We start from the raw sequence: 70,315 nt of genomic DNA, 5'->3' as shown, positions 1-70,315 counted from the left end.
CAGCGAGGCCCTTGGGTTTACACACCATCTCACGCACCCAATGGCACCTCCATGGAATGATCGCCATGCTGCGGCCATGGCTCGGTGCAAAGGGCACCACCTATCGACTCACCACCACCATTTCACCCCAGGCTATTCTCTGAGGTCTCTTCTCCAGGCACCGTGGGTGCTGGCGAGATCCCAACCGCGGGGGGCTGCCTCAGCATCCCCAGACCCCCTCCCTTGCCATGGAAGTAGAGCCCTGAGCACTTTGTTGTTTGGGGTTTGTTGTTCTGACCCGCCAAGGAAGACGGTTTTGGAGCTGTCTTTGTCTTGGCTGCTTCCTCCAGCGGCACGATGTCTGCTATGCAAGAAGCCAGGATTTCCATTGCCCCTTTTCCCCTTTATTCTTATACATTCTCTTCCCGGTGCTTTTCCTTATCTCCTGCCATTTTCCTGTTTTCCCTCCTGACCTGACACCCTCCGGTCTCCCAGGCAGCTCCACCATTGGCCACTGTCGAAATGTTTCCTCCTCGGACAAATGGCTTCCCTGATATAGCTACAAACGGCGTCTCAGGACAGGCGTTCAGGGGTAGCTCTGGCCCTCCACTGTGCAAGAGTGCAACCAACCGGACCCCCTAGGAAGAAGTGACCCACCTCACTCAGAAGCCAAGACTGAGGAGGTCAAAGGCTTTTGAGTCCTAGAATATCTCTGCAAAGAGAGGCTACACTGTGTCTACATATATGCGGAGATAAGCAAAAATCCTGACATGTTGGGCAGGGTCAGGGCTGCTCCTTTCAGATGTGTATTCATTTTCTGGCATAAACAACTTGCCTTTCTTTCCCAGCACGTCCCAGTGTCTTCGTCTGGTTCTCTCACATTGTTTTTCAGGCTGTGATCACCTTTGTCTGGGAAGGTTAGTGGGGCAGAGCAGGGGAAAGATGCAAAAGGGAGCTATGTTACTAAAGTGCTTTGCAAACAGTCAGGGATAAGATTCTGCAACCTTTCCTCCCACTAATTAGCACTTTGCCATACATATCAGTGGGACCACATATGAAGTAAAGTAATCCTTGGTGGGAGTGAGGGAGGAAGGGGAAATCTGGGCCTTAATAGTTAATCTGACTCCACCTGTGAGGTATGCAAGATTCATTTTATAAATGGGGAAACTGAGACATAAAACATGGATTTAAGTGACTTGGCCAAGGTCATGCAGCAAGCCAGTGGCAGAATCATGAACAAAGCCAGGAGTCCTGATTTCCAGTCCCCGGCTTTAACCACTAGACAACACTCCTCCCTTCCACAAAACCCTACATCTTTTCTTCTCAACATCAGTGGGTCACGGGATGTGCGTGTCCTGGAGCTGGGGAAAGACACCTCTGAACTTCCCAATTCTGGCTGGTTTGGGAAGCAGAGACGCCAGACACCTTGTTAGAAAGTTTGTCCTGCGAGATTCCCAGCACCTTTCTGCAGATTCCTGAAGACTCTGCTATTTTCGAAAGCATCAGGCTTTTGGGCATGTATTGAACACATTCCAAACTCCATCCCTACTATGAGGAACGGTGATATGGTTTTGGCATGATTTGGAATTTACAATGGTGACACAAGAAGATTAGATATATAACTTGGCCCGAGCCACTTAAATGTTTCTCTGACTTGATTTCCCTATCTGTAAAATGCATCTTACATATTTTGTATTTAAATAAGATACATTTATATCTCTCGTGCTAGCTGGCTATAAAGCTGTCCAGCTCCAGAGGTTACATTTCTCCTGAATCTGTATGCTTCACTGAGCCTTCAACACAGCAAACATTATGCTGTAAACATGTGCTTAAATTTAACCATGTGGCGATCCCATTGAAGTCAATGGGTCTACTCGCGAAAGCTGAGCAGATAATTGATTTTTTTATTTCAGGGGCCAAACCTAAAACTCCGGGAGGGGGTGGAGGGGAGAGATCATTTCATTTTTAACTCCAGCTGATTTTTTTTTCAATTTTTTCTTGACAAAATGAAAAACAAACAAAAGCATCCGTTCAAATTGAAAAAAAACCCCACAAAATGAAAAACCAAAACTTTTTTTTTTTCCAGTTTTTGTTCATTTAGTCTTTGGGCAGTTTACCTTTTAGGCTTTTTGGGGGGGGGTTAAAGAAATCTAGCTAAATGTCTAAGCGAATCATCAACTTGAAATGAAAAGTCAAAGCATTTCATTTCAAAAGGGTGAAAACAAACCTTTTTGACTTTTTCAAGGGAAAAAAATCCATTTTTTGGCTGAAACTTTTCACCGAATTCGCAAATTGTTTGGTTGCCCTCAAAAATGCATTTTTCAACTAATATACTATTGCTGAAAAAAATTCGTCCACGTCTACTTGCTACCCACATGCCTAAAGTTAAGCACGTGCTTAAGTGCTTTGCTGAATCAGTGATTGATTCAGCCTTTCTTTTCAAGTCTCAGCTGAACGCCTCTTAATTTTTCTTTCCTTATCCTAATATTTAACACTTAACAGAGCTGCAGAGTATTTAAGGTTTCAGAGTAGCAGCCGTGTTAGTCTGTATTTGCAAAAAGAACAGGAGGACTTGTGGCACCTTAGAGACTAACAAATTTATTTGAGCATAAGCTTTCATGAGCTACAACCCACTTCATCAGATGCATCCGATGTAGCTCACGAAAGCTTTTGCTCAAATAAATTTCTTAGTCTCTAAGGTGCCACAAGTCCTCCTGTTCTTTTTGAGAGTATTTAAGGATGCGGTTGGGAAACCACAACCTAAAATCAAACCTATGAAAGTACCTTATCTTGAACTGGCTCCCTCTGCTGACCAAATCTAGCAGTTGCAGACCTCCATTATTTCTTCCTAGCCAGTTCCACATGGAAGCAGAGTTTTTGGCTGTCCGTGTTTACACTTATTCATTGAATGAATCATTTATTCTTTGCAGGTCACGTTGAATTTTTTGGCACCTAGGAAGGGGATGGGAGTATTTGCATGATCGGGGTAGGGTATTTTTCTGTGTGCACGTGACTTATTCCACTATCAAGGCTGCAGATATCTTGGTACTGAGGGCCTAAAAACGAAACAAGTCCCATCAGGCTGAGTTGGTGCCACTCTTTCTGCTTGGTGGAATTGACTCCAGTTGCTCCTGGCACCTCACGGTGCCGAACTCAGAATCAGACGTCCTTTCCCTGCACAGACGTGTAGGCATCACGCCTTCAGTTGCACTTGTAGGGGATCTCATCAAAACATAGGGTATGTCTGCACTGCAAAGAAAAACCCCTGGTACCCTGTCTGAGAGCCCAAGTCAATTGACTCAGGTTTGCGGATCTCAGGCTGCAGGGCTAAGAATAGCAGTGTAGATATTCAGGCTCTGGCTAGAGCCTGGGCTCCGAAACCCAACGGGCTGGTGGGGAGAGTCTTGTAGCCCGGGCTCCAGCCCGAGCCAAAACATCTGTATTGCTATTTTTAGCCCTGCAGCCTGAGCCCTGCAAGCCCACGTCAGTTGCCCTGAGCTCTGGGGGGGGGGGGGGGGGGTTCTTTGCAGTGTAGGCATACCCATAGAAACTGTGGTCCTTCTAGCCCAGCATCTGATCTCTGACAGTGACCAGCACTAGATACTAAAGAGGAAGTCATACTCCCCCCCCGCCCCCATCCCATGCCCAAGTGCTCTGAACTGTGAAGTACTGGACTACAGGGGAAATTTGTTCCTGACCCCAGAAGGACTCCAGCTTGTGCCAAACAATGAAATGGATTGCCCTTGTAAATGGAGTCCTGGCTAATGAAATTTCAGACATTATTCTCGTTCATTTAAATGTCTAATACTTTTTTGAAACTGCCTAACTGAGTTGCCTCCTGTGGCAATGAGTTCCACAGGTTAGTTACATAATAAATATATCACTAATTACACATATTTCTATGGAAGGAAGCCACCCTATGGGAGAAGGAAACCTGATGACCCCTTGCTGCAGGTATTTCTCTGCTACCTCCGCACAGACCTTTTCTCAGCAGGAAACCCTGATTTCATTGGCTGATCGGTAACAGGAGCACCACTTGTCTGTTTCTGATGCCTTGCGCACTGTAACTAAAAGTGAACTGGCTTTGCAAGCAATTAGGTCTTCCACTCCACACGCCCTGGGACCATTGCTACCTCCAAGTAATGCACCATGTGCAGCACCCCTGCAGGAACTCCCTCAGATACACGAGCTCTGGCACCATGCTGAGAGGGTGGCTGATCCTGTGAATGGGAGGATGGTCCAATATTTAGAGCATTAGCCTGGGACCTGGGGGGACGCAGGATCAGCTCCCTACTATACCACAGACTTCCTGTGTGATGTTGGGCAAGTTACGTAGGTCCAGATAGTCAAAGGTAATTAGGAAATCAGTGGGAGTTAGGCACCGAGGATCCCTTTGGGGATCTGTGCCTCAGTTTCCTTTAGTAAAATGGGAATAGTCACACTTCCCTACATCCCTGGGGTGTTGGGAGGACAAATCCAGTACAGACTGTGAGATGCTCAGATACAAAAGGGCCGTATTAGTACCTTACGTTAAATCAAAACTTTGTTTTGTGACTCCATTCTCATAATGAGGGCTTTAACTCAGTCGGGAATGTGCTTGCAGCATGGTTCCTCAAGCACACTGGGTGAAATCCTGGCACCACTGAACCTCGGAACATCACGTGGAAACAAGCCACGCTAGCCGGTTTCAAACCAGCCGGGCTGGATTCCGATTCCACTTACATTAGTGTAAATCAGGAGTAACTGCATGGAAGTCACTGGTGTGAGAGTGGGGAGAATCTGCTCTGGTGTAAGCGAGAGCACAGTGAGGTCTGCAGCTTAAACTAAGGTTTCTCTGGGGTTTGTTTTCCAACCAGGCAACAGGGATTCATTCTATCATAGTACTGGAAATCCCAGCCTGGCCACCAGATGGTGCAATATAATTCCTGAGAGCTCTTTTCTCTAGTACTGGCTGGACACATGATGCGACCAGCATCAAGGAAAAGCTTCCCGAGCAGATGCTACCTTCCCTTTTACCTTGTGGTATCCCAATGGGTGTACGTCAGAGCAGAATCATTCCCTGGATGTCTTTCTTTGCGCCTGCGGAAGATTTCTCATTCATTTTCACCTCTATCAATGTCACTTACAAAAAAAAAAGAACCTTCTGGATAGTCCATGAAACCTGCCTGGGGTATCCCACGGAGGGTGGAGCCTTGCCCACCTTTTTAAAGGGACAGGGCATTAATGCTTGGATGGACAGTGCTTTATGGTTGGAAAATATTTGGCAAGCAGTTCCTGGCAGAGTAAAAGGATCAAGGGACAGGAGCAGGAGTTAGTTTCTGTTTGTCACTCACCTAACTCAGAGCACGGACAGGCGAGAACATTCTTACCTCACCCTTCCCTGTGTCTGCTGACATCCCTGCATCTGTCTTTCGTTTCCTCTTCTCACTTGATTTGCTCTTCCAGCGCTGGCCTGAGGTTCTATTTTTAACCACAGCAGCGAACTTTCTGCTTTTGTGTTGTTTTCTCATGTTAGCATATGGCTTTTGTTACACAACTTTGTCACCTGAGCAGGGGCTGACTGTGATGGAGCAAGAGGAGAAGAGCTTTTAACCACAAGTGCAGAGATAAAGACAGTGATTTCAGGCCACAGCATCTACTACACAACTGGAAGTTGAATCAGCAGGCTCTGTGAATGGGAAGGTGGGGGCCAGAGAGAAGGTGAACCATGCTTTTGACTGAACTGCATCTCGGGCTCAGCAAATTATCGTCGCTATTCTCTGCTAAGGCACAGGACCTGATTTTCCTCTTACACGGGTGTAAATCAGGAGTACAAGTCAGTGGCGTAAAGCTGGTGTCCGTGGGACTAAGATCAGGCCCTGAGTCTCTGCCCCAAGGATTGTACAGTCTAACGCCGACATACAGAAACATGCCAGACGCAGAGGCCCAGATCCCCAGAGGTATTTAGGCATCTAACTCTCATGGGCAACAGCAAGGGAGATCCTCAAAGGTTGCTGAGGGCCTAACTCCCAGGGACATGGATGGGAGTTAGGCACTTCAATGCCTTTGAGGATCTGGGCCAAATCGAGCGTGGGTGGCACTGTGAGGGGGATGTCAGAGCAAGGTGTCGGCTTTGTGGAAGGAGCATGCTTTCATTAGAGGGAGGCACTGCAGCTCCTGGATGCGGGAGTTGGGGATTGTCCCCAAAGGAAACAGCGGCAAGGGGAAAGATGAGACTGGAGTGGGAGAAGGATACAAAGCGGACTGGGTAGAGGGTGGCTTGGTTGGGGGGCACATTTCAGGCCAAGTCCCTACCATTTTTTGAGTCACATAGGCCTCGGAGGTCCCGTCTGTGGTGGGAATGCAGCGTAGATGGAGTGAGGAGAGCAAGAGAGGGAGCTGGCAAGGCCGAGAGCAGAGAAGGGAAGCCAGTGAAGGGTCCTGGTGGGCGGGATGTGGTGAGGGGGACGAGGGAGTCAGCAGCAGCATTTTGGACACTCTACAGGGGAGTGAGGTAGGTGTCTGGGAAGCCAGAGTGGAGGGGATGGACATCAAGGGTTATAATGACCAAAAACCAGTCGGAGAACACTTCAACCTCCCTGGTCACTCAATAACAGACTTAAAAGTGGCAATTCTTCAACAAAAAAACTTCAGAAACACACTCCAACGTGAAACTGCAGAACTGGAATTAATTTGCAAGCTGGACAACATCAAATTAGGCCTGAATAAAGACTGGGAGTGAATGGGTCATTACAAAAACTAATTTTACCATACTAATTTCTCCCTACTGTTACTCACACCTTCTTGTCAACTGTTTGAAATGGGCCACCCTCATTACCACTACAAAAGTGATTTTTCCTCCCTTTGTATTCTACTGTTAATTGAATTGTCTCATTAGACTGACCCCCCACTTGGTAAGGCAACTCCCATCTTTTCATGTACTGTGTATATATATACCTGCTACTGTATTTTCCACTCCATGCATCTGATGAAGTGGGTTCTAGCCCATGAAAGCTTATGCCCAAATAAATTTGTTAGTCTCTAAGGTGCCACAAGGACTCCTTGTTGTTTTCACATTGGGGACAGCACTTTCAGCCAGAGCAATGGGGAGGGAAGGACAGAGGCACCAACCTGCTCTGGAGGGAGAAAGAGAGAGAGGAGACCCCAGGGACAGGTGATGGGGGAGTGGGAGGGGAGAGCTGTTGTCAGCAGTGATGGAGAAGGGAGGGCTGGAGAGTGCAGAGGAGAGGTCCTGGCTTTGCCCCGTTGAGTTCAATCTGGTAGCAGGGCATCCATGGCTTGATGCCATGGAGACAGTCAGAGGTGGGAGAAGGAACAAGCTGGGGTTGGAGGAGCAGATCTGGGATTCGCACTGCGGAGATGACAGCTGAAGTCCTGAGAGCAGATGAGGTGACCCAGAGAGGAAAGAGAGAAGACGGCCCAGGGGAGATGCCAGCAGGAGAGAAGAGGATGAGCAGCCACTGAAGGAACAGCTGGAGAGGATAGAGAAGAATGAAAAGAGGCAGAACCAGGAAAGCTCCAGGAGGGAGGAGATCAGAGGAAGAAGGGGCCATCCGACGAGCCCCGGAGTTTGGCCAGGTGGAGATCACTGGTGACCATGGCAAGACCTGGTGTCCGAGAAGAGAAGGCGGGAGCAGAAACAGTACAGTAAGGGAGCTCAGAGCACATCGAGCAGTGGAAGGAAGGCCGCCAGGGAGAGCAGGTCTCAGAGAGGGAGAAAAGTGGAGCATGGTCCAGACTGACTACATCTGCAGGGCCCCACACCCACTGGTTGATGGAGTCTCAAGAAGCAGGGTCTCCACTGCGCGATGCATGGTCCCCGCTGGATAATTTGTTAGTCCCTTTGAAAAGCCGAGGACTCCTACAGAAGACCGGGGAGCCCCTTTGAGAATATATGGCAGAGGCCCCTTTGGAGTGTATGGCCAGGCTCAGCAGATCTGTTCTCTCCTATCCTGCGCAACCTGAGACACGTGCTGTCTGTTAAGTTAACAACATGCTCCCCGGATCACTGCACTTCGTAGCACTGGAAGAAAGAAGGCGTCCCCGTTTGGAAACAGACAGGGCGCTCCATTTCCTGGCTTAGGGACGTCAGTTCCGTTGCCCAGGCAACTTGTACTTAGAAGTAACTTGAAGCCGGTCTCCGCTGGCCACAATGCTCACTAAGCCAAGCCAAGCCCTGAGAATCCAGCTAACCTGGCTGCCTGTCCGTGTATTTACAGTGTGCTGTCAGTGCCGTATCAGAAGGCCTGATCCAATGCCCGCTGAAGAAAAATGACAGGCTCCCATTGATGGATCTAGCTCTGAGCAAGCACACGTAGGACTTCAGGAGAGGATCCTGGCAGATAAGGGCATGGATGGCGCTCGTGGTGTCTCTCACTGCATATGACCTGGAACAGGAAGCTTCCTCTGTGCGGCTGTAACCCACAGACCTTCTGGGTGTGGTGCTGTGTCCCATCTAGTGGCACCAAGACCATTCAGCGAGCAATTAATAAGTCTGGTCTACAGCCTTAGCTAACAGCAAGTTGGCTTTTAGCTCACGCAGTAGAAGCTCATGCACTAAGGTCCAGAGAGGTCCCAGGTTCGATCCCGGCAACTGGGGTCTGTTGGCATTACAGGGTCAGCCTCTAAAGTTGACATCACAGCGTGTGAATGCACATAACAAATACCCACCTGTTTCAGACACACGACTGCATAGAGAGAGCAGAAACTTATAACGTACATTTTTTGCTTTTAATTTCCCAGGGAATGAGAAATGAGGGAATTTACCTTCCAGAAGCTATTTCCAATCCGTGCCTATATGGAACAGGGTTTCATATTCAGTGGAACGTGGGTTCAGTGCTTGCCACCTGTCGTTCTTTCAGCTATGGATCAGCCAGGTCTTGGATGGACTGATTAAATATGTCAAACAGTGACAATAAGACCGTACCATTAGCCTGTCTAATTTGGTTCAGTCACAGAACACATTTGCTTTCCCTTTCTTCTGCTGACAGTGGAATTCTTGCTATAAGGACTGAGTTGATTATTCTGTGCCACCCCTTGTAACACCTCCCCCCACCCCTCCACACACACATTAGGCACAGACTATATCTGAAGGGTGGCAAAATCTGCCCTTAAGTTATTTCTTGGGCATCTGCTCCAGAGTGAAGTTGTACCAATAACCGCCGAGCAACTTTGGACAGTGCTGTGGAGATGGCCCTTGTCAATACTACAAAAGCAAGAAAGGGCTGAAAGGTTTCTGCCCCGGAGGAGAAAATAACAGTTTGGACTTTGAGGCTTTAAAGTTATTTTTCAAACCAGAGGGGGCCAAATGTTGCTCGCAGCTGCACGGACGCAGCCCTTCTCCCGTCCTTGGGGTTGCGCCAGCTGAGCTGAGAAGAGAATTTGGCTCATGGACTTTTGTACAGCTCAGACGTGGAGTGGCTGATTGCATTGGCTCTAAGTCTGAGATGCTCCAGAGAAGGGGAGTAGCCTGCAAGGAAAATTAGATTGGATGGACCAAAAAGATCCCCCATCTGGTACAATGAATGATGCAAAGGTACTAAAAAGAGCTTTTGTGGAAAAGAGAGAAAATACCATCATTGATGGAAAAGAGCCTAACTGAAGCAAGCTGAGGCCCTGATTCCACAACTGATCCACATTTGTACCTGCATGGAAACCCATGGACTTTGGTGATGCTCTGCACAGGTGTAGCGGTTTACCTGAGCAGATCAGACTGCAGGAGTGTGACCTTGAATGTTATTCCTATAAAGAATTTGCATTGCCAACTGTTGTATTTTTCCACCCACACAGAGCAAAGCATCTGCTTTCAGTTTGATTTCCTTTTATTTCAGAGTCAGGAAAACAGCCAGGAAAGAAAGAACAAAAGTAAATCTCCAGGAGCGGGCACAAGGGGTGTGTCTCCTCTGTGACAGGGCTGCAGTGACTGGAAGGACAAAATGGAAGCTGCCTGTGCACACAGAAAGAGCTGGTAGGAAAAGAGAGACTGTGATTTCATAGCTGCACAGACTGTCTGAAGTGCATGAGGGTAATTATAATAGTAATTAGAAATGGGCCTCAGTTTCCAGAGGCAGTATCATTTCCAGCACCCCCTTGTACCTACGGAGTAGAGACTGTGTGGGCTAGTGGACAGGACACTGGTCTGGAACTCAAGAGACCTGGTTCTATTCCCAGCTTGGCCACTAGCCTGCTGGGTGATGTGGGGCAAGTCACATCACTGCTCTGTGCCTCAGTTTCCCCATCTGTAAAATGGGAATAATGCAGCTGCCCTCCTTTGGAAAGCACTTTCAGATCTCCCGATGAGCCCCTCTTTGAGGTAATGGAGTGGGAGCCAAAGGAGGCCAGAGCTACTGTGGAAGCACAGAGCCTCCACACAGCTGGCCTTGTGGATCCCCGAGATATCTCAGGCTATCTGCAGGGCTTGTGGGCCAGACCCTCACTTTCTTCTTCAGGGGGCAAACCTTGCCTTCTAACAGAAGAATGCAGGGGGACCTTGTGCCACCTTCTGCCCTAGGTAGCACCACTTTGTACAGGTACAATCTGCCCTCGCCTGTAGAGACCATCAGAGACAAGGGGCCCTGGCCCTGCCCCGTGCGGTAAGGAGGGCCTGGCGAATGCATGCTGATCTCGGGCTGAGCCCAGCGGCTGGTGGAGAGTGAAGTGGTGCCTTCTGTTGCTGAGGATATCGGAGAGCTCTGGGCTGAGATGATGCAGGGAAGTCGCTGCTGTGAGCGGCCCCAAGAGGAGATCCCAGGAGACCATGCGGTACAGAGGCCACTGAAGTAACAAGGTTAGCGCATCACTGAGTGCTTTCCTCCTGCCCCCTTCCCACCCCGGAGCTGGCGCTTGTATTAAAACAGAGGAAAAGATGGTGATGCCATGGTGAACGTCACCACAATACACGACTGGTATTTTTGACCACCAGAGCTTTGCCCTCCCTGCCCTTCTGCTGATCTGAAGCCAGAGCCAAACGCTTAGCTGCTCTTTTCCCATCCATGCTTGTTGGAACAGATTCTTGCTTCGGTCATCGGTTCCTCATTCATCTTCTCGTAAAATAGCCAACTTCACTGAATCATGTGAGTGTCACCAGAGAGCTGCCCGGCCAAAGTTCCCTGTACGCAGCAAATCAGGGACAAAGGCAGCTGATCAGCTTCCTGAATTATGAAGGGGTCCCCAAATTTCCCCAAAGGGGGGGTCCCGCTTGGCACCTGTCTACTACAGTGATAGGCACAGCTCAGATTCTTCTTCTCAGGTCTCTCCTCAGACAGGAAGCGTCTCTGTCCCTCTCCTGCCTGCTTGCTCAGCACGCTTTCTCTTTTCTGCAAAATCCAAAATTTCCCCAAATCCTAGCTGGATTTTGTAGCTTCCACTTTCTACCTGTTGCTCAGCTTGTGCAGAGAAGCTGATTTTCTGACTGGACAGCAGGGGTTAGTTAGTCAATAATACGGTGGCTGTTACTGGGCAAGCCCAAATTCTGAGGCTTTAGCCATTGTCCCGTAGGAAATATTACATCATTGGCTAGTTTCTTAAAGGTACAGGGGCAGCATGGGCTCCAGTAACAATACTTAGCACTTATATAGAGTTTTCCATGCATTACCTAATCAATTCCCTCAAGAAGGTATTTCCCTCATTTTACAGACAGAGAAACTGAGGCAGGGTGACTTGGCCAAAGTCAGCATCAGAGGCAGGACTTGAACTCGGGATTTCCCAGCACTGCACTGGGATAACTAGGCCCCTGTGAAGTTATTATAGTGCTGGATCACCAGACAGATTAACAGACTTGCAAAATTCTCCTTTTCCGTTGCCCATGGTGAGGACACTTTGTGTTGGCAGGTGTTTAAATGATAATTACTGTTAATGTTGGTGTTAATCAGCATGGGACTAGACAGGGAGGTGTTTCGCCAAGGCTGGAAAATGTCCGTGACAGTTTTGCAAGATGCAGATAAATGAGAGACAGATTATGACCTGTCTAAGGTACTTGTGTAGCCCACATTGCCATAGTATTTGAATGCTGCACAATCACTTAATGTGTTAATTCTTGCCACACCCTAGTGAAGCACAGATCTTCCTGGGTGGGCTCATGTAGCCTGTCCTTAAGCAGGTTCATTGCTACTAATGTCCAAGCTTGCTAGGGAATATGTCTACATGCTGCAGTCACTCCCCTCCCAACTGCAGTGTAGACATACCCAAATCACAGTGGGAGCTCGTGGTAGAGCAGGGAATTGAATCTGGGTTTTCCAAGTCTCAGGCTCGTACCCGAGCCACTAGTCCGCTCTTCCTTCGGTGCTGAACTGCGTTAGCCCACTGCTTTGGGGCTGCGGTAATCACTGCATTTTTGCCTTGGGATCAAGTTCTTGCATTTAATGTGTCAGCAAGGCCCACGATAAGCCCTGATCCTGCAACCTGTCTACACAGGCAGCTACGTGGACCCACCCAGAACCCCACTGAAATCAGCAGGAAGAGCGGGTCTGCCGGTGCCGTACAAATTGCAGGATCATGAGGCTTTGTGGCTTGTCTAGATGAACAGTTAGTGCATGGCAAGCTGGGGTGTCTATCTCACACTAGCCTGCTGCACGCTGGAAGTTCCCTGGTGCGCTTTGATCTGCTCCCGTTTCAAAGCAGGCAGCACAAAGTGCCCTAGGGGAACTTCTAGTGCACGGCAGAGGGGTCCACAGTGCACAGAATAGTCCTGCCGTGGAGATGAATCAGTGTTGTGCGTTAAGGAGACTTGTTTCCAATGGGCTCCAGGAGGTCCCTCTGTTTTCTACAGCACTCATCACTGTTGTATCTGAGCACCTCACAAACATGAAGAAATTCAGCCTCCCAAGATCCCGGTGAGGAATGGGAGTATTACTGTCCCAACTTTAAAGAGGGGGTAACTGCGGCACCGAAAGGCTAAGGCCAAAATGTCATGGTTCTGCTGCGTTTGGACGCCCCTGTTTCAACACCAAAATCCAACACTTCAAAAGAGTCACTGCGTGTGGCTGTCCAAGTTGAAAATATGTGGGGGCTGCAGTTTAGAGACACTGAGCCCCCACAGCTCCCCCTGACTTCAGCTGGAGATTGGGATGCTCAGTGGTTCTTAAAAGCAAACCCAGAGGTCTCAAAGCTGAGGCATCCTGAACCAGTGCCCACTTTTGACCTGCACGACTTGTCCACAATTATATAGCAGCTCAGTGGCACAGCTGGGAAGAGAGCCCAGGTGTTCTGACGTACGAGACCAGTGACCCCGGTGGTGGTGGTCAGCCATTATACAGGAACTCCGCACTTAACATTGTCGTTCTGTTCCTGAAAAATGCGACCTTAAGCGAAACGATGTGAAGCGAATCCAATTTCCCCATAAGAATTAATGTAAATGGGCGGGTTAGAGTCCAGGGAAATTTTTTTTTGCCAGACAAAAGGCATTATATACATTGTAAACAATTTTAAACAAGCAATTTAATATAGGTATTAAACAGGCTGGCAGCCCCCTATCAGCTCTCCTACGCCCCCCCCCCACCCCCCCCCCAGCACCTCTCACCCGCCAGCGGAGCCCACGGATCGGCGCCTTCCCCCTGCTCCCCCCGCCTCCTGCCCACGGCAATCAGCTGGTTTGCAGCATTCAGGAGGCGGGGGGGGGGACCTTGCGCACCACGTCCTCGCTCCTTCCCCTCCCCCCCGCGTCCTGAACACTGCAAACCAGCTGATTGCCGTGGGCAGGAGGCGGGGGGAGCAGGGGGAAGGTGCCGATCCGTGGGGTCCGCTGGCGGGCTGGAGGCGATGGGGGGGGGGGTAGGGGAGCTGATAGAGGGGCTGCCAACCATGGACAAAGCAGGCCCCCAAATGACGTTATAACAGAGCATTGCACAACTTTAAACGAGCATGTTCTGTAGCGGAGCAGGGACGTAAGATCGAAACAATGTTAAGTGAGAGGACGTTAAGTGGGGAGTTACTGTACAGTGCTTAAGATACTTGCAAGAGCTCTGCTTTATTCCATGTCTGGTTCAAACTGGCTGTGCATAGCAACAAGAGCTTCACAGTGTCCTGTCCAGACTCTCTCTCTGGGAAGCTCAGCCCTCAAAGGCCAGGACATCATTTGCTACTGAGCAGCTAACCTCCCCCCAACTTTTTCTAGGTCTGTATGCTCCATTATGTCTTCCACTCCTCTGGCCCCAACTTTGCCGGTTATGCTATAATCACATGTACTGTACATATGCTGATACATCCTTGCCTCCTACACCCCCTCAATCTTCCTGTGCTTAAAGGCAGAGTCCCCACTACCCCCTCTTCCCTGCCAAGCCAAAAATTAATAATAGTAACACTTTAAAAACCACACCATTAATATAACACAATTACAAATATTTGTAAACAAGACTGTGAGGGAAAACAAACATACGAGATAAATATCAGTTATGAGCAAACAGCTGTTACTGAGTTTTGTATCTGGCAGGATTCCTGTTGCTTTGTCCACACCAGATAAGCAATCGTCTAGCTGGTTTTCTTCATGGGCCCCTTTTCTCCCACTTCATCAGACCCTGCATTCTGCCTGGTGTGTGTAGAATTTTAAAGTGAGATATATACATTTAGAAGACCGACTTTGATTGTTTTACATGTATAGATTGCTTCTCTTTTCTGGGTGTTTCTAACACATGTACCTATACACATAATTACCTTTTTTAATAACTAAAAAAAGTTGAGTTAAAAATGTTAGTTTCAAAAGTGACATCCTTGCTTAGAGAGACAAGGGGGGGCGAGGTAATATTTTTTATTGGCCCAGCTTCTGTTGATGAAAGAGACAAGCACAGGCCCAGATCCTCCAAAGTATTTAGGTGCCTAAATCCATTTGAGTATCTGAGCCAGCCCCTAATACCGCATCCTACACATTGGGCAGCCTTAGGGGTGGGCCACCCAGACGACCACCCAGGGTGCCGTGATCAGGGGGCACCATGCAGCAGCGCAGAGGTGTATGCTGCCAGTTGTGTGAGAAACTGCTTCCAGCTGCCAGGTCAGCGCCGTGTGTGTGTGTGTGTGTGTGTGTGTGTGTGTGTGTGTGTGTGTGTGTGTGTGTGTGTGTGTGTGTGTGTGTGTGTGTGTGTGTGTGTGTGTGTGTGTGTGTGTGTGTGTGTCGGGGGGGGGGCAGATTTCTCCCTGCTTCTTCCTGCCTGAGGCAGGGCACGAGCAGTGACGCATAGATACTGCTTGTTTTCCCCCCCTCCCCCAATGTTCCTCCACGTCCCTGTATGGGGCTGTGAGGGCGGGAGCAAGGAGCAACGCCAGGGCTCCCTGCATCCAGGTCCCTTTCCCCACCTGGGCTGTGCTGTGAGGTGAGCATCAGGAGCGGCTGTTCTCCGGTCCTGCCCTCCCCTTACATAGCCTAGGTGGGGAAAGTGATGTGGATGCAGGGAGCCCTGAGGTTGCTCCTCACTCCCCCACCCCGCACAGCCCTCTAGGATCCAGGTGTTATGCAGAGAAAACCACACAGGATCGTTTCAGGGGACAAGACAAGTTGTCACGTTTATTATAACACAATTTGATTTATGACCAAGAACTAATATTTAATACCTATGTACACACACACACACACACACACATCAAATGTTCTACAGCTGCTTGAGTTTGTGGCTTGGGTTCGTAGCCTGTGGCAGCTAACTGGCCAGGAAAGCCGGGCACAAGGAAGAGCTGGGTCTCTGTTGGGCATGCACCGATGCCCTTCCATGTTGGCAGCACGTTACCCTCCAAAGTCTTCCACCTCCCCCATCCTTTTTGTAGGGTTGAGTCTGAATCCAGAGTCTATCGGTCTTGCTGTGTCACGCTGCCTCTGGGTTCGGTCTGACTGATCACCCGTCAATTGCAGACATGACTTCAGCCTGGGACCTGGCTTTGATGTTTCTTCAATTGTACTTTTGTTCTTTTCTTTTGAGGGTGGACTCCTCTTGCTTTGTCAGGGCTGTTGTCTGTATCTTCAGCCGTTGGGTGTTTACACTTTATTTCAAAAGGACAGGCCGGGGCTGCAGGCTGATTCCATCACCCATACAAACCTCATTCACACATCTAAACTAAACTAATAAGATTACAGCAGGGATTTGCAAAAATGAAGGTTGCAGCAAGCTTTCACAAAATGGAGGGAGCATTTTAAAATGGAGTTTGAGTTAAAATATGGACAAGTGTAAGGAATGGCAAACTGTGAGCAGAAGTTACAATGTTGAAACAGTGTAAGTTTCAGTGCTTTAAGCAGCAATTGGATTGAAAGTGGAACTCAATTAGCCAGTTATTGGGGTAACCGGTTTTATGAATGAATGTTGTTTCATTCATAAAACTTTGCTTATGAAGTTATATTAGTAAAGTGAACAATTAAAACCAATTTCATTGATCAGTTCTACGCAGTCAGTTTCCCCACATGGGTGCCGGAGTGGGGTGCAGGGCTGGGGCGCAGGAGGGGGCAGAGGCTGGGGCACAGGAGGGGAGTGCAAGGGTTCGGGCAAAGAGGGCACAGAGCAGGGGTTAGGGGTGCAGGAGGGGGCAGGGGTTAGGTGTGCAGGAGGGGAGTGCAGGGGTTACGGCCAAATGGGGTACAGTCCAGTGATTGGGGCAAAGGGAGGGAGAAGCCTGGGGAGCCCACCAGGGCCAGAGACAATGGAGGGGTACCCACAGAGCAAGGGGCAATGGATTGGTGCTGTGCCCACAGGAGCCAGGGGCACTAAAATACAAGTTTGCCCAGGGTGTCATTTTTCCTAAGGTCCTCCCATTCCTGCACAATCCACCAGTGCACTTTGGCAATAAACCAAACGACCTGATCAGTCTTTTCCACTTGTGACTGTTATGATCGCATGAATGTTCTATAGTGCTATTTCAGGGCATATAAACATAGGGACAGGGCTCTGGGGGGGCATGGGATATAGGCTGTTGCTAGGACCAATGGCTGCAAAAATAAACGGGGACTTTTGCCCAGCACAGCAAATGAATTTGGTCCAGGCCCTGATGCATCCTTGCAATGCCTGGAGAAGGGGGGCTTTTTGCAGAGATGCATCCTTGCAATGCCTGGCAGGGGAGGGGGGCATGGCTCGGCAGGGATGTATCCTTGCAATGCCCGGAGAAGGGGGGCGGCTCGGCAGAGATGCATCCGTGCAATGCCCGGAGAAGGGGGGCGGCTCGGCAGGGATGCATCCTGGCAATGCCCGGAGAAAGGGGGTGGCTCTGCAGGGATGCATCCTTGCAATGCCCGGAGAAGGGGGGCGGCTCGGCAGAGATGCATCCGTGCAATGCCCGGAGAAGGGGGGCGGCTCGGCAGGGATGCATCCTGGCAATGCCCGGAGAAGGGGGGCGGCTCGGCAGGGATGCATCCTGGCAATGCCCGGAGAAAGGGGGTGGCTCGGCAGGGATGCATCCTCGCAATGCCTGGCAGGGGAGGGGGGCGGCTCGGCAGGGGTGCATCCTTGCAATGCCCGGAGAAGGGGGGCGGCTCGGCAGGGATGCATCTTTGCAATGCCCGGAGAAGGGGGGCGGCTCGGCAGGGATGCATCCTTGCAATGCCCGGAGAAAGGGGGCGGCTCGGCAGGGATGCAGCCTTGCAATGCCCGGAGAAGGGGGGCGGCTCGGCAGGGGTGCAGCCTTGCAATGCCCGGAGAAGGGGGGCGGCTCGGCAGGGGTGCAGCCTTGCAATGCCCGGAGAAGGGGGGCGGCTCGGCAGGGATGCATCCTTGCAATGCCCGGAGAAGGGGGGCGGCTCGGCAGGGATGCATCCTTGCAATGCCCGGAGAAAGGGGGCGGCTCGGCAGGGATGCAGCCTTGCAATGCCCGGAGAAGGGGGGCGGCTCGGCAGGGGTGCAGCCTTGCAATGCCCGGAGAAGGGGGGCGGCTCGGCAGGGGTGCAGCCTTGCAATGCCCGGAGAAGGGGGGCGGCTCGGCAGGGATGCATCCTTGCAATGCCCGGAGAAAGGGGGCGGCTCGGCAGGGATGCAGCCTTGCAATGCCCGGAGAAGGGGGGCGGCTCGGCAGGGGTGCAGCCTTGCAATGCCCGGAGAAGGGGGGCGGCTCGGCAGGGATGCATCTTTGCGATGCCTGGAGAAGGGGGGAGGGGGCTTTGCGGGCCCCAGAAGGGACGCTGGGAGCTGGGGCTGTGCTGCCAGCAGGGGTGCAGGATCCCCTAGATGCCAGGCCGGGGTGAGGCACCTGGGAAAGGCCCGCTCCCCCCAGCCCCAGGGCGGCACGCGCCGCGGCGAGGGGCGGGAGAGTGCCGTCACAGGGTGGCCGCCCAACGCAGTCATATGACGCGGGGGGGGGCGCAGTCACGTGACGCCTGAGCAGGGTCAGGCGCTGCTGTTGCGGGCCGCCCCGGGGGGGACACGTGGGGTGAGTCAGCGCCGGGCGGGGGCCGCCGCCAGATAAAGAGGGAGGCGCCGCGGGGTGCGGCGCTTGCGCGCAGGGGCCGGCGGAGCGAGGGGTTCCTCGGGTAAGTGTGGGGCGGCCGCTGTGCCGGGGAGAGGGGGAGCTGGGGCTGGGGCGGGGGCGGGGGAGGGGGCGGTTTGTCTGGGGCCTGGGGGGATGATCTGGGGCAGGACGGGCGGGGGAGGGGGCAGTTTGTCTGGGGCCTGGGGGGATGATCTGGGGCAGGACGGGCGAGGGAGGGGGCAGTTTGTCTGGGGCCTGGGGGAAGGAGAGCTGGGGTAGGACGGGTGAGGGAGGGGGCAGTTTGTCTGGGGCCTGGGGGAGAAGAGCTGGGGCAGGATGGATGGGGGAGGGGGCAGTTTGTATGGGGCTGGGGGAGGGAGAGCTGGGGCAGGACGGAGGGGGGAGGGGGCTGTTTGTCTGGGGCCTGGGGGCAAGAGCTGGGGCAGGGGGGAGGGGGCTGTTTGTCTGGGGCCTGGGGGGCAAGAGCTGGGGCAGGATGGATGGGGGAGGGGGCAGTTTGTCGGGGGGGGGAGAAGAGCTGGGGCAGGATGGATGAGGGAGGGACAGTTTGTATGGGGCTGGGGGAGGGACAGCTGGGGCAGGACACATGGGGGAGGGGGCAGTTTGGCATGGGGGGTAGGAGCCGGGGCAGCTCGTTGAGGGAGGTTTTGCAGGGATTCCCATGCAGGCTGTGGATAGGATTTCTGGGGGGTGGTGGTGAGGGGAAGCCAGGGATGCAGGATGGGGGGTGCTGGAGGATGTGGAGGGAGGGATGGTTGGCTGTTGTCCCATGCCACAGAGAGCTGTTGGGGGCTGGGAGTGGGGAGGAGCATGTTTGGAAGGTGCAGGGGGATGGGTAAGGGCTGTCCCCGAGCAGGGGACTGTCCTTTCCCGGGTGGGTAAGGGAAGCAAGGAGACTGGGGGGAGTTGGCTCAAATTGTGCAACCATCTTGAAGTGCCAGGAAATGTAAAGCAGGGGATTTTCTTGCCCTGTTTAATCTTCCCCGCAAGGGCACAGGTCTAGCCTCTCAGAGGTGTCTGTATTAGCAAATGGACATTGTACCCCATGAACACACCGCGTCTGCTACTGCCTCTTCCCCTTCCGGCTTCTGATCTGTGAGTCCAGATTCCTGCTGGTGGCTGGGTAGTGACTGCAGACCTGGGGTAGCCCCTCTGCTCCGGAGCTTGCATCTGACATTGACAGCCATTTCCCTTTGCTGGCGCTGAGCTGCCTTCTGTGTGCTGAGGCATAGCCAAGGTCCGTGTTGTGGTGTTTACAGGAGGTGACTTTCTAGCCACAGGCTTGATCGGTGGCAGTGAACGTGCAACCGGGTATCTCTGAGAATGTGTGAACAAGTCAGGGCTTCTAGGGAGCCCCAAATGAGTGATCTTGCTTCTGGGGAGGCCATTCCCCTTGTGAATTCTGTGTTGGCCTGTTGCATCTTTTTTTTCTTTAGGTGCAGCTGTCAGCAAAAAGAGAGATTCTGTAGATTCGACCCGGGAACTGCAGAATTTAAGTGTCTTGATCCTTGTCTGGAGGGGATGAGGAGTGTACAGTTGCTATGCAGCTACAGTTCTGGGCCGCAGTAAGATCTCTGCTAATGCTGGGGTTTTGCAGAAATTCTGCACCCTGTGTTATTGTTGGTAATATCTACGGTGTAGTGCAGGGATCTCAAACTCAGATCACCACAAGGGCCACATGGGCCCTAGTATATTGGCCCGAGGGCCACGTCACTGAAACCTTTACGTACAGCGGTACGAAAGTATAGTCAAAAATGAAAAAAACGAAGAGTAATAGCGTATGCTATTAAAAGTCAAATTAACTTTTTTAAAACTAATGCGAAGAGGGGCTTTAATAAAATATAAACACTCAGTAATGCACCTCAGTCAAATGACAAAACATGCATTTACTTTTAGAATTACTTCAGTTAAAGCCCCCCTCTGCCTCCGGCCCTGCCTCCACTCCATCCCCTCATGAGGCCCCGCCCCTGCCCTGCCCCCATTCCAACCCCTTCCCCAAATCCCCACCCCAGCCCCACCTCTTCTCCATCTTCTCCCCTAAGGCTTGTCCCCGCTCCTTCACCCTCCTCCCCCCCCCCCCCCCCCGAAAGTCCTCAGCGCTGGGAGGTAGGCGGAGGAGCGGGTGCCTGTGTTTGGCCACGTGTTTGAGACCCCTAGTGCAGTGCATGGATAAACAGTCAGTACGCGGGGAGGAAAGTTGCTCTTGTGGTTGAGGCAGCGAACTGGAATTCTGCAGATGTGGGTTTAATCCTTTTTTCTGCTGGGAACTTCTGGTGTGACCGTGGGCATGTCACTTTGAGCCTGCTTTTCAGAATTACTGAGCAGCCATCGCTCTTATTGAGTTCAGTAGGAACTTGAGGTGTTGAGCACCTCGGAAGATCAAGCCTTTAATCTCTGGCCAACATCTTCAAAGGTATTTAAGCTAACTGCCATTGATTTCAATGGGAGTTCGACACCTCAACACCTTTAGGGATCTTAGCCTCCATGCCTCTGTGCCCCACTACTAAAATGGGCATAAAACTTCCCTAGCTTACAGGGTGATGTGAAGGTTAACTAATGTTTGTAAGGCACTCTGATGGGGACCGGGGCCATGTGAATAAAGTGTGGCTGAGGCAGGGAGGGGGTTTGATCCCTCTAAGTTTGCGGAAGAGGAACTGCAAAGAGCGGAATCTGTGGTGTTTTTAATAAATGGACTTAAGTTAGGGCCATCTGTTACGAATATTGTGTTTTGGCAGCAAGGTGGTGGGAAGATCAATAAAGAAACTAAATACAAAACCGGGAGGAGGAGGAGGAAGAACTTCCACTGTGAAGCTCTAGCAATGAATCACCTCTAGTGCTAGTCCTGAAAATCTTTAGCAGTTACCTGCAAAAGTGTTTTTTTACTAATAGATGTAGCTCCTTGAGGCCGGTATTATCTGATGAGTTTTGTGAACACCAGCAGTTGACACTGGCCAAACTCCTTACTTATAAATACAACCAACTGGTGTTAGAACTAAAATGTAGGGTTGTCCTTTTGTAATGAGTACTGAGTCAGGTGATTCCTGTGACCGCTGAACATGGGCCCTGATTCTGCATGGTGGGGCTCTGTCCTAGCTGAGGAGGGTGCTTCTCCAGACCGAAGTCCCCTCTTGTTTGTGATCGCTTTATCTTGTGCTCCTTGCCCCTTATCCAAGTCTACCTCCCTGATTGAATTGGCTGCCTCCCCCATTGGTAAATATCAGCGCTGGCTGTACAGGAGGTCTGAAGTCCACTTTCCAGTCCGGTGCAGTAAAATCCGATCCCAGTTTGGAGACCGCCACTCTTGGAGATGTATGTTTCTCCTGGTTTGGCTGTTCACCTTTTCTGACTTGCCTGTTTTTAACCTCATGCTGGATGTTTTGTCACCTTGGTTTTAAGAGTTTCACTCAGCAGGGGAGCCGCACAGGGACAGCTCCTCCCTCTCCTTCCTTCCCGCCACCCTCCTCCCCTGCACACACACTGTGGTTCATTACCTTTACATGCCCATAGCTTTTGCACTGCTCCCATCTGTGCACAGGATAAAAACGGTGGCTGCTGCCTTATGCTCGAAGAATGATCAAACACAAGCTTTCTGCAGCCAATGGGACGTGCCCGAAGGTAGCTCTTGTACCGTTTATCTGCTCCTGATGTTGGTCCCACCCTTCAGCAGGAATCCGGCTGGATAAGCTGAGGCAATGTCCATATGAAAGCTTCAGTCACTGGTGTAATTACCCGGGTGCAGACCCCCTAGTGCATGTAGATGTGTTGCACCACACAGGTTACCCCCACTGTGGCGCTAATCCAGCTATCCCCTAATGCAGACAAGGCCTCATGAGGAAAGGGAGTGTTAACCCCTGACTGCGTGGTATGTTTTTAGATTGTGAAGGCATTTCAGAATTGATTGCCTAACATAGGAGCTGCTAAGAAGGATCCTTGGGGCAGGGACTGCCTCATGCAGTCCCAAACTGACTATGGAGAACAAATCAGTACTGCAGCATATCTGAGGACTGGTGCACCCAAAACATGAGGAACTTATTGCACAGCTTTGGCCTGAAGTGCTGTTGAACGCATGAGACTGGGCTACTCCAGGCTAACTTTGCCAAAAATGCCAGTTGGTTTTTAAAGCTAAATCATGTTAGTGCTTCACTGATATAGGAATACTGGTATAGCATTACTGGCGACCTGCTTCTGGAGTGGACACGGATGTACTGGTATAGCTGTGTCTAACACTGGGGGCTTTTGCTAGCCCAGCTGTGGCTGTCAAAGATCACGCCTGCTTGACTTGGCTGTATCTGCAGCAATCTGCAGTGTAGATGCAGCCTAAGGACTGGGTCAGCTAATGATTTTGTAACTGGTTCTATGGAAACTGTTCAGACCACATGGAAGCCTCTTCTAGGCCAAGGCTCCAACTGCTGATGAAACCAGTTTAGCTGAACTTGCTTTGAAACTAGTTAATTCTTGAGGGGGAGCAGGGAAGGTAGGCGGACTTCCAGTGTTACCAAGCATCTGGGACCCTGGCTATAACCTGAAGATAGTTCTGGTTAACAGTGGTTTACGAGACTAACCTAAATGCTGCAGCAGGGTGGAATTTCTAGAGTCACATGCTTCAGTGTTCAGGTTTTCTTAAGCTGCCCCCAAGATGTCAGTAATCAACAGACTGGAAAGGGCCAGTCTCCATTCTTACCTAAAGCACATCGCTTCAAGTAGCTGTGAGTTGCTGCATGAGTCTTTAATAGCAGTTCTTCTGTAAGCTTTACAGTCTGTTCTACTGGAATCTAGGTCTTGGGTAAGAATCTGGGTTTTAATTTGGTTCCTACAGAGCTTGATTTCATTCACAAGGGTTAATTTTAAAGAGAAGCAGCTTTTTAACATCAGTCTCACTCTGTTTAGACAAGATCTGTGAGTGGCATCCGGTTTTGCAAGGATAGAGTATTTTGCCAACTTTCTAGCCTCCATAACAGATTGTGTTTCACAAAGAATAATGGGGAGATATGGCTGATGTGTGTTTAAAACAGTTAACCTTTGGTGATAATGCAGTAATAGATACAATACATCGAGTCTGGTAGCTGCTTTATAACCGTATGAGTTATCAAGTTAAGCTGGCAGTTCATCAAGCAAAGCAATATTACTTTGAGTATATGCTTGCTTTATCATGGCTTTAGTGTCATGTGCAAAACATGAGCAGCTAATGCAACAGCCTTGACTGAGGGACAAAGTTCAGGTTTGTGTATCTGCAATAAATGAAGTAGTTACAGGGAGACGCCAGACTTTATTTTCAAGTTATTGTATACATACAATGGTAGACCAACCTTTCTGGTTTATTACAGCTCAGACATTGAAATGATTTGTCTCCACCTCTTGCTCAAGGATATAAAAGTGTTAAGCCTTTGTGAGGTAGAGTATTGCGGCCGCTTACAGATGGGTAAACTGAAGCACTGAGGTGACTTCACCAGGTCAGAGGCAGAGAGAGAACGTGGGAGCCATGGTGTCCAGTTTCTGCTCCAACCGCTCCCCTCTATGATGTGGAAAAGCTTTCTGGCTATTGGCTTGTGAGTGTATAGTTGCTAAAACTCCAGCATCTAGTGCTGCTGTGATAACCGATCCAGATGAGAACGGGGTTCATTTTTGACTGGGTCTTGCAGTGATTGCTTTTGTGGGAGGTAGAGGTATGTCTCATCAGAGTGGTACAGCAGTAGAGGAGGGACAGATGCATTCTTCAGTCTTCTAAATCGCACCAGCACAACAGGCTGCCTGCGTTGGATCTCTCATTTCCACTGGCTAGTTAAGGGAAATAGACATGGATCTGTCTGCACCTTCCAAATCTGCTTGTCAGTTGGGGAAATAGTTGAAATATGGTTAGGTGAGTGGGAAGCACTACAGGGCTAGTCTCACGAGCTGAAGGCTAGTTTCTGAGTCCAAGTATCTGTTCCCGTTTTCAAAAGACCAGCTTCCTAGAGGCTTCTGGATTTCAAATTGGACGGTATGAAATGAACTGAAACCATTGATCACATGTCTGAAGTGTCCTTAACACAGCTGGAAGTGAAATAACCCCTTTGGAGGCTTCTGGCTCGCATTAAACTTGTGACCAAGGATGAGAGAACTGGGGGAACTTCCCCAGAGTCTGCAGAGTTCCTGGGTTTTTAAATCTCTGGATCCCACTGGGCCCTAATTGTGTCCTAATGTGAGATTATCACTTTGCCCCCTTCAAGCCAAGTGGTGAAATTCTCAACTCCGCATTATACTTTGACTCCCTTGCAGAATCAGACATCAGAGTATTGTTCTCCATTGTAAAGGTTACCTTTGCTATCAGATGAGCTAGACAATTTAAATCTATGGAGGAACTCTCCTATATGCATATTATAGGAGTTCATAGAGCTAGTAAAGCAGAGAGCATTGTGCTAGATGCTATATAGTAAAGCAGGGAGCATCTCCTGTAGAGCTTGCCATCTTAAGACAATGGGTACATTGTTCAGAAGCACCAAGACATAGGGCTTGTCTACACTACCGGCCAGATGGATGGGCAGTGATCGATCCAGCAGGGGTCGATTTATCATGTCTAGTATAGTCGCGATAAATCGATTGCGCTAGCGTCGACTACGGTACTCCACCTCAATGAGAAGCGCAAGGGGAATCGACGGGAGAGCGTCTCACGCCGACTCACCGCAGTGAAGATGTCGTGGTAAGTAGATCTAAGTATGTCGACTTCAGCTACAAGAAAAGGAGTACTTGTGGCACCTTAGAGACTAACCAATTTATTTGAGCATAAGCTTTCGTGAGCTACAGCTCCTTTCATCGGATGCATCCAATGAAGTGAGCTGTAGCTCACGAAAGCTTATGCTCAAATAAATTGGTTAGTCTCTAAGGTGCCACACGTCCTCCTTTTTGCAAATACAGACTAACACGGCTGCTAGTCTGACTTCCGCTGAGTTGTTCACGTAGCTGAAGTTGCATAACTTAGATCGATTTCTCTCCCCCTGCCTTCCCCTCCCCACATAGTGTAGACCAGCCCTTGGGAGTCTAAATCCCATTTTCAAATATGACTTAGATGTTTAACCCCCATTTTCAAATGTGACATAGGCACTCTCGATGCTTTTATCCGAGATCTGTCTCTCTTCCCCTCCACCCTCCCCATGTGTTGCTCTTGTGGGTCAAGAGCTGGGACATATGCAGTTGCACAGAGACTTGCAAGTGGTTGAACAGCCCGTCAATCACGTTCTTCCCACACTGTTTTGTTACAAAGAAACTTGCAGCAAAAACCCAATGCTGCCATGAGACCTGTGTTTGTAAAACCTCACGTGGATTCTGCTTCCACTTGCATTTGGCCTGAGCTAGGAGCATCCGCAGATTGCATAAAAGTTGGCTGCAGCCTACTTTAGCTGTTCACTTGTACAAAGCATGACCTCTGCAGAGGTGCTCTGCTTGATTAAAGATGGTTCAGTCAATTATAGGACTGATTCTAGTGCAGAAGGTTCTCTGTTGGGGTTTTAACTTGACTTGACCCTGTCTGCATTGGAGTCTGTTGAAGTTACTTACCTGCTCTGTGCCTCATTTTCCCTATCTGTAAATATGGAGATAACACACTGAAACCATGCCAAGAAGTATACTCGTTCATAAGCCGAGATTTTTTTTGGTAAAAAAAGTGAAGCATCAAAGAGTGGGATATGGCTTATCAATAGGTCTACACCAAAAGTCAACTATTTCTATTGAATTGAATATCTAATACATTGTCATTGTAGATCAGGGGTCGGCAAACTTTGGCTCCCGGCCCGTCAGGGTAAGCTGCTAGCGGGCCGGGACATTTTGTTTACCTGGAGCATCTGCAGGCACGGAGCCCCGCAGCTCCCACTGGCCACAGTCTGCTGTTCCCAGCCAATGGGAGCTGCGGGGCTCCGTGCCTGCAGATGCTCCAGGTAAACAAAATGTCCCGGCCCGCTAGCAGCTTACCCTGACGGGCCGGGAGCCAAAGTTTGCCGACCCCTGCAATACAGGGTCAGCTTATGAAAGGGCCATACAGTTTTTGCCATTTTTACCTATCCATCTTGGGGAGTTGGCTTATAAACAAACGGGTTAACGAACGGGTATATATGGTAAGTATTTGTAGAACAGTCTAGTCCTGAGCATTGTATAGGGCAAGTCTCAATAGCACTGTGCTTGGGACACCAGCAATCCTTCATCTAAGGGAGAAACCCTTCCAGTCTCTGAATTTCGTACTCTTCAGAGTGTGATACCAGCTGATTAAAGAGAAACTGATCAAGTGCAACTAAAAAAGAAAACCGTGTGGCGAGAAGAAGTGGTGGGAGCACGACAGAATATTAGCCAGTCACTTCAGTGTGTAATCCAGCTGCACCCAGGGTGGGGGAACTGGGCACAGAAACTGGTGCTTAGCTGAGTCCTGTTTGCTGCTTTGCCTCTCACCTTGAACCAGACTTAAAGCCTCTTCAGAATCTTTATGCCCCAGGCTAGCGGGTCGAAAGCAGGCAGGAAGATGTCAGCAAACATTCAGCTTTTTGTTTCTTGTGAGAAACTTAGCAGCAGCTTGTTCTGCCAGACTCACTCACTGATACACTTGGCGGTCTCGTTGCATGTTGTTTTTTTTAAGTACTGAATTGCTTTGCTGAACAAATACCATAGAAGAATCAGGCTGCTTAAAAGCTATACATCTCTCTGGCTGCGGACCGAACTCAAATGCAGAGAGCGTGTATTTGTTTTCAATTTGGTTCTGGCTCACTGGAGAGCAACGGTCTCTACCTCAGTGTCTCAGATTGCCGAATCTGATACGAATTCACAACCTTCTGTCTCAGATTTTGTACAAACAAAGTGCTGTCAACTAATACTGAAACTCTGTAGAGCTGTCTTTGAGTCTCACCAGTTGCCCCACTGTCTAAAAACAAAACCCTGCAATTTACAAAGCGCTTTTATATCTTAAATGCCGGACAAATGCCAATTACGTATTCTGATCTTTCTGAGGTAGGAAAGTACGTGCATCCTCCTCTTGCAGTAGCAGTTCAGTGACCTGCTCAAGACTGCAGAGGGAATATTAGATTAGAACCGAGTTTTAGGCTAACACGCATGCTTAGGGCTCTTGGGGCCAGATTTTTCCAAAGAGCTCTGCACCCTTGGGAGATGGTGGATGATCCGCACTTGAAAATGTGGTCACTTCATTTAAGTGCCTAAAGTGGGAGTGGAGCTCTTGAAACTCTGGTCCAAGTTATGCTGTCTGAGCCCTGGGAAAATCTGGCCTCTCTCAACTAAAAGAACAAGGAGTACTAGTGGCACCTTAGACTAACAAATTTATTGGAGCATAAGCTTTTGTGGGCTAAAACCCACTTCATCAGATGCATGCCTCAACTAAGAATTTGGCAAAAGTTTGCCTGGTCCAGCAGTTCTTCCATAGGATGGTGCTACATACTTCAGTTCTGGTGCTGCAGGATCGTCTGGTAGCCTACATCTGAAATGATAACCTGTCTAAATGCTGCCTCCCAAGAAGACTGTTAAACGCGTTGTCTCTGAGCTAGAGCAGTCTGCTGGATGTTTCCTCTGACCCATCATAGAAGACTACAGTTCTGCAGAATTTATTATTATATTTAAGATTCTAGCCCTGTGGCTGTGAAAAAAGCCATTGGGATTTGACTCAGTGCAGTGGTGGCTCACTTGGCTCTGCAGCCGCTCGAGGTCTGATTCAGCATTCCCCTGTGTGGCCTAGCCGCTTACGTCAGTGGTGAGTGAGTGTAGAACGACTTGATAGTGAGTTATGTATGCTTGTTTTCCACTGACATAAATGATTACTTGAGGCACAGGGTATTAGTGAATTGAGCCCTTGGTGTGCCTGTTTTCAGCCCAGCTGTTGACTCTGAAACCTAATGACATTGCTGGCTTGCTGAATGTTTCTGCTAAAATAAAAGCAGTGAAATGCTTATCCATTCTGTTGGCAGTGGCAGCTGATCTAGCATGTGAGGCAGCTTCTTCTCGGTGCCTTCTGAACCCCCTTGCCCAACTGTGAGTGGAGGTGGGTAGAAATGAGCCCTGTGTCTCTCACTAGCGAGTGATGCTGAATGCAATAGCTAAGGGATAGTATGGTTGTTATACAATGGCGAACTCTACCTCTGTGGGCTGGAGTGATGGAAGGAAGAGGCAGATGAAGTAGAGAAAGGGATCTGAAAAGTGCAGTGTAGATGAGGCAATCATAGAATATCAGGGTTGGAAGGGACCTCAGGAGGTCATCTAGTCCAACCCCCTGCTCAAAGCAGGACCAATCCCCAATCAAATCATCCCAGCCAAGGCTTTGTCAAGCCTGACCTTAAAAACTTGCAAGGAAGGAGATTCTACCACCTCCCTAGGTAACGCATTCCAGTGTTTCACCACCCTCCTAGTGAAAAAGTTTTTCCTAATATCCAACCTAAACCTCCCCCACTGCAACTTGAGACCATTACTCCTTGTCCTGTCCTCTTCTACCACTGAGAATAATCTAGAACCATCCTCTCTGGAACCACCTCTCAGGTAGTTGAAAGCAGCTATCAAATCCCCCCTCATTCTTCTCTTCTGCAGACTAAACAATCCCAGTTCCCTCAGCCTCTCTTCATAAGTCATATGTTCCAGACCCCTAATCATTTTTGTTGCCCTTCGCTGGACTCTCTCCAATTTATCCACATCCTTCTTGTAGTGTGGGGCCCAAAACTGGACACAGTACTCCAGATGAGGCCTCACCAATGTCGAATAGAGGGGAACAATCACGTCCCTCGATCTGCTCGCTATGCCCCTACTTATACATCCCAAAATGCCATTGGCCTTCTTGGCTACAAGGGCACACTGTTAACTCATATCCAGCTTCTCGTCCACTGTAACCCCTAGGTCCTTTTCCGCAGAACTGCTGCCTAGCCATTCGGTCCCTAGTCTGTAGCTGTGCATTGGGTTCTTCCGTCCTAAGTGCAGGACCCTGCACTTATCCTTATTGAACCTCATCAGGTTTCTTTTGGCCCCATATCTTTTCTTTTGGCATTGTGCTTGTTATAGTTGGCATCGGTGGGCTCTGTAGTTTGTTTGGGAAATAGCGTCTAAGAAATCTATGAAAGATTTGGCCAAAGTATCCACCTGTAACTATCAGTGGCTTGACTCTCTTTGTATAAGGAGGCTCTCTGGGAGGTGCCAGGGGATGTAATTAAGCAAGTGTTGCACCTTTAATGGCTACTGGGAGCTATGGTTGGGTATAGAATTCCTGCACTTCCCTCCCCTGCAGCATAATCTAAAAGGGGAGGATGAGGATTGCTCAATAATATGAATGACTCCTTTCTGGGCATTGGGTAGGACCAGTAAGGCTAGCCTATGTGTTTATCAGGTTGCCATGGGTAATTAGAGGATGTTTACAGTTTAAAAATCACACTTGTGTTTGAAATATTCCTCCAAGTAACTCCCAAGTGTGACTAGAGGAAAACAGAATCTTTTTTTCTCTTGTCAGTATTTGTGCATTTGACAGTATTTTGTGTATTGTCAGTTTCACAATCCATCCCCCTCCAGCCATGTTAGCCAGCTTCCCCTATTTGTGTAGGTCTTCTCACACAGCAACAGGGGAGAGAAATCTTAACCATACAGGAAACTGTGACTAAACCATAAACTAGAAGGGGATCTGGGGGCAGTGTCTGAAACTACTAACTTCTCTGTGAAACAGAGTCTGGAGTTCAAGTTGCGTCCCACTGAAAGAGCTGATATAAGAAGGGTTAGGTTAAAAATAAATAACATTTACAAGGTCAGAAACTTTTCTTCCAGGGGAGTTCTTGTGGTTTCCCCTCTCAGAGAAAAAAGTACATGTAAACTCTGGAAATGGCCAGAATGACATTAGCAGTAAAGATCACTCAGAGATGTGCTCTGGAAACTTAGCTCTGAGTGGGAGGAGGTAGCCGGCGGTCAGTGAGTGCCCTTCAGTTGAACTGATCTCTGCATAAAGGACTCCATCAGCACCACTAAAGCTACTGGCACTGGATACTTGGCAGGCCACTATTAAAAACTTGCAGCTGGCCCAGGCCAACTGGCTCGGGCTAAGGGGCCGTTGAATGCCAGTGTAGACGTTTGGACTTGCGGCTGGGGACCCCGTGAGGTGGGAGGGTCCAACCGAGCTGCAACCTGATCCCAAATGTCTACATGGCAGGTAAACAGCCGCAAAGCCTGAGCCCCATGAGTCCAAGTCGGCTGACACGGGCTAACTGTGGGGATGTGATTGCAGGGTAGACGCACCCTTACGCTTAGTCCTTGCCCCAAAGAGCTTTCTGATTGTCGTCTGTGCAGGGCTGTGTATAGTTACAGGGCTTGAAGCTTGTTCACGCTGGGATAATCTGCTGCGTGTTTGGGATGGGAAACTAGCCTATAGCAGATGGGGAACTACGCTTGGCGGACTCTTCATCCCTTATTAAAACGGCGCTCACGTGGCTTGAGGTTTTTTTTCCTTGGGCCAGGAACAGGGTTTGCCGAACAGGTTTAAATACAGCTCGGCACATGGGGATTCTGGCCCAGCATAACTGAGACTCTAAAGCCTGGTTCAAAGCCCATTTGAAGATGGAGTATTTCCCCTGACCACACTGGACCTCAAGTCAGGCACTGTGTGTTTCAGCAAAGTACTGGTGCTTACCATGTTAGAAGTCACTTCATAGGTTTGACACCTTTGGCTCCCTTTCCCATCCTGAAGGGTGGATGCATGGGGGAGTAGTTGGTATGCATTCTCTTAGGACCTCAAGCATAACTGAATCGATAGCCACTAACTGCCCTGGGGTGGAGTTCAGAATGGGGCTTTGCAGAAGTCCTGTTGTACCAAAAGGCCATAAAGAGAAGGTACAGGTCACTTGTGTCTTCATTGTACTCTTCCTCTTAGCAATGGAGAATATTTTTGTTCTGTTTAAGCCATTTAAACCCACGGCCCAAGCCGTGGCGCTTCTGGGTTCTTCTCTGTATTGGAAAAGTTGCATGAATGTAACTAAATCTTCAAAAGCAAACTTGAAAATTTTACCTTTTGTCTGCTCCATCCACAACGTGAGGTTTGATCACTATGTCCACTGGTCAGTGTAACGCTGTGCCTCTGGATTGGTAGTCTTAAAGCATGAGCTTCTGTTGCCCATGCTAAAAGACCCAGCTCTTAGTCCCAAGATACAGAGGTTGACCCCCCCATCTCTCATGAGAAGGCCTGTGAGCCCTGCCTGTGCTAGGGGTTTTAGCAAAAGATTCCTGCTGCTGCTAAAATTCCCTAGGGTGGGCAGGGCCATAATGACAGAATGTCAGGACGCAAAGGCCATCTCCAGCAGTACAGTGCATTCTTACCCATCCTGCTTGGGCACTGATTCAAAGGGGAGAGTGCCACCTACTGATTTGCCATGAGCACTTTGGGCTGCAGTTTGGGATTGAAGTTCAGGAGAGGGGGGGTAGTTCCCATAAACTAATTTGCCTTGAAAACAGGACGGTCCTTTCACAAAGATCCTTTGGCATTATATAACACAAACGAATAGCTTTGCACTGAGTTTTATTTAAGTTGTTGGCAGGGAAGAGGAATGAATTGGTGCAATTCTGGAGGTCTCTGCATGTGATCCTTTTGGCAACCAGTGCGGTACTGTGAGTCTAACAAAGCAGCACAGCCCCCTCCCTACAATATCCTTCTCTGCTCACTTGCAGTGTGTGTCATTACCCTGCTTATAATCACGTGACAGGCTCTGCCTAACAATAGCTGGCATCTGTTTCTACAAGTTCTTGCCAGGAAGAACACCAGTTAGGAAGGGGTTAGCTGTGCATGTAGGCAGATACAGTGCATGGATTGACGTGTGGATCTGTTTCCAGGTGAAGAGTACTGCTCTGTGGCCAAGATGTGGCAGTCTGTGTCTGCCCTGTGTGTCCTGGTGACCCTCGTGAGTGCCCGCAGCGTCCCCTACTTTGCTCCCCTCTCGCACGATCTGGTCAACTACATCAACAAACTCAACACTACATGGCAGGTGAGTAGCGGTGCTTTTCCTCCTGTGCGCTCAATGCCTGTGGCCAGGTTGCTGATGGAGAGCAGTGGTCCTGTGCACTGGTAGTGACTGGATGGATGCGATTCCTGCCCCATAAGTGTGTTCCAGCCCTGACTCAGAGGGACCACCTTGCACAGCCAGGATAGCTGTGTCTAGGCAAACTTTGCCTCTCCTAAAGTTGCCTGCCATGTCTGGATTTTGCTGGCAGCTGTTCACTGGGATCTGAAATCCTCTTGCATAGGTCACTAAGCAGCCATTAATGTATGTTTTCACATAGCACCTCTTCCTTGCAGAAGATCTCAAAGCACTTTTCAAACTGTATAAGAAACTCCGAACTGTGTCAGCCCCACAGCAAAGTTAGCAGGAAGTGACTATCCTATAATGAGCGTCCTGCTGGCAGTGCCATTATGTAAACAGGATGTTAAAAGCACACCTGGAATTCATCCAGGTCTGATGTATATTTGGGAAAGGGCAAGGGGGGCTTTAAGCATGTGGGTGCAGCTTGAGAATTCTCATCCTGGGAGCAGCACAGCGCCTCCTTTTGCCGTGTTAGGGCACTGGCTCGCTGAACTGCCAGCCCCACTGCCTGCAGCATCTGGGTCATCTGTGAAAGTCAGCCAGCCAAACGCTGACCTGGCCTCTGTATTCTTGGCTTACAAGATTTGATGCAGTTACAGCCAAAGGTGGGTGTGATGGCAGATGGTAACTACTCTTGGTCACTGTCCTGAAATCCAGTGGCTTTTGGGAGGCTGTGCGGCCTAGTGGATAGAGCACTGGAGTAGGGGACCCAAGAGACTTGGGTTCTATTCCCGGCTCTCCCACTGGGTGATCTTGGGGAAGTCACTTCACTTATCTGCCTTCATTATTTCCATTGTACAGCTGGGGAAATGATACTGACCTCCTGTGTGAAGTGCTTTGAGACCCACGAGTGAAAAGCACTATCTAAGAGCTAGGTATAATGATTAGATGTAAATCTGCATCCTGTTAACCCAGCCTGGATGTTGCTTTATGCACACCGGGTAGCCTGTCATTCATATTTCTTGTATGCTGCCGCACCATTTCCCATAGCTTGGATCAAAATCGCTTACTGCCAGCATAAAATGCCTACATGCAACCATGGAGGCTGAAGGTCCGTGTATGCTAGGACAATAACCCATAGCTCACAATGGCTCTTACCCACCGACTGAGCTGCTACTGTCCATGAGGCTCATGTACCCTCCATACTCCCAGTAATGATACCGGCTATGGGTTTAGCCTCCTGTGGAAGGCCATGGCTACACCACAGGGACTATCGCAGCCTAGTTTGGGCACTGTAGCATAGCCCTGTAGTGCAGACACCGTCTATAGCAAGGGAACTGGGTTTTCCGTCACTATAGAAACACCACTCTCCAAGCGATGGTAGCTAGTAGACAGGACCTAGCTGTGTCTGCTGACCTAGCCCCATAGCTTTGGCGCTCAGGAAGGGTGGATTTTTCACACCTCTGAGCACCGTAGCTATGTCGACCAGGCCAAAGCATGTTTGGGAATGAAGGAGATGGTGGTTGCTGCTGATAGAGCTGTCAGCGAAGAGGACTTCTCCTCCTTTGGAGGAATCCTGGCTAGCCCAGCCTTGAAATGCAAAATGGGTGTCTCCATGCATGACAGCTGGTTGTATGAAACCTGCTGTAGCCAGTGGGCTATTAAACACTCAGTAAAATGGTACTGAATGAGGCATGTTCCCAATTTACCAATCCAATCATAGAGTATTTGGGTTGGAAGGGACCTCAGGAGGTCATCTAGTCCAACCCCCTGCTCAAAGCAGGACCAATCCCCAATTTTTGCCGCAGATCCCTAAATGGCCCCCTCAAGGATTGAACTCCCAACCCTGGGTTTAGCAGGCCAATGCTCAAACCACTGAGCTATCCCTCCTACGCAATGGCTGTATATGACTGCCATTGACCATGACGAGAAGGCCATTAAGAGTGAGCAGTGCAGCATATTCAAGACACTAATTGATTCTAACTGGGAGTAATGAATGGACGGGAAGACAACTGCTGCAGAGAGGAGGCTTTGCAAGGAAAAGACCCCCTGCGAAACACAGCAGCTGTAACGAGAGAGCTCAGCAAGCCGTCTGACCTATCCTGGAGTGCTGGGGAAACCTCGCTGAGGAGTAACCATCAGGCAAGACTTGCCATGGCAGGCAGGGCGTGTAGAAACCCAAAGCTCCGCAGATAGTGAGTGGTATCCCTCCTTGCTGGAGTGCTGGGCACAGGTGGCTGCGTTTACCTGGACAATAGGCTAGCGTTGCTCTCATTTCACGTTAGCAGGTCATGCTGCGTCCTGATCTACCAGTATAGAAGGACAAATGCGTAGTAGCAGAATGAAAGGGACCCAACTGATGATCACTTGTGTGTCTGAAACTTACCTGCTTGTGTTTCCAGTCAGGCTTTAGCTCCGTCCCCATGATGAGCTAGGGGTGTGACTCCCAGCAGAGCCGTCCCTAGGGTACGGCGAATCAGGGCGACTGCTCCAGGCCCTGCACTTCGATTAAAATCGTGATGAGGCGGGTGGGCGAGCGGGCTGAGGAGGCGAGCGGCAGACAGGTGGGGGGGAGGAGCCCCCTTACCAGAGCCTCCCCCTCCCCACAGCGCCTCCTGCCTGCTGGCGGGCTCTGCCAATCAGTGCCTCCCCCTCCCTCTCAGCACCTGCAACCTGCTGCAGATCAGATGTTTCACAGGGTCAGAAAGTGCAAGGGGGGAAGAGGCAGGGGTGGGAAGAAGTGGAGTGGGGCCTTGGGGGGTGGGGTGGGGGCAGGGCCTGGGCAGAGCCACCCCCCACCCCACCCCCCGTCAGTTCAGAAACTTTGCGCCTATGTCCTGGGCCCCACACCCCCCCTAGGGAAGGCCCAGCTTACGTACACATACTCGCACTCGCTTGAGGCGATTAGCACGAGTATAGAGATCAGAGTAGCCTGGTCAGTTTGTCCTTGGTATTCAGGCGGGTTTGTACTTGGCGCAGCTACGGTGTGATAATCGGCAGCAGATGTGTACCGGAGCCGGGAGTTGCGCCCCTAGCTCACATTACAGCCTGTGTGTGAGACAACTAAAAGGAGGGAGAGAGGGGAAGGGTGGTCCAGTGGTTAGGGCACTCCCCTCGGGCTTGCGGGGCCTGGATTCAATGTCGTTCTCAGCTGCAGACTTAGCCCCTCCCCAGCTAAGTACCCTCGAGGATCTGGGCCTTAGTCTCTTAGCCCATCTGTAGAATGGTGGGTAGCACTTCCCTTCTTCCCTGGAGTGTTGAAATACACTGAAGACTGAGGTGCTCAGCTGCAGTGGGGCTAGAGAAGTACCTTGGGTAGGTCAGAGACTCATTTCCTTCTGTCCGGGTGCCATGGTGTCTGGTTTTGGGGTCGATCTTTCACTGGCAAGAGCAGAAGGACATTTCAGAAACTTGGCAATTGTGACTAAAACCCACAAGAATTGGCAGAGGGAGGCTCTAAGGGGCAGGCGTTGCCCCTGAAAATGCTTGGGTGTTCCTCCTTGGAACGGGCCGGGTGATGCTCATTGCTGGTGTTGAGGTTCAGTTCTCTCTCTCTCTCTAGGCTGGGCACAATTTCCACAATACCGACATGAGTTATGTGAAGAAACTGTGTGGTACATTCCTGCATGGGCCCAAACTGCCAGTGAGGTGAGTGCTGTGGGGTGTAACACGTGGGGCTCCTTCGAAGGGTGGGAGAGGAGAGGGGTTTCCAGGCTAGGAAACCCCTACAACGCTTCATATCCTTCTTTCCCCCTCCACCGTACCTCTGCCAGCCTTTCCCGGCACAGGAGCCTAGTGTTGGGGAGATCCCTTGCTGGGGTACTGAACAGAACTCCCTCCAGAACTTGGCTAATGCTCACTTGTGAATTGCCAGCACTTGGTGTTTTTTTTGAGGCTTTGTGCAACTCAAACTTGGGACCAACTTAGGACCGCCCTGTCCAAGCCTCCACACCTTTCCCCCACCTGTCTCTTAATAATAATGCAGTGTGCTTCGATAGCTCCTTCATCCGAAGGTCTGTGCTGTGCTCCCAGACACCACCCAGTATCTTATAGACATGGGGTCGGGGGAAAGTGACTCATCCAGCATCCTACCGGAAGTTTGGAAGTGCTGGGAATGGAACCCAGTCCTGCGCTTTCAGAACCCTGCTTGTATTTACACAGCCAATGTCCGTCTAGCTCAGCTGGAAGTTATGGGCTGGTGTGGGAATTGCATGATAGAATTTTCCAGCCTTATTTTGCAGGAGGCCAGATGAGAACTGCAGTGGACCCTTCTGGCCTTAATCTGTGACTAGAACTACAGTAAAACCCCGTTTATCCGGCTCTCCGCAAACAACCAGCGCACGCAGGTCGAGAAGTGGGCCATCTCTCCTGTGACCACGAGATGGTGCTGCAGCCTTGCACTTCCCATTCTCTGGATTATCTGTTTTTGATTATCAGATCTGGCCCTGTTCCCATCTAGAGTGGATAAACAGGGCTCTGCCGTACTGTAGAGTGTAACACGTGGGGCTCTTTTGAAGGGTGGGAGAGGAGAGGTGTTTCCAGGCGAGGAAACCCCTACCACGCTTCATATCCTCCTCTTCCCCCTGCACCATAGCTCTGTTCTGGGCCCAGAGCAGTGCGGTGGGGTCTGCTATACCCTGAACCCACCTAGTCATGGGGTATTTAACTGCTCAACCTTGAGACATTTGTCTTGGGTCTCTTCTAAAGCGAGTCAGTGTAGAAATGTCAATTTCTGTTAACTTGGTCTCACAACACGAATCCTTCATGTAACTTGGATGGCTGCCTTCCATTACAGGGTTGAGTTTGCTGGAGAGATGAACTTGCCGGACAGCTTTGACTCCCGGGACCAGTGGCCAAATTGTCCAACCATTAACGAGATCAGAGACCAGGGCTCCTGTGGCTCTTGTTGGGTAAGCGGATCATACTGCCGACGGGGAGCAATCCGCTGCGGCTGCAGCCATGCAGATGTACCTGAACAAGCTAGATCAAAGCGAGCTCCAGTAACAATAGCCGTAAAGCTGTAGCATGCCACTCAAGGATGTACCCAGAGTCCTGGGCAGGCAGCGCTAGCTCGTGCCACCGCCTATGCGACTGCAGCTTTGCTGCCGTTGTTCCTGGTGGCTTAATTAGCTCTGCGTGCACAGAATGTGCTGCTCAGAATTACTCCGGGGATGTGCGGGTTTGCCATTAAACTGCAGGGAAGCTGTCTCAACACATGGCTTAACCACTGTGGTGCAAGGTATCATGCCTCACAAAAGGAGGAGGGGACCTGTCAGTCTGTGTAGTGAGAGGTGAGTGTGTGTGGTCTATGCTGCCTTATCTTCCAAGAGGATCCAAGCCTCCGTGGGCTGCGGTAGCATCTCTGTCTCCAAACAGCTGGACTGGGACATGCACTCATAAAAACTCCATCTTAGAGGAGCCCTGCGCAGTGATCCGGGGTACACCTGGCGAGGTGGGAAACACTGCTGCTATTAGAACTTAACAGCCACCTGCCGTTGGCTCTCTAAAGACACAGGGCTCTATTTGCAGACTGGCTGAAATGTCCATCAGTCCAGTAGGTGCAGCCTTGCCCGCACGACCCTCCGGCCCAGACAGCAGTCCCACACAGTCAGAACAAATTCCCTTGGGACTGGAGCCACCTTAGTGCGTGGTCCAGTCGTGTGTCTCCTTGGTAGCAAACACCCCAGGCCCTCCCCTTCCCTTGGAGGGTGCATGATGCTCTTCCCTCTGTGTTTTGTAGGCGTTTGGTGCGGTGGAGGCCATTTCGGACAGAGTCTGCGTGCACACCAACAGCAAGGTCAACGTGGAAATCTCGGCAGAAGATCTGCTGTCTTGTTGTGGCTTCAAGTGTGGGATGGGGTGAGCAATTCTCATGCTTCAAAGAAATGGCTAGCAGGACCTTTGTGCCAGCCCAGAATATAGACCAGAGAGCCAGACTGTGTACTGCACTGACCTCCCCCTGACTTTCCAGTCTAGGATCAATAAATATTAATATTTTATGTAGTGCCTAGGGTGTAAAAGGGTGACCTTGTGTTCTCCGCGCTATGGTGGGGGTTCCTACACGCTCTGCTGCCAAGGACCTTTGGTAATGCTCTTCCGGCACCTCTCTGGGTTCGAGGGGAAACAAATGGTATTGGGGGGGTGGGGGGGAAGACTCCCATCATTTTGATCCATCTTCATGCTGGTCATTGAAGACCTTACAGCTGTGTAAAGTCCTAGATCTAACTTGCAACCTCCAGGCCATCTCCCTAAACTGAGGCTTTGACAGAAATGGAATGAGTTTATACTCTCCCTTTTGAGTTGGGACTGGAAGCTTCAGTGTTATGGCCACACTTTTCTGTGACTCCTCTCCAAACTGGAACGTTGGCAGAAATACTAAATCGTGCAGGAGTAGAACTCCAGGGTGTCAGATTAGCTTCCCCTTTGACTGATTGGTAGAAGACCCTGCATGAGAGCGAGTTAGTGTAAAGCTTTGACCTGCAAGCAGATTATGCCTGGTCTTAACTGCAAGCATGTGTGGACTCTTCTGCTGCACTGGGACCACTCATGTTCTTTGAGTTAAGCAAGTGCATAAATGTCTGTCTGCAGGATCGGGGTCTGTGACCATCAGGACCCTGTGCTAACCCCAGTGTTGCTGTATCTCCCTGTCTCATGTCATGCACAAACTGAAGAGTTACACTTGGCGGGTGCAGAGCAGGCCCTGCCTTTTAGACCAGGAGCTTGGGAGTCAGGACTCCTGGGTTCTCTTTCTGCTGCTACGGGCTGTATGGCTTTGGGCACACCTGGTTCCAGTTATCCTTCAGTCAAGTGGGCACAGTGTTCCTTGGGGGCAGAGGCCTGCAAAGCAGCTGATGAAAAGGACGTAGGCAGCAAATATTGCTTGTAACCAAAGAGGAGACAGTGCGTCCTAATGGCCAGAGTATTGACTGGGATTTGGGAGACCTAGGCTCTGTCCTCAGCTCTTCCATTAGCCTGCTGCAGGACCATGAGCAAGTCCCTTCACCACTCTGTGCCTCAGTTTCCCCATCTGTAAAGAGGAGCTATGTATTGCTACCCTGCTACCCTCCTTTAAGCACTGAGATCTAGAGAGGCAAACCAGCTAGGAATAACCCTCTCCCCCACCTGGCTGCTCCAAGCTGTAACAGTCCTATTGTAGCGGGAGCCTGACCATCAACGATCCGCTTCCATACTCCGAGCATCTTAATTCTCTAGTGCGTGTACTCAAGTGTTACTAGATGAACTGGCTTGTGTCAAAAGCGGCCCTCTGGCTGTGCCAGACCCCTTCACCCAAAGACCAATGTGGAAGCTGAGCTAAAGGCTGGGCCTGGGATTTGTGACTGACATGCCTGTGGTGATTCTTGCAGGTGTAATGGCGGCTATCCTTCTGGAGCGTGGGGGTACTGGACTGACGAAGGCCTGGTGTCTGGCGGGCTCTATGACTCCCACATAGGTAAGCCAGAAGCCATGCAGGCTGTCAGTGCTAACCGAGGGAGTTGGACTATGGTGGGTGTCACAGTTACTGGGCTAGCTGCACCTCTGACCCCTTCTCTGGTCTGCATGCACCCACCCACACACCCTGAAACCAGTATGAGGTCTTAGGCCATCTCCTTCCTTGGGGTAGAATCCCACAATCTTCCCGCTCCTAGACAGGGTCCTGGGCTGCCATCCCCTGTGCATGACCCCCGCTTACCCCAGCAGCCCTTTCCCTTTGTGACCAATGGTGAGCCCAGTGACCCGAAACAGCCAAATATTTTGTGTAGCTACTGAAACAAGCATAGGAGAGAAGAGGTTTTTAAACCAGAAGGTGTCTGTCTCACCTAGACCTGTTGGTCTTACTCCCACCCCTCTTGACCCCTCGAGGTCTGGGTTCAACTTGGCCCTCCTTCTGCCCTTGGGAGACTGACTTTTAAATGCAGCCAGAGGCTTGCTCTCTCCCTGTCCTGAGCTTGGCCCTGCTGCCAGTTAGAGCTCGGCAGGATGTTGGAGGCGGCTCTAGTGTTGTGTTTTTAAAGCGTCCTGGGAAAGATCTACGTACAGCCAGACACCCACTCTTCCTTCCTCTTCGCGTTATCAGACAATCGCGCTGTATGTATGCACATGGTAAGCATCCTTACAACACAGCCACAGCATTCATAAACGACTGCCGGGCAGCTCCAGATCTGTCTCACTGGGGACCAGCAACTAGTTCGTCTTTTATAGATGACGAATGGCTCTGATGTAAGGAATGTGGGGATGCAAGGTTTGGCTTTAACAGACATTTCTCTTATGGTAGCTCAGGCAAGTCACCATGTGTCATTCTCTTCCCTGTGCACTGGAAGGTTTGTGGTGCATAATTGCAAGGCCCCCATGGTAAACTGGACCTAAATTCCTACAGTCCCTGGATTCTGCAGCAGGCTGGGATCTCTGCAGCAGTGTTAAACATTTGAATTACGAAAGCTAATACGTCAGTTGTCATGCTAATATTTGTGTCAAGTTTGCTGCAGACTCTTGTACTGACAACACAGTTAAACATCGGGGAGAGGGGATGGAAGCGCTGATAACTGGGTTGGGGACGCTTGGCCCTAGGGAAGCATGAAGGGGGTTGTTTGAGGATATGGGCTGAGTGCATTTGCTGGCTGTTCGTTTCTGTCCATCAGCAGTGGAGATACCAGAGATGTGACTTAGTTTATTGTTAGGTTTCAGAGAGAACTCCCTGAGATGAATGGGTAGGTTACCTGTCTGCAGAAGGAGCTGTTTCAGGCCGACTCTGGAAGATATCACAGCATCACTTAGGGATTTGAGCGCGTTGGGGCAAGGGGCTGTGGGGTGGTGGGGTCCGTGGGGCCCTGCAGCACTCTGGGAGAGCAGCCTCTGTTCGAAAGAGGCTGGTGGGGGAGAAGCTGTATGACGTCTTCTGTCTAACCCAACAGGCTGCAGACCATATTCCATCCCTCCATGCGAGCACCACATCAATGGGTCACGGCCCCCATGCACTGGGGAGCAAGGGGACACCCCCAGGTGCGACAAACACTGTGAAGCAGGCTACTCGCCTTCATATGAGAGTGACAAGCACTTCGGTAAGAGGAAGCCACTTGCCCCGGCCTACACTAGACCCGTGCACGTCTCTTGCCTTTAGATTCTGAAAGGCCTAATGGCCTGCCTGCGCCGGCGGTCGACACCATGGCCTTGGCTCATAGCTGTGAGCATTACGTGAACAGGGGTACTCGGGGCCCCTGGCATGGCTCATATCTTAATGGAAAGTGTGTGTCTCACCCACCGGCCTTCCTGCGCGGGGTGGAATGTCCCTCTGGCCACCACGGCACTTGGGTGTCCAGTGTATTTTGAGCTGTTGCTTTTTAATGTGCTGCATTAGAAACGAGGAGAGCCAGCGCCCCGGGGGCCACCAGCTAGTGTCCCCAGTCCAGCGTGAGACCCTCTGGCTGCGGGTGGACGGGTGACTGTGCTTAGAACCACAGTAAAAACGTGCCCCTGCTGAGAGAAGAGGCACCGCGTGGGAGCCCTCTATCGTGTCCCTTCACAGGCGAGCCATTCAGAGTGCATGGGCTCTGCGCTCCCGGGCTCTGCCTCTGGTGTCCGCAGGCCCAAGCCCTTGTCGTGCCCTAGCCGTGGTGCTGTGCAGGTGTAGAAACCAGCATGGTGGGCACTCTGGCAGAACTTCCACTGGCTCTAGGGGGGTCTCTGTTCCTGGGCTATGCACATTCCCAAGGAGCTCTTGCCTTGAATCCTCCTTCCCCTTCTGAATTAAAACACAGAAAGGGTTTGTTGCTTGTCAGCTGAGGGTAGAGTCCTTCGTGCCAGAGTGAACCCCATACTGGAAGTTCCCTGAACTCTCCATGGGTTTCCTGTACTGGGGCTTAGCCAGATGGTGAAACTGAGGCACGCTCTGCTCTCACTTGTGCTGGGCACTCTAGGTCTTGCAGGAGGCTCTGTCTAGCTGCATCCCTGCAAAAAAGCCAAATATCCAACATCTCATAAGTGTCTGTAAACTGCACTGGCAAATCGGGTGACATGATGCTGCATGAGCCTTCTCCTGCTATAGCTGACTGCAGCTTTCATTGATTACGTAGGAAAGTTAAATCTGTAAGATGGAGGAAACTCGTCCCTGCCATGAGGGGTAGTGAAGTGTGGCTCAACCAGCTTGACTGACTATTGTCATCCTTTTGTTTTGTTTTGTTTTTGACTGGGAGCCAAGTCAATTAGTGGCTTCTAATTTCACATCCTCCAGTGCTCAGGAGTACACTCTCACCTCCATGGCAGAGTCCTGCATGGACCTCAGAGCAGACTGGCTCCCAGTGAAGATACTGGAGGCTAACCGCTGCAGCTTGCACTGGGTCTGGGTGGGTTGACATAGGTGCCCGCAACTTCTGCTGAGGTGTATCTGCTTCTGCTCCGCAGGAGCTACGTCGTACAATGTCCCTTCCAGTGAGAAGGAGATAATGGCAGAGATCTACAAGAACGGCCCAGTAGAGGGAGCGTTTGCCGTGTACGAGGACTTCCTCATGTACAAGTCAGGTAAGCATGACAACTAGGCTGTGGCGTGTTAGCTGAGCAGATGCTTCATGGACCATGACCGAGGGGGTGGGCATTGCTAGCCCTGCCACAAGTTACTGGCCAGGAGCCAGGGGGACACTCTCTGGGTTGGGTTAGAAGGAATGTCAGACTGATCACAAGCAGCCTCTCTCGGCCTTCAAAATCACCGTGCTGGGCAAGTGTAAAGCTTCATACCCAGTAAGGCAGAAGCAGTTATGTTTGGGTACATGCCTGACCCCCCTCATTGTAGTTTATTGTGTACTGGGGAAACTCGGACAGAAGTTTAGCCAAATGTTAAAGCATTAATAGAATAGAATTGATGTCCTTTCATTAGTTTAAGTCCCCCTAAATGGAGTCCACGGTTGGAAAACTGGGGCCCTTGACTGGCCGTGGGGTCTAGTGTCTCCTCGTTTCCTCTCGCCCCCTGCAGGTGTTTACCAGCATGTCTCCGGGGGAGAGGTTGGTGGCCATGCTATCAGAATCCTTGGCTGGGGCGTAGAAAATGGCACTCCCTACTGGCTGGCTGCGAACTCCTGGAACACTGACTGGGGTGACAATGGTAAGCAGCCGGGATGTACTTCGGGGCAGACCAGAATTGTGGATTTGTTTTTCTTTCTACAGGGTTAATGTCCCTATCTTTAAATCCTGGTATAACTGGCACTCTCTTAGGAAGCAGGAGTTTAGAGAAGACCCTCTCTTGCTTCTAGCAGGCTGGGTAGGAATAGCCAGATTGTTTGTTCAGCAGGAACGTACTGACCTAGCCTGGTAGAGCTAAACCCTGCACAGTCAGTGAGCTTAGGCAGCATCGCATGAAATGCCCATTGCACATCTGGTTGTATGACTCTGTAGGATATGGGTGATTGGGTTTCTCCGGCAGGGCCCTCCCGATAGTGACTGAGCCTGCCTGTGTAGGCTTTTCTATGGCTTTCCTCACCCTGGTACTCAGAGCATCTCCCATCTGTCCTCACAACACCCCTTTGAAACAGGGAAGCCTTCCCCTCCACTCTTAGGGGGAACTGAGAGCGAAAGGGACTTGCCCAGGGTCAGCTAGGAAGTTACTCTCAGCACCAGTGGCATTTGGGACCCATGGGAAATCCCCTGGGTTTTGGTGAGCCTTACCTGCCCCATGGCGTCAGACCAGGAGGTGAGATGAGAGGGAAGTAGTTTATCAGTAGCCTTCATGCCCTTAATTGTGTGACTGACACCAGAGAGGAAACAGTGGCAGAAGCAACTCTGCTGGGGAAGGGAAGGTGGTGTGGTGGGATAGTTCACTGGGCAGGGGGGGGCAGGAGACATGGGTTCAGTTCCTGGCTTAGCCAGACGCACTGTGTGATCCGGGGCCAAGTCATTCTCTACCCTGTACCTCAGTTCCCTCTGTCAGAGCTCCCTCCAGGAGTGGGGAGGGGATAAATCCATTGGTTGAGGTACTCTATGGCCCTCAAAGCGTAATAAAAGGACCTCACCTGTGTGGGGAGCTGACCTGCGAGTATTTACACAGATGTTGTAATTGGGTGTAACAGGGAGTCTCAGCAGAAGTGCAGTAACTAAGCATATATCATCTAACTAGTCTAGAGGGGTGCCTGGGGCTCTCCTACCTAGAAGGAACTCGAGTCGTCATGCCCCAGGGAGAGTTTGATGCCAGTCTGGAAAGTAAGAATGCCCCAGGTTGTAAGTGACTTTTTTCTCTCCCATGTGGGATTAGTGACTCTCTTTAAAACCTCTCCAGGTTTCTTTAAAATCCTCCGAGGGCAGGACCACTGTGGAATCGAATCCGAGATAGTGGCTGGCATCCCCAAAACAGAACTGTACTGGAAGAGGATCTAACTCCCTGGCTTGGGTGCAGCTGAAGAGATCAAATCACACCTCTGATTCTTATAACCAGGCGCAGGCTGGGCACAGAGCCTGCACTCTTGAGATTATGGTTGAAGCTATGTATTAAAGCCTTTTATCTTGTTTAGTTGTGTGGTGGAGATGAAGGAGGTGGTTTCTGTATCCATGCGCTAGCTGCCTTCTCTCCTGGAGCTCTCCGCTCCAAGCCAGTTTGTGTGGCATCAGCCCCCACAAGCATTCCCTTCTCAAAGGACGGAGCTAGTAGTGACATTGCTAATCTCTCACCACAGGATGGGGGTGACTGAGACACTCTGGCCTTTACCTGCCTAATTCAGTGAACCCTCTCGTCCAAGCGTGGGTGAAGCAATCACTTCATTTTGGAAACGCAACAGGACAGGCCAAAGTACGTGCAGGGTCAGGGAGGCTGGACTGGATGACCTAGGGGGTCTCTTCCATCTCTGACGTGATGCATGCTACTGCAGCAGCAGCCTTGCTGGTTGCTGTCCCCAAGTTTGACTTCAGCGCTGCAGCGTGCCCAGAGGCCTAGCTTCTCAGAAGTGGGTATGTGCAAACCCTTGTCTGTACATAGTGGACATTGCACATGCACTTTTGAAAACGTGTAAGTTTATTTGCTAACCTTGTTTCCTGAGTGGAGGAGCCTCTTAATGGCACAATACTGACAGGGGCTGGCTCTAGATGGAGTAGAACAAGGCTCTTCAACAGCTTAAGCTTTTCATAAATATCTTCCTCTGCTGCTGTTTAGATTTTTTTTATTTTTGTGTAAACCACTTGGCTCCTCAACCATTTATTACAGCTCAGGGGTCTCGGGTCTGGTGGGTGATGGGATGTGATCAACCAGCCTGTTACACTGGCACATGGATGCTAAGAACATGTAACTGAACTAAAGTGACTGGTGTTCAGATGAAGGCCAGTCTGGGCGTTGCAGATAAAATAAATTGGGCAGGGTTGTGTCCTCTCTTCCAGGTAGCTGCTTATCTCAAAGGGTGGGTCAGCAGATGGGTTGAAAGCAGACTTTGGGCAGCATGCAGCCTCTGCAATGGGGATTCTCTCCTAGGGTGCTTTAGTGACTGCAGATTTGAATTTAGGCTGGGTAGGGGAATGCACACTACAGGGGCTAGACTTCTAAAGTGTACTAACATAGAAATGGAACTAGGTTAAAGTGCACAGGGGAACCTAGAGCATGCATCAGCAGGGTCTACATAGACCAATTAATGCACATGTTAAAACGCTTTAGAAATCACACCCCCATGGTGCTACTGGTTGGTGTGGGCAAGCTGTAATTTACTTAGCTCACTTGCAGCTGGAGATGACTGATCTAGCTTTTTTGCACACAACCACCTTCATTAGTTGAGTGTTTTTAAATAGGGAATCCTCTTACTGCAAACATTTTAGCTGAAGATAGGTGGGGAAAAGGAGACATATGTAGGAAGCACCATTTGTGGGAGGTGATGGCACTAACTCAGTTAACTGCTGTTAGTGTAACAAGCTGGAATAGGGTGTTTAAAGTACAGGGCAGGTTTTGCTTACTGGAGAGATGCCCTGCTCCTGCAGTGAGTAACACTGCATCACCTGTGGTGTAGGAGACTTGCATTTTGTTTAAATGGGGACTCTTAACTTCTGTTGTAATCACTTATCCAATATTAACATGGCTTCAGTGTAGCTGAATGGAACAATTGTGCCAATAAAAGATTTCTCTAAGCTCTTGTACTGTGTTCTTGGAAGTAGTAACAGGAGAGAGTCCACAATGGGCCTAACAGGCACAAAGGTCTGATTTCATCTCTGCAGGTAGGTGATGCCTCTCACAAGGGGGTTCTCCTACCCTGTGGAAGCTGTAAGGTACTTGTGGCCCCTAGTACTATACTGAGCACCTCCCATCACCCCTCTAGAGTAGGGAGTACCACTCTCCCCCTTTTACAGAGGGAGAGTGGCAGCCCACAGACTAGGGACTTAGACTGCAATACCTAACTCCTGCCTGCCCTGTGGAATTCAGTCTTGAATTAAGCAGCCAGGACTCCCCCACCAGTGCCTAGTCAGTTAAGTAAGCCAGTGTGCTGAGGTGGGGCAGGGCCTAACTAGCCTATAGGAAATTAGGCAGCAGGGACTGAAGGAGCTTTGAGCTGCCACCAGCTGACTGAACCCTCACTGTTGTTCAACAGCCTGTAGTGCAGCATGGAACTGAAGTGAGAGAGGCCACCCCAGGCTCCTGTGCTAAGCATTGCCTCCTCCATCCATACCTCAAACGCTTCTGGCATTAGATCTCATTCTTCAGCAACTGGCACTAAGCCCCCTTAGCAGATACCGCTCTACATCTCTAAATGCCTGACCTGGGGCAATCAGTGGGGAAGTGATTTGACAGCTCAGGATTGAAGAAAGCAGCCCCTATCAGTGCACAACTTGTTCACAAGCCCAGCAGCTGCCTCAGCCGTTAGCTTCTCAATCAAGTTAGCTCAGCAGGCTGTTGGAGGTGGCTCTAGTGTTTTTAAAGCATCCTGGCCATAAGCCTTCCACGTACTTCCTGCTTGAATTAGTCTTTCAGAAAAACATCCACTTGTTGATTAAGTTGCCAGCAAGAGAAAATCCATCCCATCCTTAAGTAAGCTGTTTCAATGATTAATTACCCTCACTGGTAAACTCAGACCAGACTCAAGGCCTAATTTTATCTAGCTTCAGCTTCCAGCCATTGCATCTTGCTCTGCCTTGGTCTACTAGACTGAAGAACTCATTACAGATGTTCCCCTTATGCCTACTGATTAAGTCACTGCTTAACATTTTGTAACCTAACTAGCTTAAGATCCCTGAGTCTACCACCATCAGGCATGTCTTCAATTTATTGTGCTGCTTTTGCTTTAAGTGTAGAAATGTTCACAGAGGAAGACTGATCTGTTATGCAAAGCTTTCCCATGTAGAGTAGCTTCTTCCCACCTGTCAAATAAGATTTCACAACATGATGTCATTAGCCAGCTGAATAATGGTACCCAAGGACTTCTAGGCAAAGAAATTTATTGTTAAGGGAAGCTGAGAACTGAAGCCCAGACCTCTCTACATAAAGAGCAAAACAATATTTGCATCACCATTTAATTAGGCTAAGTATGTACACAGATAACTGGGGAGTAGAGCTTGCCATGTAATAGTGCTGTAGTGGTCTTACACCCAACCACAAGACATTTCCCAGCAGAGATCCCAACTCCTAAACATCAAGTGACTAGACTAAGTCACCTTTCCCACCATAGGCGCACATCTACAACACCAGATGCGGCTGCTGTTTAAAAGCAGCCACATGGAGCTTGCTTGGGGAACAGAAGGTTTAACAGGGAGAGAGTTGCTTCCTGTAACAGCACTGATAACAGCTCCAGGGCCATGCTCCACTAGATGGTCATGAAAAGCTGGGGAGTTGCTCACAGCAAGGACAGCACAGTAGTACACAATGTAACGGGGGGGGGGGGGGTGAGTTAGAGCAGCAGCAAGCACCCATCCTCAAACATACTCACCTCTATTCAAAGACACTGCTTTAAAACATGAGCTGTGCTAGCTTAAAGACCGAGGGGGGAAAGAGGGTTAAGAGTATTGCAGACACCCATCCCCGCTGAACAGAAAGTGAACACAGCTAACCCAACAGCTTTTAAGCAGACTTCCTGGTGCCAGCCCTACTACTTCAACTTTTAAAGGCTCTTCCTACGATGACTGCAGATTTCAGAGCTGGTGGGAGAGTTTTCTTGAGTCCAGAGAGAAGTGTCTGCTTCCTTCATGAAGGTTGTTCTTCAAGACAGATCTATGAAGACTGCCACCTGCTGAAATCAGCAGGACAAGGCTACTTCAGAGCTGCTGTCCCTGGAACTCCGCCCGTAAGTCTTAAGCTGAAGCATTTCCATTCTTGTCTCCAGCACAGACACTTTGAGTTTTACAGGAGCTGGAAGCAATGGACAACTAGCAGATAACAATACTCACACTGTGGACTACTTCATCTGAACAGCCAGAAGGTGTCAAAACCAGCACTGTGTGCATCTTTATTGCTGATAGTCCCGCAGGGAAGGCAGAGCAGGCTGTACCCCCGCACCCTCAAGAGGGCACGGGTGAAAGGAACACTGCTCAAGCCACAGAAAATAATGGTACGTGATTAGAGAGTCCTGTTTCCAAAGGGAGTTTGAATGCATGAGCAGCAGCTATGCAACCACCCTCCTTCCAGAGCCAATTAGTGACCAGTCCAAAGAGGTACCTGTGCTTCTCTAGGCCATACTGTCAGCCTGGGTGGGGCACAAAGACAGGAGAGGGACGAGGGGAGAAAGACTCCAACATTCCCCTTCTTCTCGCCAGGTCAGGAAGGTTTGCTGACTCAAGACCTGCCTCCTTGGCTCCCCTGCAGCTCAGCTGGCAGCTTTTCCGTCTCCCACGCTCACTGCTACAGCTGTTCCCTTACTATTCCCTTACTACAGTGCACCTCCTTTGCCCAGGAAGGGGATCCTCACTGCATGGTTTGATGAAAACCATCCCCAAGGGATGGATCAGGAGCTACCTTTTATATCCCAAGACACCCACTGGATGGCGTGTTACTCACAAGCAGTACAGCTGTATCTTACCAGACTTAGCAGTCATTACCCACCTCTGAGCCCTCCAGCCTGCCCCCACACCTTTTGCGGAGAAATAAGCTTTGCAGGTACTGCCATCTACTCAGCTTTCGGAAGACAGAGCTGCTTTCAGCCTCTGAGCTCTTTAAACTGTACAAAACAATCTCACCAGAAAGCTACATCCAAGTTATCGCAATAGCTCTAATATTTAAGGCTAGTATCTCTTCACAATTCTTTAGTACAAGGATGGGGAGGCCCAGAACTTATGCACTCATCTCTGTCCTGTAAGATCCTCAGCTATTTAGAGAAACGGTCAGAAAACAGTCAGACGTTGTCCCAGTGAGTTGAAGATTTCATCCATCTGAGGGAATGGTGGCTTCCAAGATAGCTGACTTGCTGGAAACATTCAGTTGCCGAGCAATGAAGGTACTTAGGTAAGAACACACCCAGGGCAGAGGAGGGAGAACACAAAGGCTCACGTCATGCAACTTTTTACTGGAGGGAGGTGTCAAAATCACAAGTGACAGAGGCAATTAAAAAATATCCTGGCCAGAATTCAGGTAAAACAGTCTCCCACAAAGAGGAAAAGTGAGACGCAACCAGTCTTACTTGTAACCTGTTCATCCAAACAGTGAAAACAGCCAAATCCAGCTGCTAGCTAGTGGCTGCAACACACAATACTGCAGGCCAACCAACACCTTCGGATTTGCCATTCCATTCACAGCTTTAAGGGTCCACAACAGTCTGGCATCCAGCAGGGCAGCAGATCCAACAGGCAAGAGACAAGAACCTGCTCCCAACCTTATCCATCCACCGACCTTCGCTCTCCCCACCAACCCTCAGTTCTCGCTGGCTTGTACATACTCCTCTGATGCCTTCGACATCGCACTCAGATACTGCCAGCTCAGCGCTGCCAGAAGCATGGCGCACGAGAGGTATATGGGGGAGTAATGGTTACGGGATACCTCGACGCCATTGGGCAAACTCATTGTCCGGATTGAGACGATGATCTGCTGGGTCTTGTTAGAAGAAGGGTCTGTGCTTGGGACCTTCTGATAGATCTGGAGAGAGAAAAACCCATACAAGGTTAGGGAGTAACCCTGAAAACCACACGCACAATTCCTACGACAATATATGGTTCTGTGGAGGAGGTGCTAGGCATATTCCAAAACAGGATAATACTCATTACCAGCAATTCACCCATCTTTTAAACCAACCGGGGATCAGAACCGCACTACCTTCTCTCCAGTCAGGGAAACTGGGAGCTAAGAGGGAATATTTTACCTGAGCACTGTGCTAACTGAACTGAGTTTAGAGGATACGCCCCCAGGGGTCAATCTGTCAGTTCAAGCCACATTAGCCGGAACTTAGTTTAATGTTTATTAATCCTGCTGTGATTTTGTTGTACTGGTGATTTTTAGGGCACCTACAGCCTTGTACAGGAGTCTATTACATAAATAGGGCCCTACCAATTTCACATGAAGAACATGTCATGGACTGTGAAATAAACCCTTCCCCATGAAAATCTGATTCCCCAAAATCTGCTAGTCCAGCCAGGCGTGGGAGGGACAGAACTTGTCCTTCCCTTACATGGCCATTATCAGGGGGAGATCAGACCCACTTCCACAGGCAGTGCAGAAGTGAGGGTGGTACACTTCCACCCCCTGCCGCTGACCGGGATGCTCAGGGTCAGTGCTTCCCACCCCCTGCAACTCTTGCTGGGGCTGCAGGCATCTGAGCTCAGGGCTTCTGTCTCCCACAGCATGTGCCCAGGCTCCGGGGTTCTGTCATCACAGCTCCACCTGGGGCTTGAGGCACCTGGGCTCAGGGCTTCCATGCCCTTGCAGCTCCTGCCTGGGCACCAAGGCATGGAGCTTCAGTCCCCTCGATTCCTGCTGACACTTATGGCTTCAGCTACGCCCCCCACACATGGCTCCTGACAAGGTTCGGGGCATCCTTTTTTCAAATGGCCCTGGGCACAGGCCCGTAGGCCTGTGCGTTAATCCACCACTGGCCATGATTAGTGGCTAGGAACCCCTGGCTGGGACACTCCCAGGAGCACTGGGGAGATCGGACCCACCTCCACAAGCCGCCTCCAGCTGCAGGAAGCCCAGCGACTGCTGCCTTCAGAGCCCAGCTCTGAAAGCAGCACAGAAGTGAGGGTGGCAATCCTGCAACCTCCCTCTTCCCTTCCCCCGCCCCCCATCCAAAACAGCTTTGGGACCCCCTACGATCCCTTTTTGGGTCAGGACCCCCACTGTTACAACACTGAAATTTCAAATGTAAACATCTGAAATCATGAAATTGACCAATTTTAAAACCCTCTGGCTGTGAAATTGACCAAAATGGACCATGAATTTGGTAAGGCCCTATATAGAATCTAAGTAAACAAACATTAAAATGGTTTTTGCTTTGAAACCCTTGCCAGCTGCTCCAAATCCCAAAGACGACAGGACCTAAACATGTTGTCATAAGACATGTTATTCCCATGGTTAGGTCAGGTTAGGCTACGAGCTACGAGGAATGTGTACAGCCACTAAGAGCTGTCTGACAACGATTTGGAACAGTATTTGCACCTTGCTAGCAAGGTCTGTTAGACAGGTAACTGATTCACAGAACCAAGGTACTCCCTGGCATGGACTGACAATACTGTTCTTCAACAAGAGTCCTATCCAGACAATGCAGGGAAAACATGATCGAAAGCTGTCAGCAGCAGCCATAGACACGACCGTAGCTGACCCTGCCTGGGGGGGATGTGACACCACCCTAAGCAGCTTCTTCCAAGAATCACGTTTAAACAGAATTCTCAGTTTCAGCCTTCGTATGGAGGACGACAAAGGGTGAAATCTGGGCCCTGGAAGGGAGTTTTGCCCTGGACTGTAACTGAGGCAGGATTCTACCCCAAAGTCCCCAAATGTAAATACTAACAAAGGGATTGTTTAAAGAGATTTCTCAGCAGAGAAGGGGCTATTAAAAAACCCAGCTGATTTTGTCAGGCTTGTACCAGCCCTTCCTACACCCCCACTTCCATCCAGCAGGGGAAAGCCACAGAAAGCTTTATTCCAACCTATTCTCTATTGAGCTGCACAACAAAAGGTAACTCCAGGCACCGGAAAAGGCTGCTTGGCTTGTACAACAGACACTGTGGTTTTTCAGTCTAGATAAGTATGTGAGGACACCAGGGACATGGCATACAGCGATTGTGATCGGTTCATTCATACGCTGCACAGCCACATCAATGGCTTGGCAAGACTGGGGAGCTAGCCTATTTTTGTAACCCCTCCCTTACCTTCCCTTTCACCATCTTCTGCCTACTCATTGATTCCATATAAAATCTGAAAATTATGAGTGAGGGCAGAGGTTTATACTGGCAGTTAGTCTGTCATCTCAGCTGTGGCTTTCACTTCTGCAACAGCTATAATTATATCCCCTGAAAACATAAGAGTGGCTTTTATAATAAACTGGGGAAGTGCTATACTTCTGGAGAATACACTTTGGACTATAAGGATTTACAGCATCAGAGAAGAAGAAAAAAAGCCATGTTCCAGACTTTACTACTTCAAGCTTTTTCATACTGATGTCCTTGTTCCTAGAACATCTTCAACAATTTTAGCTAAAGCAAAATGGCAGTTGCTAAACTGCTGAATCAGGGGGATAGAGTGGAAACCCCAGCTTAGCCTTAAACAGCAGAACACTGAGGATTAAAGAGGGAACAGCTACATCTGAATATGAGTCTTTCAAAGCAAGACACCAAACCTACCTCTTCCACATACTGGTACATTATAGCCTTGACAGCTTGTATGTTCGTGGCATCCATCATTAAAGTGACAGCTTGTCCTTTCCGAATCTTCACCACCCCCCTAAACACCTGTTTGTTATTGTAACAGGCCGCCAGAGTGGCGATGGCCATCACCTGGGGAGAAATGACAAGCAGCATTTATTCTGTACTCACAGGCCCCACTGACGTTAGTGAGAATAGCATGTATATCTGAAAGCAGTCATTCCTCTGGGGAAAGACCCACTCTCTCAAGACGAGGCAACAACTCAAAATGTTTGGCGATCTCCATGCTGAATGTATTTAATATCGGAGAGAAAAAAAATAGGGCTAGTATTAAATACTGTGTCTGGACCGGAGAAGACATCCAGCCCCAAAGGGGTTAATTTGGGGGAAAGGCAATGAAAATATCTGGTTCAGACAGCTGGAAACATTAACCTACCTGTGGAATCGCACAGAAGTTGAAGACACTTTGGTTTTTCAGTCTAGATAAGTAGGTGAGAACATCAGGGACATGGTGCAATGCATTTGTGATCAGTTCATTCATACACTGGACAGCCATGTCAATGTGCTCTGGCTTGGCGAGATCCGACAGCTTCTTGGCATACCTGCTCCAAACCTAGGAATGCCGACAGTACATAGGAACACCACTCAGCAGTTAATACTTTTCAGACATTCATATTCATAAGGGGGCCCATATCGAACTGTCAAATACAAAGATCTTATTTTACTGCACCTAATTCTTGTAAACAGACTTTGTTACAGTCAGAAGCAAGACCCTTAACACACAGTTCACTCTGACCTACTATTCCATTCAGTCCCATTACAGCAACCCTTTTGATAAGGCACACTGGGAAAGAGAGAGACCAACTGCTAGAAGGAAGTCTTACCCAATGGTGAAGTTTTGGACAGACATGGATCCCATTCTCCTGAGAACTGGACCCAGCTGGTAGCTCTAAAGTTAAGTGTCCCTGCCTCTGATTCAGAACAGCACTTACACACACTTTAAAGCATGAGTAACTGCACTTACCTCAGTGGGACTACTCACGTGCTTACAGTTACATGTGTGTGTAAATGCTTTGCTGGACTGGGGCTGGTGCAGCAGAGTCCCCATGTTATGAAGATGGTCTCTCAACCTGAGTTGGGCCAACTCTTCTTAGATTACAGGAACCCTGTCCCATCCTGCGAACAGGCTGGTGCATGGAGCAGAGCAACTGCATCCAAGATTGTCTGGAGAAACCTCTGCTGTCACAGACACTCTGCTGAACAGATTTTCTCCATGGGACAGGCATGCTGACAATTGACCTTTCAGCTATACCACTGTAAGGTCTCTCTGACAGAAGAGTTTTGCCTAACTCCCTACAGACAGATTTGTGCAACTTCACTGGGGATGGACACACACACACCAGAAACCAACATCCAAAAAAAGAGATAAATTCTGTGAAATGAGTCTCCTAACAAGTAGTCCTGACTAACTCAGTATCAAAGCAGAAACAGTATCTCCAGAGCTCATCAGAAAGGAATAGGAGTCTGCATCACCACTCTAACACTTCCTAATAAACCGTATCTAGCTGAAGTTGTCATCTGAAAAGTGCTGGTTTCCCTTTACCTCTCTGGGCCAGAATTCTCTTCCCTCCAGCTGGTCCTCCAGATAATCACGAATGATGTTGGTTTTCTGAAGAAAGAGGCCCATGGAATTTGCAAGCTCTGTGTCCTGTCCTACGACAGGGTCTTCTAGCTCTGATGCAGAGAACAGACGGGAAAGGCCAATCCCCACCAGCCCAGCAACATAGTGACAATACTGCAAGGTTTGGAAAGAACAAAATGAGTTGTGAAACGTCTCTCCCCTAGTCCATGTGGCTACATCAAAATTACTCCTGTAGGTTATTTAACGTGCCTATTTGTGTCTTTAGGGAGACTTTCGCAAGATAGTTCCCATGCAATTCAACTTGCTGCATATCAAACCCATTCTGATGGATGTGTCAGTGGTATTTGGGTTTGGGCTTTGAATACAGAGCAACACTGAGCGAGGGCTCTCTGGCATGTGTCTTCATGCCAGTGCTCAACAGCCAACATCCGCATACCAAAAATATGCTTCTACAGTGTGGATTCTACCACCGGACCATTGCTTCACCCAGGAAAAATGGCAAGTGTGTCATTCACAGCTGTTAATGGCACCAGGCTTCCATCACCCAGATGAAAGACCCAAATCAGAGCAGATGCTCATGTGGCCCATTTTATACAGTGCACGTTCTAGGAAAACCACCCAAAACCAGCATCAAGGCTTTATGGTGTGTACTTGCATTTCAATGAACAGCCTGGCAGCCAAAGCAGGGGACAGAGTACTTTGTGTTCTTAGTCAAGGAGTTAAGTGGGTAGGGAGTAAGATGGCCCACCTTAAATTTCTGCACTACAGCTGTACTATGCTTTACCTATCAATAATGCACACAGCCATTGTCATCCACAAGGTCAGTGACAAAAATAGCTAATCAATGCCTTGGGAAATGTACGCAGGGATCTCGTCGCTCAGGTAAATCTTTACATTCACATGGAAGCAGGCTGCCCACCGAACAGCAAGACTCAGAGTTAACACTTTGTCCTTTACTCATCTTGGGTACCTACGTATGGCCAGGATGAGCATTACAATAAGAAATTGTAATCAATCATCATCATCATCATGAAGCAGCAAATGAAGAATGCCAGACCTCCAGCAGGGGTTGTGCGCATTGCCCTGAGCATAGAATCATAGGACTGGAAGGGACCTTGAGAGGTCATCTAGTCCAGTCCCCTGCCCTCATGACAGGACTAAGTATTATCTTGACGATTCCTCACAGGTGTTTGTCTAACCTGCTCTTAAAAATCTCCAATGATGGAGATTCCACAACGTCCCTTGGCAATTTATGCCAGTGCTTAACCACCCTGACAGTTAGGAAGTATTTCCTAATGTCCAATCTAAATCTCCCTTGCTGCAATTTAAGCCCATTGCTTCTTGTCCTAACCTCAGAGGTTAAGAACAACAATTTTTCTCCCTTCTCCTTGTAACAACCTTTTACGTACTGGAGAGGATGCGCTCTCAATGCTCGCTTACCTTATCCCACTCATGCTGGGTGTCAACCTTCTTTTCCAAGAACTCTGCCATTCCGGCTCCCATCTTGTGACAAATATCTGCAATCACATCTCGATACACCTCTGCCAGGTTTCTGAACTCCAAGGAGATCTACAGCAGAAACCACAAAGAAATATACATTGTGCCGAAAGTGGCATTTGTCAACAGACTAGGAATGGGACGGGGAGGCGGGGAGAGAAGGGAAGGGGGGGAAAGGTTATAGGCTACTGGGGTCTAATCCTGCTCCCACTGAAGGGGCTGGCAAAATTCCCACTGGCTTCAATGGGAGCAGATTCAAGCCACTCAGCAGTAAACACAAATTCAGCATGTGCAGAAACAAAAATTCCTATGATCTCTGGCCACAGCTCAGATGCAGCATGTAATTTCTTGAAGGCGATACGGCCTTGGACAGCATCACTTGTGAGCTGGGGCATGAAGGAGTTACAAAACAAACTCTGTACACCAAGTGTAACTTTATGAAAGAGTTCCACCAAGTGAACAGCTGCCAGAATGATTTCCAGGTTTTATTGCAGCTCTGTTCTCTATGGGCTCCCCAAGGCCCAGCTCTCCCAGACTTAAGCATGCGCAATATTTCACAGTTTAAAGGCCAGAAGGGACCATTATGATCCTCTAGGCCAGTGTCCTGTACAACACAGGCCAGACAATTCCAACCAGCGCTTCCTGCTGCCAGCGCAACCATTACTGGTTGAACTAGGACACCTGTTTTAGAGCCCAGTCTTGATTTAAAGGCTCCAAATGACGGAGAATCACTATATCACTGGGCAATCTATCCTCACTGTTAATAATGTGCATCTTATTTCCAGTTTGAACTTTGGTGACATCCACTTCCAGCCATTTCATTTATTTCTTCCTTTGCTACGTTAAAGAGCACTCCAGCATCAGACCTCTTCTCCCTGTGTGGGTAATTATAGGCAGCCTCGTAGCATTCTCTTTAAGATAAATAAATTGAGAGATTAAAGGAGCTCAGAGGAACTCAACTGTGGACAGAAAGAACACTGGGCTGGGACAGAGGAAACCTGGACTCTATTCCCAACTCTGCCAGTGGCCTGTTGGGTGACCTCAGCAAGTCACTTCCCTCCATGCCTCAGTTTCCCAGTCTGTAAAATGGGGATGATGATTCCGATCTCTTTTGTAAAGTGTTGTGAGATATACTGATGAACAGTGCCATGTAACTGTCTGAGACTGTTATTCAGCAGTTTCTGAGACCTTCTATATCAAAGTTGTATTGTAATATAGGTTGAACAGGAGTGGATGTGTTAGAAGAGCAGGCCAGTTACATGAATGCAGCAAACAAAGATACTTCATGGAACAATGCAGCCCCCGTAAATACCACTTACGAGGACAGATCTTCTAAATTAACAAGTTGCTTGTATCCCAAGTGTACATATTAAACTCTTTTGTACTGTAGTAACATTTCTGAACACTGGAGCAATTCTCCGACAAGCAGCTGTTAGCATGGATGCCTTCTGGCCATTCACAGCAGTCACTGGACTTCCCAAATATTCTTTTGGGCTGGGATTATCAGAGGGGATTTAGGTGCTCAAATCACACTGAAATTCAATGGGATTTGGGCACCGAACTACTCAAAGGCTCATATGAAAATCTGAGCCTTAATATCAAGTTACCATAAAATTAGCAACAACTCCCCCCACCTAAAAACATCACCTCCCTTCCACTCTGACTTTAATGGAAGTAGAATCCAACCTTCAATTAAAATTCAAAATATTTACAAATCCTATCAGTTACCTGAATTTCTTCAGAAACTGTACTGCTCCTGTTCTTGTGAGAATTACTATGCCACAGGTTAAGTGCACTCCTTGGAATGCTAACCTAAAATCTACTAGAGAACAGCCCCATTCAGTGAGTGAATCCCAGCCTGGTCCCCAGCGCTGGCTGCTCGCCAAATCCCAGCAGGGCTCTCAGCTGGAGCACTGAAATAATGCTGCATCTAGAGGGCAACTACTCCAGTGTGAAGTATGCATCTTGTTCCCATGCACACTCCCAGCTGGTGTTTGGGTGGCAGAGCAGGGAGAAGAGGAATTTTACACCAACAGAAATAAGAAGAGGGAGGGTGGAGTTAATTAGACACCAATAAAATATAAAAGTTAGTTTATTAAATTACATTTCAGTTATGCACAAAGCTTTTTGTTAAATTACTGGTAAATAGCTCAGGAACCTTGTGCTACAGCTCTATTTATACGGCCCTTTCACCACCTGGCATCTGAAGGCCTCAGCAGCAAACAGTGCAATGGAAGTGTAAGTGTGTGCTGTTGCAAATCAGTTTAAAGTTGTGATTACTTTCATATTAAGAGATCTTGGGTGAAAATTTCAAAAGCACCAAAGTGACTTGGCATCTAAATGATCTACTCTTTGTCTGGTTTTTGCATTTCTTGACTTTGCAGTTTTCATGAGGCTTAGTGTTGAATACAACACAGCTTTTTGCATTTCATTGCCTAGGTTTGGTTTTATTATGACGCTGGTCAGGCATATCATCAGAATTATAAACTCGTCCTTAAAAAGAAAAAGCAAGCGGTAGAAGCTGACAATGGAATATTAAACTATGGAGAATATAAACAAAGTTTGTAAGAGCTGCTGCCCTGTTCCTTTACTTTTAATGTATGCTGCATGATGCTCACTCAAAAAAATTTTCAGCTACTGTTTCTGCAATAGATCTAAGTGTTTACTAGTTAATACAGTAGAGCTGACCTCTTGCTGTCAGCCATAAATAGTAACATAGTGAAACATTCTGGGGCTAACATTTTCCCGTCTGTGCTTACACACTTTAGACTGAAATGATTAGTAGGTTCAACTGCTGGCTCAGCAAGGATTGGGGCCCTCATCAATTCTGAGGCCTGGGGGGGACCACTATGATCATCTCATCTGACCTCCCGTGTAGCACAGGCCCAAGGATTTCACTCAGGAATTCCACAACGAGCCCAGTAACTCTTGGTTGAACAAGATCATAAGACATCCTGTCTCGATGTAGAGAGTCCACCACATCCCGGGTTAATTTGTTCCAAAGGTTAATTTCCCCCACTCTTAGAAGTGTGCATCTTATTTCCAGTCTACATTTGTCTAGCTTTTCCTTTTAGTCATTGGTTCTTGTTATGCCTTTGTTTGCTAGATTGCCCTCCACAGTATCAGGTATCTTCTCTCTCTACAGGTACTTACTGACTGTGATCAAGTCACCTTCTCTTTGATAACGAGGTCATTCTATTTACCTTCAGCCCCTTGTAAGAAAGGAACAGATTCTCCAAAGCCACCACCCACATTACTCCCTCCGTTAACTGACCAACTTGCTCTCTGACCTCCTGCCATCATCCCCCTTTCCTCCAGTGGGCAGGACCTATCAATCCCAGGACACACCTGAACTCTTCTGACATGGAAAACAAGAGTTTGCAAGTCTGCCATTCCGCTCTGTGAAGCTGATCTGCTTTTTCAAAACCCGAGGGAACATATAATATTTAGAGCCAAGTTTTCCGAGGGTAGTGCCTCATTTGCATACATGCAAAGTTTATCAACATTCAGCGTTCCCAATCGTGCATGCAATCTCATATGCAAGTGAGTAGCCCTCTGAACACCTAGTAGGGCACAGAATTGCAGTGAAACATACACAAATGCAGGTGGGTGAGTGAATGCGTAGGATCTTAGGCTTCTGTTCTTTAAAATGCAGCCCTCAATGTCAAAACTGAGAAGTGCCTGAAACTCTGGGACAGTTTAGATTACAAATGAGTTGGTTTTCCGCATCCCTTTCTCATCTATTGAGCAATACAGACTAACAGCAAACCCAGTGACACGTCAACAGCCACCACCAACGTACAACCAGAGTTAAGAACCATCAAACCAGGTGTTTTGGCATAGATGGCAATAGCCATTTATATCAGTACTGATCAGGAGAGCATCACAGTGTATCATACACAATGATAATACTGTTCATGAAATATCCTACTTTATAAAGACAGTTTTCCATGTTTTGAGCTCTGCCAGTAAGACCAGTAATGGAAATTCTATTATGAGTTCCACATCCTCTGTTACTGCTAATGATAAAAAATTTGAGACTGGGATATTAAACCTTTTGCTTTGAGACTTGAATCAATCTCTAGCTGTTAAAGATCATGTTGGGTTGCCTCCTGGGCACAGATTATCTCACATCTGCTTAATGCAACGTTCCTGCACATTCCTCTGAAACAGATTCATAGATTATAATGCCAAAAGGGACCACTGTGATCATCTAGTCTGACCTGCATAACACTGGCCATTGGACTTCCCTGAACAGCTTCCTGTTTGAACCAGAGCAGATCTTTTAGAAAAACATCCAACCTAGATTTAAGAACTGCCAGTGATGGAGAATCCACCACTACCTTTGGTTAAATTGGTTCCAATTAACCTCACTATTAAAAATGTACACCTTATTTCTAGTCTGACTTTGTCTAGCTTTGACCTCCAGCCATTGGATCTTGTTATACCGCTGCCTGTTAGGTTGACAAGTCCATTAACAAAGTTTTATTCCCCAAGCAGGTACTTATAGGCTGTAATCAAATTACCCTTTTGCTTTCTCTCTGTTAAGATGGATATAGATTGAGCTTCTTGAGTCTATTACTACAAGGTATGTTTTCCAGTCCTTTAATCATTATCATGGCTCTTCTCTGCACCCTCTCCAATTTAGCAACATCCTTCTTGAATTGTAGGCACCAGAACTGGACACAGTATATCAGGAGTGGTCGCACCAGTGCCAAATATAGCATTTGGTACTGGCCACCGTTGAAGTCAGGTTACCAGGTGGACTTTGGGTCTGATCCAGTCTAACAATTCTATGTATCAAGATGCAAAAAGGTTTAAAGTGGATATCTATATTATCAGCACATTATATTTCATAGATTGAAACAAGAAATCTAATGGCTCACCGTTGTGAAGTCCTCAAGCACCTGCTTGTCCTTCTCTTTGCTCTCCATGTATCTCCAGTCCGGCTGATACAGATAGGAGTGGAAGTCATGCAACATTGGGACCTTGGTTTCTAAGTTGATGGTCATATCATCTTCTACTGTGTCCAGAGCTCGGAGAACCAGATAGAATATGCACACAGCATGACTATGGAGGGAAGGAAGGATTTCCTATCAAGCAGGACTCCTTATGACACAGGCGAGTAGTTAAAAATAATCATGTGGCTTTTGTGAGAGACATTTGAAAACTAAACAAAGGTCTTTCCAATTCTGCACCCTGGAAAGTATTTCTAGTTCTGCATACAAATCAGAGATAGGCTCAAGCCATAAAATTCACATCAATATTTCAAATATCCCCAGCATTTGGGCATGTCAGAACCAGGGCTCTGATTCAGGCCCAAATCTACCAGAAGGACATTTACAACTAAAAAAAATCACGAGGCAAAATGTAATTTCATACCATAATCTGTCTTTGTAGTAGCTATCCTAGTACCAGTGGTCATCATTAAAAAGTGGATACCTTTTTAATCAATTTAGTGGCAACCACTGAAGATACAATTCAAACATATTTAGATACTACATGTGCCTAGACGGAGAATCAAGAAAGGACCCGCTACAGATGCTGGAAATTCCTTGGCCCCCCGATACGCCTGAGCTAGGCATTCAGATGCTAGAAATGAAGGACAGTCCCGTATCTAGAGTGCCAGCCTGGACCATGGGAGACGTGGGTTCAATTCTCTGATCTGCCACAGGCTTCCTGTGTGACCTTGGGCCAGTCACTTAGGGAGCTGAAGCACAGAGAGACTACTAAATGGGGATGACAGCACTGTCCTACCTCACACGGGTGTTTTAAGGATAACTACGCTGAAGGTCGTGAGCTGCTCAGATACAACAGTAAGGGAGGCCATGTAAGTACCTTTGATACCCACACATCATGTGAGTATTTTCATGTGACTGAGGCTGATCATTCCACTGCAAATCTATCATTCGCCTCAGCATTAATCACAAACGAAAGTGCCTTGAATCTTTACACTCCGGGTTTTATGTGCTTACAAGTGGAATCTTAGCGCTATCAGGCAGACAACTAAGTGACCTGCAATGTGCAACCGTTTCTTTAAACACCAGAGTAGTTCCTCCTTCAAACCAAGTTGTTGTTGTTTTGGGGGTGGGGAGAGGGCCTTTTTCTTTTTGCTGGGGTGGTAGAGATGAAAAGCAGAGCTGTTTTTTAAAAACTCATTAGTAAAGGTACTGTATCATTAACAGACTAATGTAATACTGATCCAAAGTGCCAAGAGCAGCACAATCCATTGCTGTACTGAGAGATCCAAATTTGCAACAAGTCTTGGGAGGGCTGCCAGAATAGTGGTAAAAGTTACTAAAACCCAGCAGCCACTAGGACCCAGGGGAAATAAGACTTTGTGAGAGGAAGGATAAACTCTTCTCTGTTCCCTTCTCTTCCAGCTGTCCCTCTGCTGCAGCAGCTTCTCTTTCCTCCCACTGTGTAGTAACCAAGTATTAGGATCAAAGCAAGAAATCATGGATGAACTGGGGGGCTCAAGCAGAAAAAGTCTGAAAAGACTGGAATAGTAGACTGATCATGGGGCCAGGATCTATGCATTCAAGGGGCCATATTCCCAGTGTGTTTTTAAGCACTGGAATCTATAAGAGTTCTGCGAAAAATGGATGATGCAATACAGCTCCTGAATTTGAATCCTGTCTCTGCTCTGGCTTGCTGTGTGGTTTTGGTCAAGAAATCATCTCTCTGCTATGCTCAAAACTCATAAATCTTTGTGCCTTCAGTGGAAGTTTTGGGAGCGAGGAATGCAGGTTCCAGCCCTAGGATTATAAAAAATCCGTATCTGTAAAGTTAGGATAATGACTACTTCAAAAGAGTTATTGCAAAGGCAAATTAGGTAGTGTGCGTCTAACACTTTGGCAATGTTTAAATGCTAATAAATACAAAACAGCATAGATGAGCTAGGACAACAATGAGCAATGAAAGATTATATGGTAATGGGAAAGTGAGTGGATCATTTAGCTGTTCACTACTACACTTAACCTTGGGTTTGTTTTATTAAAGGAGAATTATTTTTTTTTGTAAATAAATTATAATTAAGGCTACGTTTTAGTCACGGGTATTTTTAGTAAAAGTCATGGACAGGTCACGGGCAGTAAACAACAATACATGACCTGTCCATGACTTTTACTATATACCCCTGACTAAAACTTGGGTGCTCTGGGGCAGCCCGGGGTGCTGCAGGTGCTCAGGGGGCAGAAGGGGGTGCCGCAAGTGCTCTGACAGGGGAGGGAGAAAAGGGGCAGCACGTAGCCTGAGACCCCGCTGGTGCTGGGGGAGCTGGTTGGGCTGGCAGGCTCCCTACCTGGCTCTGTGTGGTTCCCAGAAGCAGCCAGCATGTCCCTGAGGCCCCTAGGTGGAGGTGTGACCAGATGGGCTCCGTGCACTGCCCCCACCCCAAGCGCCCACTCCACAGCTCCCAGTTGGGAACCAATGGCCAATGGGAGCTGCGGGGGCGATGCCTATAGGTGGAGGGAGCGCACAGAGCCCCCTAGCCACGCTTCTGCCTAGGAAGGGACATGTCACTGCTTCCAGGAAGCCCCCCTCCCCAAAGTAAGCACCGCCCAGAGCCCTCGCCTCCTCCCACAACCCAAGCTCCCTCCCACACCCAAACTTGTGCTGCTGCTGGGGTGGGAAGAGCGCTGTGGCTCAAGGCTGCCCCAGCAGCAGTCAGTGCGGTCTGGCCCAGGGGCTGCCCGAGCTGCTCAGGAAGCCGCTGGGCCAGCCACACTGGCCGCTGCAGAAGTCACGGAGGTCCCAGAAAGTCACAGAACCCATGAACCTATGCCACCTCTGTAAAACAGGAGCAATACATCCTTGCCTCACAGGGGCACCGTACTGTGCTTAGTTAGTGATTACAGGGATGAGGGACAACACAGACATACCAAGGCAGAACCTGGGATGAAAAGTACTGAATATAATGGGTATATTTTACTAGTGTACTTTGTACACTGTTTTAGGGATCCAATTAAGTAAATGCTACATATTAAAATACATGGACACCTGCGTAAACATAAGCCCTGTCTGTATCCATCTGTTGCTTCTTGTCCTACACTTAGACTGTAAACTCTTTGGGGCAGGGACAATCTTCTTCTTCCATGTTTGTACAGCACCTAGAACATGGGGTCATGGTCCATGCCTAGGGCTCCTGGGTGATATGGTAATACAAATAATAACTAATCTGCACTCAAGATCATAGACAAGGCCTGTTAACATAAACATATCTTGTGTCACCAACAACACCTGCAGTATCTTACATAGGATGTTCTATTGATATTTGTAAAGTGCTTCACGATGATTACGTGAAAGGCACTAGAGAAATGCAGGGGATTTTTACACTAAATTAGTATGTTTTCAAACAGCTCTGGTGAGCTATTTGCATGGAAGGTGCTGAATACAAATGCATGACTGAGAAGCAGACCCCAACCCACCTCGCACTCTGAAGAAGTTCTGATAAGAATCTAACTCCACAGCCAGGCCTCATCCCCCATGATCATATCAAAATCCAGAGCCTGAATCACCACGGGTAACAAGCGATGAGGTATAGATCTCAGACAACCCCCTGCTACCAGCAGACTGTGAGAACAAGCACGTACCTTGCCTATGGCCAGTAACACATGGGCGGTCTACGGGCTGATGTTTAACCCTCTCCGGGCCACAGCAGCCAGGGGATCGCGCTGGGCTCCTGCTGCGTGGATAACCCTCTCCCGGCCCGGGAGCTAGCGGCTCATGCAGCAGGGCTGCATGGACACGAGTTCGGGCCCGGCCAGCACATTGCACCAGGGATCTGCTCCCCTGTGCAGGGCTGGCTCCGGCACGAGGTCGCCCCGTTGACCCTCTCCTAGCCCGGCCAGTCTGTGGCGGGCTCCCGCTGCAGGGACACGGGCTAATTAGCCCCTGCGAGCCCACAGCCCCCCGACCGGCACTCACCGCAGCTCCCCGTCCAGGGCCTGGATGACGGCGGCGAAGCTCCGGCTGGTCTGGTTCAGGTACCGGTAGCAGGTCTTGAGGCCGTCGCTGAGCACGTCCTGCGGGCAGAGCAGAGGGGACACGGGCTGCTGGAAGCGGGGCGAGGCCGGGCAGGCCCCCGGCGGGGAGCCCTGGTGCAGGAGCCGGCTGCCCCCGCGGCGCCGGCCCCCCGGCCGGGACAGCGGCGAGGACGAGCAGCGCTGGCCGCCGCCGCCGCCGCCGCCGGGGCAGCGCGGGGGAGACAGCGCCAGGGTCCGCTTGAAGAGGGCCACGGCCTTGGTGCTGGCGGCCATGGGGCCGGGCCGCTGCCCAGCCGGAGCCCGCGGCCGCGACGGGGCCAAGCAGAACCAGGAGCGCGGGACTCGCTAGGCCACGCAGGCGGCGGCCGACACACCCACTACGGCCGGCCCGGGAGCCCCGCCCCGCGCCCCCGCCCTGGTGTGTGTGGGGGGGAAACCGCCCCGTTAACCCCTCGCGGCCCGGAGAGACCGAGACCCCCTCCCCCCACCCCCCGTTAACCCCTCGCGGCCCGGAGAGACCGAGACCCCCACTCCTCCCCCGTTAACCCCTCGCGGCCCGGAGAGACCGAGACCCCCACTCCTCCCCCGTTAACCCCTCGCGGCCCGGAGAGACCGAGACCCCCACTCCTCCCCCGTTAACCCCTCGCGGCCCGGAGAGACCGAGACCCCCACTCCTCCCCCGTTAACCCCTCGCGGCCCGGAGAGACCGAGACCCCCTCCCCCCACCCCCCGTTAACCCCTCGCGGCCCGGAGAGACCGAGACCCCCCCTCCTCCCTCATTAACCCCGCGCGGCCCGGAGAGACCGAGACCCCCCCTCCTCCCCCATTATCCCCGCGCGGCCCGGAGAGACCGAGACCCCCCGCCCCCCGTTAGCCGAGCACGCCCCGGAGAGACCGAGACCCCCCCGCCCCGAGCGCCCTGCAGAGACCCAGCCACCCCCGTGCTCCGGGCCTCGGAGAGCCCCTCCGGCCCGCCCTAGCGCACCTCTTCCGTATTCACCGGGAGAGAGCCGCCCTCTGCCCCTTCCTCGCCTCAGCTGGGAGCCACCCTCCTTCTCGTTAACCCTGCGTGCCCCGGAGAGCCCCGGGCCCCCCACAACACCGGGGAGAACTCCCCCTAAGAGACAAGGGCTCAGGCACGAACAACCAAACTGCTCTGTGACAGGTTTCAGAGTAGCCCCCGTGTTAGTCTGTACCCTAAAAAGAACAGGAGGACTTGTGGCACCTTAGAGACTAACCAATTTATTAAGAGCATGAGCTTTCCTGAGCTACAGCTGCTCTAGGTACCCGCCGACACCCCCACCACCCTTAGCATTTAAACAAAAACCGGTTTCCAGCGGCTCCTCTGTTAATCCTATAGACTAGCTCCTCCCATGTCCCTTCATAGTCTCCTGCAACCTCAACACCGCTGTTAAATGCAATAGCACCTGTTCTGTGCTCTACTGCAAGTAAAGGCTTCATGAAATAGAAGCATAAATAGCTAACAAAGGAATGCAGTCACCTTGCAATCTAGCTGATATTTTTTTTAAGTTAAAGTTAATTTCAAGTACTAGACTTCCCTGGGGTCTGCTCATTTTTAGTTTCACAGTCACATTTTCATTCCTTTCCCCACATTTTCCAGTACCCTAATCTTATGTGGAAAGCCACCCACTAAGGGGAAATGCTGAAACTGACTACACATAAGTGTTGTCCTACCCAAAGAGTAAAACTACCAGGAGGGAACAAAAAACAGAATAATCGTTTTCCTCTTTAATCTGTTACTGTAATCTTTATCATTTATAACAAAAGTAGGTAAAATTACTGAGACTGCAAGCAGGGACCAGCGTTTTGTCTTGTGTCTGTACACTGCCTAGCACAATGGGGCCCTGGTTCCATGACTGGGGAATCCTAGCTGCTATGGCAATACAAATAATAGTGAAATATTTTCAGACCAATTCATGATGTTTTAGGATAATGGTGCCAGTTTAATATATTTTACTTAACCAGTAATGAATTTTACAATACAGAATCTTTCTGAGCAAATGTAGGCCTTTATATACTGAATTCTTTCTGTCCCCACATAATTTAGACAGGCCATTCACTGTCTCATCTCAGCATTATCTCCCCTAGATTTAACTGGATGAAGACTTGAGGCTTGTTTGGAAAGAGCAAGAACATTTTTAAAGATATTTTTCCTAAGGTGAAGGACTCACCTCAAATTAATTTCTCATAGGAAGTGGTATACATGTGAAGATAATTGCTTAATTAAAATTAGCACTTATGGTCTTACCACCCTTCTGAAGAGTAACTGCTACCAGTCACCAGTCTGGGAACACAAAATAAGGTCTTGATCCTGCTAGCTGATCAGCATAGGTGGAACCCCACTGAAGTCAGCACAGCTGGCCACAAGCACAGAGATCTACCTGCAACCAGCCCCATTGACCCACACTGATCACACCCACACCAGTGAGTTTGACATTTCTACAATCAATGTCTTAAGCTTAACTGGTTCTGCAAGTCACTCTGCCCAGGCAGATGCCTGCATCCATACAGGGTGACGGGCAGTATCAGGATCTTAAGTAAAACTAGTTTCAAGAATAACTATGAGATTAATACAGCATTGAATTCTGTATTCTTTAGGACCAGGGTTCAGTTCTGGTCAGTAGTGTCCAAGGACCTAATCCTGTTCCCACTGAAGTCAATGGAGTTTTGCCACTGAATTTTATAGGCACAGGATTGGATTTCAGTGGCTGTTACCCTCTGACGGTTATTCATGGCCTATGTGAAACTACTAACTGAAAGATGAATTGATGAACCTCATGTCTGTCCACCCATTTTCTTTCATTGATCCTGAGTCCTACACTCTGACCTTAATGAAGACTTTGTGCCACAGGGTTCAGAGCCTTGTCTTGGCCAGCAGTCGGGTGTCAAGATCCATTCCATTTAGCTGATAATATTCTATAGACTTTTATTGGCCAAGACACATCATCAAGCAACCAGGGAAATCAAAAAGGAAACAGGACGAAGCTTTCAGAATAAGGAAGGGGGCATACTATAAAAACCCACAGGGTTTTGGCCAGAAAGGGAGTTAATTATGAAACAGTGCCTGATTCTCGCTATTTGACTGACATCCTAAGCCGCCCCCCCTGCAAAAAGAGTAGGTGGCTACTGACATCAATGAGGCTCTGCACATGGGCGCATTTGTGCATGCCAGAGGCGGCACAATTCTGATTTTTCCAAAATGCGCTGCAGAAGATCAGTGCTTGAGATGAATGCACAGAACAGGCTGCTTTCCAGGGGACACGACTGATCTTTCAATTAATCCCGATTTGTGGTTAACCAGAGATCAGATAATCACGCGCAGGATTGGGTTTTAAACGTTGGGGTTACAGCTCCAGGCGTACCACGAGCCCTGTGGGCAGCACCCTGTACCCACAGAGAGCCCCCCCCCACGATTTCAGCGGGGCAGGATCGAGGCCCAGGTGGGTTATTAGGTGGCCCGGCAGGCGTCTGGGAAGCGAGTGGCCCAGGGAGCCCGTACGACACAGAGAGAGGCTGGGGAGAGGCGCTGGCTGGGCGGGACTCGAGCCAGCAGAGAGACGAGACCCCCCCGGGGCCGGCACCCCCGCCCCGCGCCCTGCTCACCTGGTCCAGCGGGGGCATCACCGCCGCGCCGCCGCCCATCTTAAAGCGCAGCAGGTTGTAGAGCTCCCGGGGGCGGCCCAGCCACTTCCCCACCCGCTCCATGGGCAGCCGCGCGCACCGGGGCCGGGCGTCCTCGCGCACTGGAGAGCTCCCCCCGCCCGCTCCGCCCAGCAACCGGCCCCTCCGCGGCCGCCCGGCCGCAGCATCTTCCCTTGCGCCGCGCGGAGAGACGCGGCCCCGCCCACGCCCGCTGACGCCGGCCAATCCGCGTGCGGCGCTCGTGGCTCCGCGGGTGGACGGGGCGCTCATTGGTCGCCCCTTTCTCGCACCAGAAGGACGCTGGCCAACAGGCCGGCACCGGGGCTGGTGTGACGGATGTCGAATTGTTCTGATTGGCTGAGAGGGGAGGGTACCGCCCACCCATCCCTCGCGAGGGGAACAGGCGAGGAGCAGGCGCCGGGTTTCTTAAAGGGGCCGCGGCTCATTCCGGAGCCCGGGAGGCTGCGGTGTGGCGGCCTTACCGGGGTCGTCCGACAGCCCGAGCGAAACCCACCCCAGGGGCAGCGCGTCCTGCCCCGCCCTGCCCGACATAGGCCCACCCCCGTCCCCTGCCAGACACCCCCCTCCACCCCCCCGATCCAGCCCCTATGGACCAGCTGCTTGGATTACCCACCCCCAGCCCAGCTGTGACGGTCCCCAGGCCTGGCACCGCCGCTGTGCCACCCATCGCCGGGTGCGTGCCCTGGAGAGCCCCCTCCCTGCTCTGCGTCGACCCCGCGCGGGTCCCCATCCCGCCGCCCTCTTCCCCTCCTCGGAGCAGCAGCCCCATGGGTCAACCCCACTGTCCCTGGACGATGGCTAGTGGCCAGGCAAGGGCAATGGTTGGGGGCCCATGCAGCTGCCTGCAATAGTAGGGGGTAGGGATAGCTCAGTGGTTAGAGCATTGGCCTGCTAAATTCAGGGTTGTGAGTTCAATCCTTGCGGCGGCCATTTAGGGAGCTAGGCCAAAAATTGGGGATTGGTCCTGCTTTGAGCAGCAGGTTAGACTAGATGACCTCCCGACGTCCCTTCCAACCCTGATATTCTATGATTAGATCATCTGACACCCTCGGCCCAGAGGTATTTCTCCACTGCTTCTTTCTAAGCCTGGCATTTCAAACACCCTTTTGATTTGGCGTTCACCTGCATCAGCCTAAAGGGACAAGTGACCGGCTGCTGGTCGCAATGTCAGGCTGGTTCAGGTTCAGTTGCACTTTTAAGGCATGAGAAAGCAGCTTTTATAGATCCAGACTAACACGGCTACCCCTCTGATACTTTAAGTCATGAAGGTTTGCATTGCTCATGTATCATTTCCTCTTACCAGTGTTTCTGCTCTGTACTAAATATGAATTATTAATAGAAGAGAGTGTCACTTTTGGAGCCTTTGTTCCAGGAGTCCCGGGTGGCTTCAGTGGCCTGTTGTGCTTTTCTCCATCTGTGGGACA

The 70,315-nt window shown here is 49.7% G+C and overlaps 2 protein-coding genes across 9 annotated transcripts; one reads left to right on the top strand and one right to left on the bottom strand.

The window, feature by feature from the left end:
• The first annotated feature begins 18,221 nt into the window (after positions 1–18,221).
• Positions 18,222–46,436, top strand: CTSB (cathepsin B). Of its 5 annotated transcripts, none has more exons than XM_007068928.4 (10): positions 18,222–18,403; positions 32,170–32,321; positions 35,920–36,005; positions 37,153–37,267; positions 38,098–38,216; positions 39,722–39,807; positions 41,267–41,413; positions 42,753–42,869; positions 43,318–43,446; positions 44,614–46,436. In XM_007068928.4, exons 2-10 carry the CDS (start codon positions 32,196–32,198, stop codon positions 44,709–44,711), a joined length of 1,023 nt encoding a protein of 340 aa, XP_007068990.2. In that variant the 5' UTR covers positions 18,222–18,403; positions 32,170–32,195; the 3' UTR covers positions 44,712–46,436. The 5 variants fall into 5 exon arrangements, with proteins under 5 accessions (XP_007068990.2, XP_043398051.1, XP_043398053.1 ...); XM_043542116.1 differs by having other exon boundaries at positions 18,226–18,303; XM_043542118.1 differs by lacking the exon at positions 18,222–18,403 and adding an exon at positions 19,366–19,600.
• Positions 46,437–47,721: 1,285 nt separating this feature from the next.
• LOC102930012 (squalene synthase) lies at positions 47,722–69,095 on the bottom strand. Of its 4 annotated transcripts, none has more exons than XM_037893864.2 (8): positions 68,832–69,095; positions 65,149–65,246; positions 61,107–61,290; positions 56,164–56,292; positions 54,685–54,876; positions 53,518–53,694; positions 53,061–53,213; positions 47,722–50,361 (listed from the first exon to the last, which is right to left on the bottom strand). In XM_037893864.2, exons 1-8 carry the CDS (start codon positions 68,931–68,933, stop codon positions 50,140–50,142), a joined length of 1,257 nt encoding a protein of 418 aa, XP_037749792.1. In that variant the 5' UTR covers positions 68,934–69,095; the 3' UTR covers positions 47,722–50,139. The 4 variants fall into 4 exon arrangements, with proteins under 4 accessions (XP_037749792.1, XP_043398048.1, XP_037749791.1 ...); XM_043542113.1 differs by lacking the exon at positions 68,832–69,095 and adding an exon at positions 66,193–66,231; XM_037893863.2 differs by lacking the exon at positions 68,832–69,095 and having other exon boundaries at positions 65,149–65,590.
• Between the last annotated feature and the right edge of the window lie 1,220 nt (positions 69,096–70,315).

The sequence above is a fragment of the Chelonia mydas genome, chromosome 3 (genome assembly GCF_015237465.2).
Source record: "Chelonia mydas isolate rCheMyd1 chromosome 3, rCheMyd1.pri.v2, whole genome shotgun sequence".
NCBI classification, from domain to species: domain Eukaryota; kingdom Metazoa; phylum Chordata; order Testudines; family Cheloniidae; genus Chelonia; species Chelonia mydas.
This window is presented reverse-complemented; position numbering and strand designations above follow the sequence as displayed.

Bases quoted from the DNA above. Each gene is read 5' to 3' on its own strand.
- CTSB (XM_007068928.4), top strand. From the start codon at position 32,196: ATGTGGCAGTCTGTGTCTGCCCTGTGTGTCCTGGTGACCCTCGTGAGT. The intron at 32,322-35,919 runs GTGAGTAGCGGT...CTCTCTCTCTAG, and splicing joins AACTCAACACTACATGGCAG to GCTGGGCACAATTTCCACAA. The intron at 37,268-38,097 runs GTAAGCGGATCA...TGTGTTTTGTAG, and splicing joins GCTCCTGTGGCTCTTGTTGG to GCGTTTGGTGCGGTGGAGGC.
- LOC102930012 (XM_037893863.2), bottom strand. From the start codon at position 65,480: ATGGCCGCCAGCACCAAGGCCGTGGCCCTCTTCAAGCGGACCCTGGCG. The intron at 61,291-65,148 runs GTGAGTGCCGGT...TTCCCTCCATAG, and splicing joins GCCCTGGACGGGGAGCTGCG to TCATGCTGTGTGCATATTCT. The intron at 50,362-53,060 runs GTAGGTTTGGTG...TTCTCTCTCCAG, and splicing joins TGTACCAGTATGTGGAAGAG to ATCTATCAGAAGGTCCCAAG.